Genomic DNA, 72,089 nt, shown 5'->3' with positions numbered 1-72,089 from the left:
ATTGGAAGCGAGTTGAACGACTCATTGGAATGGGAAGTGGACATAACTCGCGTGATGTTTTACTACAAGGTCTTAATCGAAGCGGGAGACTTTACATATCCCCTCAGGAAGCAGTCTATCGGTGTGATATCACATGATCTTAGTGGCCAATCGCAAAACAAAAAATTGTGTGCTCACCGAAGTGTTCTCTCAATAAATCCATTGATTGAAACGATCTTATGGAAATATTTCAAGTTTCAGCTTGTACACTCTCAGCGTTCTGGACGTGGTTTATTCGGATAAAATGAAATCCTGTCGGATTTTCCTCCTTCTCATCGGACGATGGTATATCTTTGATTTTACGCTTCTTGTTTGTATCCTAGTGTACTCCTCTTCATTGCCTCCGTCCTTAATTAACTTCGGTCATTGGTGTGCGTGTTTTGCTGGCGGACATCCTATCCGTTTCTTCTCCTTGGCTATTGGGTCCAGTGTTGCTGCTAAAGTTTGTTTACCGACTAGCTCTACTTTGAAAAAGTTTGTTTTTTGTTAGTACCATCTTCTGCTGTCGTACTTCCATCGTCAGCGACTTTATTTCCAATGACTCCAATCTTAAATCTATGACAACAATACCAGCCTCTCCATATTTCCTCCGCAGGGAGGAATCCCTCGGGGAATTAAATGTTACTTCAAGTGTTCTCTTCTTGTAATTGCTGCAATAGTTCGTTTCAAATCTTTCCCCAAAAATCGAGATATTTCCACAAAGTTTGTACTTTCGTTAATTACGGAGATGCTTTCGTTAATCTTCTTTATGCTTTTGTCTGTTATTCTTGTAATTTCCTCCTTTTTAATTTTTCTAACTTGTTATCTTTTGAATATTAATTTAGTTCTTTTGAATTTTTCGTTGCATCTTCCTTGACTACCAAAGGATATGTTTCAGTGCTCACATTATTATCATCATTACATGTGTATTGCTCTCGAAAATTAATGTTTTCTACGCGCAGCTCGCCTTACAAAAAATTAAATATATAATCATATACAATAATACGTGAACTATAGCTTTACATATTTGTAAACTCTAGCGACATGCTGCTATAGAGTACAATAGTTTTTTCTCCTTACATCTTGACAGGCTAAAGTTTATGGTAAACTAACTGTCAAATCTATTGTCATTGCCGTTGCCAAGTCTGTATGTGGGCATAATCAGTTGCGAAAAAGCGTCGGGTAGTTAAGTTCGAGCTGATGTAGCCCATGTTTTGAGCTTGGAACTGTATCAATTTATATATGGATGAAAAAAATTTATGTGGAAAATAAAAAAAGGAAAAACTTACTTTTTTCTATAAATGCATTTCTTGAAAAAAAAATTTCATATTTTCGGACTATAATAATTGTAGCATAAATTCTATATATCAATTAAAATAATAAATTTAATATGAGCAATGATATTTTGATTTATGGTTGTATACGTTTATTAAATTTAAGACTTCGCTCATGCGCCAAACCATTTTGTATAATTTTTCCGCAAGTTAACAACATTAAACTAAATATTAAATTTTTGGGAAAATATATTAAATTATTTTAAAAATGTGCTTTATATTTATAATTTAACACAACTGTCTTAATACTCGCTCTATTAAATTTAATATTACCGAAATAAAACTGCCGTCGGTATATGTATGTGTAAATGCCTCTTCGAAATTTTAATAGAAATGAAAACAGATCTGTCAAACTGTTAAAGTGACAGTTCATTGCTTTCAATATATGGCATACTAATTAGTATTCCATAAGCAATATGGAGTCTCCACAGGCGATACGCAGAGCCATACAGTTAGTATACAATAAATTTTTGCTTGTCGAGATGCCCCGTAATGGTGGTTTGTATCACCTAAAACTAATCGAGATAGATATAGGGTTATATATATATAAATGATCATGATGAAGAGACCAGTTGAAGTCCGGGTGACTGTCTGTCTGTCTGTTCGTCGGTCCGCACGTGCAAGCTGTAACTTGAGTAAAAATTAAGATATCTTATTGAAACTTTGTAGGCATTTTTCCACCAGAAGAAATTTGGTTTTGTAGGAGGGTATATAGGAGGAGGTGCGCCCCCCTCATAGGTTTAATGTATGGTACATATGAATACGATTCGGTAAACACGGAGTTAGGTCGACTTTTTTCAAACATAGTCACAAAATATAAAAAAATTCTCCACGTAAACTGTGAACAATATTTTGTTCCTTCGCCAAATCTCTGCAGTTGCGGGACTTTAAAGTGACTTTGAAATATTCCAATTTATATACACATATGTATATAATGAAAAGTTAGACAAGGGCAATGACAATTTTTATATATGTAAATTTATACATTAACACATACACGTATACAAATGTGTTGAAATATGCAGGAAAATCTACCAGAATGAAAGTATTGTTGTAACAATAAAATTGTATTAAACCGTGTATTATGCTGTAAACATGTTTTTCCAAGTTTAAGCGTTGCTATTATGCAATCGAAAACAGACAGAAATATATGTCTCTATATTTGTATGAAAAATTACAAAAAAATGTATAAAAACTGGGAAAGTTCGAATAGAAGATGCATTTCCGAAGCGCTGGAAGACACCATACTAGCTAACAGAAAATCCTATAAATATTATACAATATACATACATATATATATATAGCATACATAAAATGCATAAGCATTTGGTATGTTATATGAACATGTATTTAAACTTGAAGTGCTAATCATGCACTTCACACTTTTACCAGAGAACGTATAATATAGAGAAGGTTCACGTTGCTGCCAATTTTACGATATTTCATTTTTTGGAGGGGTACTCTTTTCTATTAGTGGATTTCACCACAAAAAGAGGGATACTCTTTTCTATAAGCGGATTTCACCAATATTTAACAGGAGCGTCGAAAATAGCAGAATTGAGCATTTTCAGTGATAAATGAGAAAAATGATGCTAATTTCAATGTTTAGAAATGTACGCTTACAGATTCGCATATTTACAATGCGCAAGCGACTATGTTTATATTTTATAGATATTCTCCATATATTTGATAACAAAGCTCATACATATGTATGTATGTATGTATGTGCAATTTGACCTATTTTATGATAAATTCCATTAATTCTGTTGGAATTTATAATAAAGTCATATTTCCATTATTACCTAAATAAATATATGTACATACATATGTACATATGTACATACATATGTATATATTGGGCTTTAAAGGTTTTGAGAACGTTTTGAAAACCAAGCCGACGCACATATTCGCATATGGATGTAATTACATATGTGTACATATACTAAACAGATTTTTAAAAACCATAACCGTAATGATAACATTTTGTTTTTGATAAAATCCTGTTTTGATAAAATCTTAAAAGTCATATGCATATAATCATGTGTATATGTAAACAGATTTTAAAAACCGTACGCATAAAGTTCACATATTCACATCCATATGTACATACATATGTATGTATGTAATTTTGTGTTCATGTAAACAAATTTGAAAGAATCATTCGCCGAACTTCACGTTTTGTCAAAAAGTCAATGTGGTGTTGTTGGTAGAAAATCCGAGCTGTACCGAAAAAAATCAAATGATTGTCACCGCCTCCCTTGCCGCTGTACAGCTTCGCCTACAAACCAGCGTAAATATGTATGTTTGTGGGTACGCTTGCATACATAACGACGCAGCTGCGTAAAAATATTTCAGAATTACAAAATATTTTTCACATTCCTGACAAATACAGTCAATCCCGGTTATGTGCCACAATCAAAGATACGGATATTTGTAATTAGTTAAAAATAAAAATATAATATGGTACATAAGCGACCGCGGATACTTAAACGAGTCGTTCTTAAAACAATAATTTCTATGTGTTTTAAAAAACAAACCGTGGGATGCAGCAAGATATAATATAGGCTGTTAAGAGTGATGAGGGAGGGATTTGATTTTCATTTAAGCGGAGTACTACTTAGTCGGGATTGACTGTACACATGAATCAGAGGAATATTGAATATTTTCTTTGAAACATTTCTTGAATTGAAAATCGACAAATAAGCTATGTTGTCTATTTTATTTTAATATTTTTTAATACTTATATTTGCAGAGTTGACACTTTTTCCTTCTCATACATTTCAGAAATATATTCAATTTATGATTTTTAGCTTTTGAAATCGTCGCGAAAAGACGCTTGTAGGCAAGGCATGTTCGGAGAGATGTAATGGCGTCTGCTTTTATGAATGAATCGAATATGCTTTTTGAAAGTACGTTTGCGTTCATGAATGAAAATTTTGTTGTTGGGTAATTTACTATAAATTTTGACGTCGGCAATTTGGCTGCCATATTGGTTTCTGATGCTTTTTCAAACGATTGTTGGTTTTGTAAAACAATATTTGTAATTTTTGCGGGTGACATATCCCGATGGGAACGCATGTGAGTATGTATGTTGTGTATGCATTGTTTGTGTGGGTATGTCATACGCGCATATGTACATGTGTACTCATATTGTAAGTATGTATAATGATTTTTGAGACTATTGTATTTTTCCCAGAAGAATGTTTGTATTTTTTGATTTACATGCGTACGCATATACATATTATTTGTGTGGGAATGCCATACGCACATACATACATATGTGTGTACGTAAATTTAGAGCAGCGCGCGCCTTTTTATATTTCTGATAAATGATAATATTTTGATTTGAAATTGATTTGTTCTTGCATAAATATGTATGTATCTGCAGGATAGATGCGTATGAAAGTTTGAAATGATAAGAGGTGTGATTTACATATGTACATATATTATTATTGCAATATATTATGTTTTTGGGATATTACGATAATATTTCATATATATGTATATATAGCATATACATACATACATATAAGTACATGTATACGAAATTATATAATATTATCAAAGATAAGAAATATTTGAAAAGGTAGCTTTAATTTGCACGTTAACTACAAATATTGTTGTGGAAATTGCATAATTTTATAATAATGTTATCAATTTTGCATGAATTCACAAAAATTCGCAAATTATATTCATATCAATTGATATGATTGCATGTAAACGTATAAAAATAAGTATAAGCAAAAGAGCAACATGCGTCTGTAAAAGCAGTGTATATTTCTGAGCATAATTTTCATTGAATTCTCAGCTCCGTTCACTCATTTCTGTTAAAATTTCTCCTTCTGAGCCAAAAGTGGTGAAATCCACTAATAGGATTTTGTTAGCTCTTGACAGTACACACGCTTGTCCGCAGTTGAACCTTCTCTATATTCTACATTCTCTGTTCGTAGTTTATTTGCGTCGTCTTGCAAAGTAAGTAAAAAAAAAAAGCAATTTGTAAATATTTTAAATATTCATATTATTCGCCGAAAAATTGAAAAAAACTGAATATCGAAAATCAAAAGAAAGTTAAAGAAAACAGTATAGCATAGATTTTGTCACAGTAGTTATCGTTTCATTTACAAAACATCACTGACAGTTTTGTCCCCAAAATGTCACTCATACGCATTGACACACAGACGATTTTTAGCTTTCACTTGATTTCATTGGAATGACATATTGTTCATACATGTTGTATTTTCCTTTTGTTTTGCTTGCCTCTCCAAAGAAAGTTCAGGTCAATCAGCTTTGATAAAAATAGCATATAATGACCAAGGCGTTTATGCAGAAGTGATGTAGATTTGATAAGGGTATAATGTAGATACCCGCTCGAAGAATAGTTTACAATCATAAGTAGTCCAATACTTTATTACCTTAAGGCAGTACTGGCTGTCTTTAATTTTCCTAAAGATGAGTAATTTCAGTAATCGTCCTTTAAAGCTGTTCTTTTTATTTAAAACCCTTTCCAGTTCCTTCAGGCATTCTAGTTTACTTTGTTTATTTAAATGCCCAGCAAAGGTAGATACATACATATATGCGACAGATTATATAAAGTGGACACAAATTAGTTTTAAATAAATGTATTTGTAGCTCAAATGTTGGCAACCCTTTTTCAATATTATGTATTGGTTTTTTAGAAAAAAAAAACTTTATAACTCCTTGTAGCTTCGCCTATGAAATACTCATACACAAATGGCCAGTAGATATGTTGAATCGCCAGCTTATATACATAAACATGTTTAATAGTAAATTTCTGACATGATTTATTACTAAGCATGAAAATTGTTTTTGCTTTTAGAAATATTGATAGATAAGTCATCAAAAAAAATTATAAAATAAAAGCAAGTTAACCCTTTCAGGACCGCACTTCAACCAACCTTTTTTTCTTGATTTTCTGGATTAAAATGGCTCAGTTAACTGCCATAAAAGGTTTTAGCTCTGTAGCGTGATCCGATCAAAAGATATTGCTTATAAGCAACTTTGGGCGTTTAGGGCAGTATTTGAGTGATATAAATACATTCAAAGGAAAAAATATTTATACAAGGGATTTCTTTATTTATCATATACATATATGTTTGTTTTGTATTTTAAGTGTGATAAGATAAAAAACAGTTCTTGTGCTTATTGCAGCATAGATGAATACCACATTTTAAGCATTTTGAGAGAGGTGTTCCGGTTTTACAAAGACGGCATCGTCCTTTCTCTCCCCAAACTATCCAATGACCATTTTCATCATATCGCTTTGACTTGGGGTGTTCTTCAATAACATGACGGCGTTTCGAACTAGACGCTTCTGAGAAAGAAGGTGAGCCCGGAGTTGAGTGGGTTTCTACATTTTGCATAGTACTAGGGCGTCCCCTCTTCTATTGAGTAGATCTGGAAAACACCGGCGTAGCGCTTAAGAGCTCAGTTGCGATATCCATCTGGAATTTTATAAGTGACATATGCTTGATGTTTGGATTAACTATTTTGAGACGTCTCCGATACATAAGCCAGGAATTGATAATTACTGTGCTTAGGCTCCAATGAAATATTTTCATGTACCACTTATTGGAGCGATGTTTCACTTTATACAGCTAATGTGGACAATAACTGAACTGGCTTGTTATATAGCCAGCCCCCTACACCAATGCCAAGATTAACTTCACATTTTATTTCATAGGATCCCCTGCCAAGTTTTTTCAAATCTGACTTAGTCTTTAGTTCACACTTTCCCATTCGACTTTTTCGGACCGTTCTGATGCAAAATATTCCCATTTCTTTTAGAACCACAAGAAGGCTTACAGAAGTGAACCAATTATCAAAATACAGTTTGTAATTTTTTTAATTTTTGGTACTGCGGATGCTAAGTATAACACAATGTCCGATGATATGCCGAGTCCATATGTCCGCGTGAGCGTTTTCAGCCCCATTTGTGAGGCTTAGAAGGGTTGTACTGCATGAAGGTAATCTTCCTAAAATATGCAATTAACGTGATAACCGAAAGCTTTTATTTATTGCATTTGCATACCTCTGAACTTACCTTTATATGCTATGATTTGTTCACCAATGCTTTGGCGTTCCTCTTGAAGTAGATTGTTGAATTTTTCTTTGAGCAACGATAATAGTGGACGAATTTTGTATAATTTGTCATAATTGTTATCGCTTTTAGATGGTTGTTCCGACTTATCAGAAAAATTGATAAATTTCTTTATTTTCTCAAATTTATTTCTCGGCATCGAATCTGTTATTGCTGTTAATTTGAATTGTTGCGACCATGCCATTTTAAAAACCGGCAACTGGACTACGCCCGAGTACAACAAAACTCCAAGGAATCGCCGAATGTCATCATTTGAGCAAGTGAGTTCACTACAGGACTCTTGAAGGGAATACATATTGGTCTGTTCCACAATCAATTTGATTAAATCATCGTCAAAAAAAGTGTTGAAATATTGAAACGGCTTATTTACTATGGTAATGTTATCTTCTGAATCTTTCCACGTAACGTCTTGAAAGTCTATTGGTCTTTTTCTCCATTTCAATTGGGAAACATCAACTTTTTTCTGATCTTTTAGAAATGTCTTGGTTGGCAGTACTTTTTAGTATCGATTTCTAATTCTTCACCATTTTCTAAAAGCTCTTTTAAATCCTTCTCCAAAAACTCTTCATCGATTTCATCACACCCTTCGTCAGAAGATTTGCCCCAGTCTATCTTAAAAATCTGCTGTATGTCTTCATTACACAGCCCTTTTCGTGCTTTACTCATTTTAATATTTGAATGACCTAAACGCCTAAAGTTGCTTATAAGCAACTTGCACTAGCAAAAAATTCTAGCGATACAATAGAAACATATTTTCTAATTTTTTCACTTGAATTTTTTTCTTTGATTATTTGTTGGTAGAACTGTGTAAATATTGAGCCATAACATGATTGATCATGACACAACCGTTATGTTCTTGTTATTTTGGTATGGTATTTAATGAGGTGTTTGTTTATTCGACCTTTTAGACGATGTCAAACATAGAAGTTGCTTATAAGCAACTTTGGGGCAGAAAGGGTTAAAGTTGAAAAGCAGTTAAGTATGCAAAGCAGATGCGTAAATTAAACCAATGAACACGAGCTTACAAATGTCAGAGTAAGAGATGTGACTGCTCAGAAATTTTTGCCGGGACTTAAGTAGGCTACTACACATATTTATGCCTGCCTGAAAAATTGTAAACTCATATGAACAATAATAGCCCATAACAGTCACAAATCTTTGAGGGAAAGTGTAGTCTATGAAAAAAACTATATAAGAATACAATCGTTAATATTTCCAATGATCTCATAGTTCTGTGTATCCAATTCGATGAAAACCAGTTTTCAATTGACAGGTCAGAATTGAGAAATTTTTAAAAACTTTTACCACTTGATACCTCATACAAATAATTATATGTGCATTATGTATTTTCTTGATTAAAAAGTACGAAACCTGATATCAAAATTTTGGGGTTCTATTTACAGATAAAGTTTGCAAAATAAAAACATAAAGTGGTGATAAATTTCAAATATATGTAACAAGGAAATTAAATCAAAAATTGTCTTAGTACTAAATATTTATATGTGCACATTTGATTTTTATTTTTTTAATATTCTTAATGATTATGTATATGTATATGATATTAATAGCCAATATTATAACCATTATTCAGTATTACGGAATTAAGTCGGGATGGCATCTAATCCGCCAAGGATTTAAGGTGGGCTGGATCAATATTGGCCCATTCTTGGTCAATTGCCTTTTTAAGGTCCTTGCTGTCTCAAACTGTATACCGTTCTTGAACACTTTGTCTCCAGACGATACTCCAGAGGATCTCAATCGGATTTAGGCCCAGGCTGAAGGCGGACCAGTCCAATACAGGCATTTTTCGCCCCGTAAAGAAGTATTTGGTGACCTAAACTGTGTGTATTGAAGCATTTTCCTACTGAAAAGTCCTGCTGCTGCCTTATAAATTGCCACAAAATTATATTAACTCACTCTACAGGAAATCCACATACATTTGAATATTCATTAGGGTAGAGTTGTAGCACATATATGGCTTTCCCCTATGACAGAACGCAGCCAATACCATCCCACTGCCACCACCAAACCCTCGCTTAAAACAGGATCGCTGATCCTGGTGCATATCTCTCCAATATCTTTTGCAACTATCAGGACCATCTAGATTGAACTTCTTTTCATTACTAAAAATTACGTTATGCCATTCTTAGCATCAAAAACGGTACTTATTTGCAAACTCCATGCGAGCCTTCAAGTGTCGCTATGAAGGCTTGGGTTTAGGCACCATGGAGGTATGTCAGTATGGATTTTTATGGATTCTTTGCACTATTCGACTGTCAGTTATTTAGAGACCCATACGACCTTGAATTTTTTCGCTACTCTTTAAATCATCCACAGCAAGTCCTTGTATTTGCCGTTTGCAACGCAAATCAATGTTGCTTTTCCGCCCACTTCGTCAAATTGTACCATATTAATTTAAATTTTTTAGGTAATTAGAGATGCAGTTCCAGTGCCGGTTTACTTTTTCTGCGATATTGGTGATATTCGAACCGCTATCATGCATTCCTTTTATGATAACTTGTTCATGGTCTGTCAAACTGGTTTCATGAGGCATGTTAACTAACCAATGCCGAAATATTTAAATTAATTTCACCATTTTGAACAATTACATATTTATAATAAATATCTCAAACTAACTTTTGCAACTTAACTTCCGAAAACTCTATTATCAGCAGTTGCAATCATTTGGCACTGATGTGCACATATAATTATTTACTACGCAGCACCGAAAGCTCACGCACATTTTGAAAGTAAGTACAACGAATGAAAGGAGGAAGCAAAAATTTTGGTCATTTTACAACAACAACATATCACCAAAGAATTGCTCAATTTCAGAAACGAGATAGTTTTTCATATATGGCGAAAAAACAGGAAACCTACTTATGCACATATAATTATTTGTATGTATGAGGTACTTCCACTTATATTTAATGAATTGAGCGAATAATTTTAAACTTTATAAAAGCCTCATAGGTAATTAAATTCCCCAGACAAACACGAGCTGAAATTCGGTTGACTGTCTATCTGTTCGTCCGTGAAAGTGATAACTTGAGTAAAAATTAAGATATCTTAATGATACTTCGTACGCGTTAGAAAAAAGTGGTCGTGGACCGCATTCTAAATGGCTAAATGTTCCTAACCAGTCAAGCTAACTTAACCCCTGTCACCGACTATCACTCGTATCGAGCAGACGTGTGTTTTTTCGCGGTCCTTTTTGCGCTTGATTCTTTAAGTGAATACTCAGTGTTTTTGTTCTTTTAGTTGATCTAACTGATTTACCAAGTACTTTCTAGAATAGTGTTAAATATAGTGAATACAAGTTTATAGTTTGGAATATAAAAACAATGGCCCCCGGGCCTCCTAACCTTGGGGATAACAGATTCGCCTTGCTGGCTTCTGATCCCCAACCAAAACGGAAAAAAATAAAAAACAATATGAGCCCTTTCCCAGTCTACCAGACATACAAGTGAGAAATCCTAAATACGTTATCATATCGTCCGTCGACATAAATAAACCATTAAATAGATATAATTGTTTTGCAATTCATTCTGCATTAAAAATAGTATGCAAAGAAATTATGAAAATTATTGAATTACGCGACGGAAGTCTATGCCTATTACTAAAAGACAAATCAACCGCCGAAAAGTTCATACGTACTAAATTTTTACACGGTGTCTGTGAAGTGAATGCAAAATATCATGAAAAACTCAATTATACTAAAGGAACAATTTATGCCCCATACTTAATCGATCTAAGTGAAGAAGAAATCATTAGTAATCTATCTGACCAAGGAGTTGTAGGAGTATACAAATTCTCCAAAAACATAGATGGAAAACTAAAACATACCGGAGTCTGTCTTCTTACTTTTGACAAGTACCAACTTCCCAACCACATTGATGTCACTTGGCATTCAGTCAAGGTTAGACCTTATTTCCCTAACCCCATGCAATGCAAAAACTGTGGTAAATTAAATCACACTGCGAAACGCTGCAAAAACCCAAAAATGTGTGAACATTGCAATCTACCCCCCCACAACCCTGACGTATGCACACGTACAATGTGTACAAATTGCGCGGGAAATCATCCATCTTTCGACAGATCTTGTCCCAAATTTTTGCAATCAAAAGAAATATTAAAATTACAAGTACAAAACAAATGTACAATGAAAGAAGCGATTAACATATATAAAAATCAAACTCCATCAATTGTTGGTGGCCCTTCTTTCGCATCTATTGTCAATAACCCAATAACAAATAACAACCAAAAACACACATTAAAAGAAACAACTCAAAGCGTAAGCCAAAAAACCAGTTCAAAGCTTAATCTAGACCAACAACAAAATCCAACATCAAACATCATCTCCTTTCCTCAAATCCCAAACAGTGATAACGGACTTTACGAATTCTTATCACAGCGTATAACCGAGTACCAAAACCTTCTACCTGCTCAAAAAAACAACGAAACTTCTTCCCAAATCAACAATCCAACAGAAACCAATAATACCTCAAATAACTTTACCTACAACAACGACGACCAACAACATATCAGCATCGAAAAACAATAAATCCGAACCTAATTGCTTCATTCAATTCTCCTTTCACCAGTCCTCCTTCCCATTCATACAACAAATTACCTTCACTAACTAATAACCAAGACCCACAATAATACATATTTACACACATATAACAATATATAATACTCCTACGAGTACAATTGCCTAAGTTATTTTTCTTTCAATGATTTCAATTTTGCAGTGGAACATCCACGGATATTTTAATAATTATCATGAATTGCAGCTAATTATTGACGACTTGAAACCTTCAGTTTTATGTTTACAAGAAACACATTTACGTCATAATATCTATCCTAAACCTCCAAGTGGCTACAATGGATATTTTTATAATAACCCTCAGTTCCAATCCAGCAAGCAAGGTGTGGCAATTTTGGTAAAAAAGAATTTACCACATAAAATGGCTTTCACGGATAATACCTTACTCACTATCGCTATTGAGATACTAATCAACCCGAAACTAACAATAATTAATACCTACATCCCACCTAAACAAACCTTCTCCTCTTCAGACATCTTACACATTTTGAATACACCACAAAGTCATATACTTTGGATGGGTGATTTTAACTCGTGGAGCCCGATTTGGGGTTCTCCCCTATCAAACGATAGAGGTACAAAAATCGAAGATGCCTTATTATGCAGTAATCTCATAGTTTTAAACGATGGCAGCCCTACACACTTCTCCACCCATCAATCTTTCACTCATGTAGACGTTACTACATGTTCCTCAAATATTTTTCCGTTATGTTCTTGGAAGGTCCTTAGTGACCTCCATGGTAGTGATCACTTCCCTTTGTTGACAGAAATCGGGTTTCACGAAGAAACGTCAACAAAAAAGTTCAAACCAATATTTCTAACCAACAAAGCCAATTGGAAGAGGTACAAAGATCTTTGCTCATCTATATCTAATAATTATATTATTTCTAATAATATCAACCAAGAGGCTGCACATATACGGAAAATAATATGTTCGTCAGCACACCACACCATACCTCAAACCAATAATACATATAATCACCGATATAAGCCATGGTGGAATAGTGAACTAGAAAATCTTAGACTACAAAAACGCAAAAGCTGGTATAAGTATAAAGAAACACGTAACCTTCTAGACCTTTTAACATATAAACGCGATAATGCTATTTTTAAACGACAAACCAAAAAGGCAAAGAAAATTAGTCTGGAAGAATTTACTGTAAATATCAATCCGAAAACCTCTCCTCAACAGGTTTGGCGAGATATTAGACGCTTGACTGGCGGGAAAAAACCTAGCACAATCAATTATTTGAACACCCAATCTGGTTTAACGAACGACCGAAATATCATAGCGAACGCGTTCGCCTCGTACTGGAGCTCCTATTCATGTGACTCTACTTTTACTAAACAGTTTGTGGCTGAAAAACAAAAATCTCTAAGCCATATACTCCCACCTAACGACAACCTTAGTAATTCAGCGCTAAATTTAGAATCAAGTATTTCCACTGCCGAATTCGATGACGCAATCTCCACCTCGAAGGGTAAAACGCCTGGTCTAGACAGGATTTAGATCTCCTATGACATGCTAAGAAACATCCCACAAGACGTTAAAAATAGAATAGTCCATCTTTACAATAAAATACTTTCAGACGGTATATATCCTCAATGTTGGAAAATAGCTGAAATCATTCCAATACCTAAACCTGGGAAACCTCCATCAGAAATCACGAGTTATAGACCTATTTCACTGCTATCTTGTTTAGGAAAAGTCTTGGAGAAAATAATCTCCAAACGATTGATGTGGTACGCGGAGAAAAATAGACTAATCACACGCAACCAAGTCGCTTTCCGAAAAAATCAAGGTACAACAGACGCCCTTTTACACTTTGAACACCATTGCTCTAAAGTTATTGCCAACAAGGGGCACGTTACTTGCTTAAGCTTAGACTTCGAAAAAGCTTACGATCGTATCGGTCTTCACAAAGTTCTAAAACAAATAGCAAACTGGAAATTAGGACCGAAAATATACAATCTCCTCAAAAATTTTCTTACTAATCGCAAGTTTCGGGTTAAAGTTCACAATAGTTTTTCTCACTGTTCTCCGCTAGAAAATGGAGTTCCTCAAGGTTCTCCTTTATCCGTAGTCATATTTATAATTGTATTTAATGAAATCAGTCAGATAATTTCAAACTACCAAGTCGACCATTGTATGTATGCAGATGATATTCTGATATTTTCAAAACATCTTGATTTGAATAACGTCAAACTAACTTTTATGGAAATACTTAATAATATATCAAATTGGTCTCTCACATCTGGCGCTAAGTTATCATTAGATAAATGTAACATCTTACACATCTGTCGTAAAAAAAACTGTAATAATATTAATATCACATTTAGGAACATAAGTATACCTACTGTTAATGATATTAAAATTTTAGGACTTATTTTCGACTCTAAGTTTAAGTTCAAAAAACATTGTTTATATGTAAGAAAAAAACTTTTTGATAGGTTAAATATAATTAAGTTCTTATCTTCACGACATTCATTCATTCATCCTACAATACTAATTAACGTCGTGAGATCTCTAATTTTATCGGTTATTGACTACGGACTACCAATCTACGGGCATCATGCTGGCAGCGATTTGAAAAAACTCTATGCACCTTATCACATGGCAGTAAGACGTAGCCTAAGGGCCTTTCCAACCTCCAGCACCATAAGCATACTTGCTGAATCCGGAATGCCACATATAAACGAAAGACTGAAGTTTAGCACAATGCAGTTAATTCCAAAGGTTTATCTAGGCGCTAACGCTAATTTGCTCAACGACGTACGGTTGGCCACACGACGCAAACGAACACTCAAGTTCCCTTCAACTATACACCTTGTCCTAAAGTACGCCCATGAAATTGATATACCCCTTACACCTAAGCCTTCGAAGATTAGCAAACACCCACCATGGACTCTTCCCTCTTCTGTTATAGAAGACAAATTAATGAGATGGAACAAAGCTTCCACGAATGGTGAGGTATACAAACAACTCTTTATACATCGTGAAAGAGTGCTCATTTCAGAAGGATGGAAATTCATTTACACAGATGGATCCAAAAACTCCCACAACACTGCTTATGCAGTGGTTTCGGAGAACGCGAAAATTATTAAAAAGGGGTTACTTTTATCGCCATGCTCGGTCTTCACCGCTGAAGCATACGCCATAAAAGAAGCTATCCACTGGTCATCACTTTGCAAAGGCAAATTTGTAATATGTACCGACAGTCTTGCAACAATCACAGCCGTCCAAAATACATCCAACAGTAGCCCTCTAATCAGAGAAATTCGGGACAAATTAATTGATGGCCAAAGAAAAGTTAAACTAATGTGGATTCCAGGCCACTGTGGCATTCCAGGTAACGAACTCGCTGATAAAGAAGCAAAAAACGTCACTCGTAGTCCATGCATTTACGTGAAAACTTACGAAAGCAACGACATTTTGCGATTCGTAAGAAACTACTTAAAGCTTAAAGCGAGAGCGGCATGGGATACATTTGACAACCGCTATCGACTCATAAATCCCGATCATAGAAAAGCTGCATACCCTTCCGCTTGCAGCGTCCCGGAGATCAAAATTTTCACACGACTTCGCTTAGGACACTGTATCTTAACTCACCAACATATTCTGGATCGGAACATAATGCCTGGTTGCCGGCTATGCAACAGTTCAGCAAACTCCGTAGAACACATATTAAACCTCTGTCCTACGCTTTGTAACATACGACGTGATCTCATCGACACCACTCCTTCGAAACTTCTCCAAGAACCAACACATGCCAACATAAAAAACATCTACAGCTTTATCTCCAGAGCCCAATTAAAGCACCTTATCTAAAATCAACCTAATATCATTATCACAGCTTTCTATATATTTCATACACTACAACTTAATTTTAAGTAAACTTCTGCTCATAACTACTTCTAATCATAAGTATCCACATTGTAAATATTAGCTTAAACATTTGTATATATAGTTACACTATTTATGTATATATATGTAGATACACTCTTTGGAGACTGTAATATTTATAACTCATGTATATCCTATATACTTTAACATTGGCCATAACCCTAACTCATTACTAATATTTGATAATCAAATGTACAAATTAATTTAATCCCTCAGCCGAAGGCCCTGTCGCTAGTGCTGTTATATTTTATAGGTAGTATAATTATTCATAATTGTATTTCCTTTAATAAATAAATAAATAAATAAATAACTTAACCCAACTTAATGAATAGAAGTATTTTTAGCACTTCATACACTATAACAATGGGTAATATTAGATAATAAACACACATACTCCAAATATACCAGTTATGTTGAAAATTACTAAAAGTGCAATAGATCATTGAATAAATGAGCCACAAGCATGAAAATAACTTTGCACAAAATACGTTTTTAAGGTTTTTAATTCTACGCTAAAAAATTGTGGAAAATGGATTATAACTTCCGTCAAAAAATGTTAAAATCTGGCCAACACTTCCATATGACCATTTTGACAAAACAGTATCTCGAAAATGTAATTTATATTCCCTAGGTAAATGATATTTCAGAAAATGTATTTGGTTAAGATGGCAGGACTTTCTTAATTACTACTCCAAATATGAACGCGATCTGTCAACCAGTTTATTTACATTAGCTGCTTAAGTCAGTACATTTCAGTAGTGCGTTACGATTTTTAGTTTGGATAATAAAAAATATCGAACAAAGAATTGTCTCAAATATTCAATTTTAACCAAATTTCAATCATTTTGACTGTTGGAAAAGCCTTAAGATGATTCAGTTTTAGCAAAAACACAAGCGTAGGAATGCTACAAAGCCTTCAAAGATCGTCCAAAGACATACTACCTCATTCTGAACTACCTTAGACCCCTTCATCTCATGAAAATATTAAAAAAGTGAAGGATATGACACTTGAAAATCGTTAGTGTTAAGGATATGGTAAGAGTGCTCGACATCTCTCGCGAGTCCGGTCGAACGATTTTGGTGGATATATTGCGTCCCAATAAAGTTGAATTTTTTCAAAAAGAGTATGGTAAACTGGTCTCTTTGGACATGCTTAATGATGCGAGTCCCGATCCCACATTTATGGCCACTATAATGACTGCCGATGAGAAATAGGCTTATGAGTTTTACATGCAAACACGTCAACAATCATCTGACTGGAGAAAAAAAATGAGTCGAAACCAAAAAAAAAACACTCCAAAGTCGCTCAAAAGTCAAGATGCTGCTCATTGTTTTTTGCGATATTCGCAGTTTAGTGTATCATGAATTTGATCCAGAAGGACAAGTGATCAATAAGAAGTAATATTTGGCAATATTATTTCGAATAAAATTTAGAATGAATGGATGAAAACATATCAATACTCTTAAGTTCAGTTTCAAGTTTTGCTAACACCTGAATCCGTTTTTCCAGGTTTTGACTACTGAAAGTTGCAGGACCTCTGAACAACCTTTTTCAAATCACTTGTAATAATAGAAGATTTCGTGAACTTCACAGCAAACTTGCCCAAGACATCTCACAACATTCTTAATAAAGCATCGTGAAATGCCGTATTTTGATTTAATGAATACATTAGATTTTGATGTTACGTTTTATCTGAGACAATTTATTATTATTGCATTAGATTCTAATTTCAAATAAGTGGCGAAAGTGTTGATTATTTGAAAGGGAGTGACTAAATGTCGCTCACTTTAGTTAAAGGACTTTTGCTCCACCTATTTATGACGAGCGTGGTTTTATTAATATTATATTTTCTTGCAATTGTTGTCGCATTTAATTTTATTTTTCTTCCACTGATACGCAACATTTGTGCATTTTGCTTTTTGTTGTTTCTCTTCTAACGACTTTATTAACGAGAACAACTAATTGTGTTCATTCTGTTTGTCCGTCCGTCCGTCCGCCCGTCTGTGCAATTAGTAAACATTTAGATATCTTGATGAAACTCGGTATGTGAGTTTCTTTGTAAACAAAAATTATAAGTTCTTACATGGGTGTATTGGGACCACTGCCTCGCCTAAGGACCGAAAACTTTAGATGGATATAAAACTCGAAGAACCGAAAACTTTAGAACACAAATTGAAAACAGGAGTTCACAGTAGCAAGAAGCACCTGTGGGCAAAAAAATTTAAAAAATTGGGCATGGCCCCGCCCTCTAATAAGTTTAGTGTACATATCTTCGAATCCACTTAAGCTTAAACATGGAAATTTGCTGAGTGCAAATATAGGAACTTCTACCAACTGTGTGAAAATGCATGAAATCAGAGGATAATAAATAAAGGCGCAATTAATCAATAACTAAATACGCGACATTAAATACTACACCTAAGATGTTTAAAGAGGGCTTATTGGACGATAGACGTGGCACCGCAACAACCCCCACAGTGGTAAAGGACATCTGCGTGCGAAAAGTTTTGAAAAACTACATTGCTCTCTAAGAGGTTAAATGTTCATATCCCCTAACCCAATATAGTTACAAAAACCAGATTTGCAAAGCGTAGATATTATAAGAACTCAATCACCATATAACAATACTGTTAACAAATAATAAAGGGCTAAATTCGGGTGCAATCGAACATTTTATACTCTTGCAACTTGTAAGAATCAAAGCCAGGAAATTTAAACAACTTTATACATACATATACTCTATAAACTCCTACATGACGAATATATTCAGCATAAGATTTGTCAGAAATGTTGTACATGCCAAAGACTAAAATAAATTCTATGGTTTTCATTAAAGTATCTCATATAATCGCTAAGCATATGTAGCAAAGTCAGCCGGATGTTCGAAAATCCTGGTAGTAGTTATATGAGGGCTAGGTCAAGTTTTCGCCCAATTGTATCCATTTTAGGCACAAAGATACACTGTTATGAGTAAGAAATACTCTATAATTTTCATTGAGTAACTCAAATATTGACCGATATATGCAGCATAAAGTCACCTGCAAGTTCAAAAAGGAAAGGATTCTGTCTGAATTTCAATTGTCTATCTCACCCATTGACCAATATTTTCGGTCATAAGTCAACTAAAGGTACTGGGGTCCACCTATTCGGTACCTAGGGGATTGATCAGTTTATCCTGCACTTGGACAATTTTTGGTCTTAAGATGACATACTTTAAAGGAATTATTAGTGAACATTTTTATCCTGTTATATTAATTACTTCTTGGTTTGTGTACTGGAAAGTGAAAGAATTCAATTGAATTTAAAATTGTGTTATATGAGAAGTGTGGGTGATGGTTTTCGATTTCTGTATAGTAAGATGAATTTCGTTTTCTAAATCTTTCAAAAGCAAGTGATATGCACGAAAAATGTACATTACTATTGCTACAAGAATAATATATTTGCATGTTATATGATATAACTATTATAATTGCTTAGGTGATGTTCTGTGAGGGAAAAAGGAAACCTAACCTATCTCATCTTCAATGGATATTTTTTTTTTTTTATTGTCAATATTTTATCAGTATATTATCAATATTTTATTTTGGTATATTTTGGTTGGTTGGTATGTTTGATCAATGTTTTCGAATTTCAGGAATCCAACAGCTGGCGATACTATTAAAAAGTCGAGAATTTATCTAAATAGGTTTCTTTAATATGATGCCACTCAAGATGATAGAAATAACAGATTTTTTGAAAAAAAATGTACCATATTCCTTGTGATTTTAGTGATAAGAAAAAATTACTTTCTTAACTTCTTTAAGTAAAAAAATCATATTTCCTACTAATAACAATTATTTTTGTTTTGTTTTAGGGTATATTTTTTGTTACTCTCTAATATTGGTATTTATGCATCTGTACTTTTGATGTAAACGTTGACTTCAGTAGCCAACAGGCTTTTACTAAAGACAGTAGACAAAAAGAAGAAAAAGTTTAAGAGCATTGCACGCTAAAATTCATGGCTGTTGAGCAAAAAGCATGACCGCCATCAGCAGGTTATTATTAAATTTTCTGCCTGCTCTCTGATCTTTTTATCTCTAAACTGAAATGTGCTGACTTATCATTGTTGTTGTTATACATCTAATATATAAAATTCTCGTGTCACGGTGTACGTTATTGAACTCCTGAAACCGCTCGACCGATTTTCGCGAATCTTAGCGTGCATATCGGCTAGGGTGGAGAATCGGACAACAACATGTTAAGAGAAATTGGAAAATTCCCAAAAAGTAACATTTTTTCATACAAATTTTTTTTTTTTTAATTTTTGTTTGTTTTGTTTTTCAATATTTTTATTTGTCAAATATTTGAATCATTCAATTTCGGTCGCATGCTTTTTTTATTCCGGCTATTCAAAAGAAAAATTATTGATAATTATTCAGTGAAAACGTTATGTTTCACATAAAGTGATCAATTACAGATTGAAATTTCTTACGAAGCCACGAAGAGGTCGCGCTAATATCGGTCGGCGTTCCTTTTACCATCAACGTATGGCAGCCCAAGACACATGAACGGAACCAGGATGCGATGACATACGTGCGGAATTATGGATCGCGGTCAATCAGCAAGCGATCGTCACGATGTCACAGCACGATTTTTTAAACAACAATTACGATGTTTGAGGGCCTTTATCTTGAAGCAACGTATATATGGTGATGTTAGATGCGGGATGTATTCTGTGGAGTTGCAAAAAGAGGTTTGCCGCACGCACACATTCTTCTTTGGATGGTGGATGGTGGTTACACCAGATCAAACTGATGAACTCATTCCTGATGCAGAGAAAGATACAGTATTATATCAAATGGTGAAAACCAATATGGTTCATGGACCTTGCGGACACCACAATCCCACTTCGGGTTGTATGTCTGACAATAAATGCACGAAACACTATCCAAGTGCTTTTCTTTCGGAAACTCAAACTTGTAATGATTGATATCCACTGTATAGGCGTCGCTCACCAGACGACAATGGCAGAACATTCAGCATTCAATTTAGAAGAATGAATATTGAAGTTGACAACACTTGGATCGTATCATATTCGCCATTATTGTGTAATTCACATTCAAAACTCATATCAATGTTGAGTATTGCAGTTTGGTGTAATCGATAAAATACGTTTGTAATTACGTCACCAAAGGAAGCAACATGGCGGTTATTGGTCTTGAACGATACGGTCGATACGTGAACTGCATTAAAACGCTTTGTAGGATATTTACTTTTGCAATTCATGAACGTTTTCCGACTGTTGTGCGTCTCGCAGTTAATTTGGAGAGTGTATTTCAACCCAGAGAATACAGTACAGCCAGTGGAAACACCGCCAGCAACAAAATTAACATTAGCGAGTTTTTTCTCAACTTTCGTCAGTGATCCGTTTGCGATAAAATTGCTCTATTCGGAAATACCTTGACATTACACCTGGAATGCATCGTCAAAGAAATAGTTGCGCAGAAAGCAATTCCAGCCAGTAGTTTAACATCCAGGTGTGTTATCAACTAATGCATTAGGACGAATTTACACAATTCACCGAGAAACGACGACTGCTTCTACCTTCTGTTGCTATTGATTAATGTACGCGGTTCAACTTTATTTGAGTCATTGCTTACTGTGAATGGTACGGTGTGTGCAAGTTTTGGAGAAGTAAACCAGCAATTACAATTGCTGGAACATGTTAATCACTGGAATGAAAATGAAGTTCGCACACTTTTCGCGATAAACATTTCGATATATCAGCCTTCAAATCCGCGTCTAAAAATTGGAAATAGATCAATTCCGGTGGTTCGATATCAATTCCATCTGTCGTTTATCAATTCACGAAAGATGAACTCATCACGAATGTTCGGACATTGGCCAAATTATTGTAACTATGATTCCTTAAGTGCACGCGCAATGTTAGCTGCCAAAAATACCGATGTTGTTCACTTAATCTAGAAGATTCAAAGTCAAATTCCGGGAGACTTGCGCTCATACAAATCGATCGATCGTCTTGACAATGAAGACGACGCCGTGAATTATATGGAATTTTTAAACTCTTTGGAGAGGCTTGGTATGCCACCGCATCATTTGCGTCTCAAAGTAGGATCTGTCGTTATTATGTTCCGCAATCTGCGCTATCAAATACAAGGGGGCAGAATGCTTGGTTCTACGAATTCCTTTGAGTTCTAACGAGTTGCCATTTCAGTTCCAAAGCATTCCATTTCCAGTGAAAATTACATTTGAGATGAGAATCAATAGGACACAAGGATAGTCGCTAGAAGTGTGTGGCATAAATTTGGAAATGCTATGTTTTTCACAAGGCCGGATATACGTGGCGAGCTCACGAGTTGGAAAACCATCTTCTCTGTACATTTACGCACCGAAACAGAAACAGAAACAAAAAAATATTGTTATTCAAGCTTCGTTACAAAAATTCAACTTTCTTTTCATTTCAAAACACATAATTTCAGGCAGGACAACGGCTGCCGGGTCAGCTAGTGTTATGTAATATTTTTTGTTGTGAGTTAACGACGAATGATTTTGTAAATTCTGTTCCTCTCTTTGATGCGGAAATAAGCTATACTAATTACTAATAACTTAACTGTTTATATTAGCTGAAAAATAAACTGTCAAACTGGCTTTGTAAATTTCTTAAGAGCCGCTAGAATTTCTTAAACATTTAATTTCAAAAAAGAAAATCAATTTAATTTTTTTAGAACTCATTTACATCTAGCATCGTCCACTGTCTGAGCGTGGAAAAGTAGAAACACATACTTATCGCTTACTATCGTTTCGTTTCCATGCAAGTGCAATCGTTAAACTAATATGTATGTGTGTACTATACATATGTAAATCGTCTCATACGTGTGCCAAAGACTTCTCAAACGTGAAGAAAATTCGGAATTAAAAAACATTACTCATACGCCTCGCCGAACGAAATGCGACTACATATAAATACACATACACTCATACTTGACAAAGATTCCTATATTTTTTGCTTATGTGTGACATTAGTATGCATCAAGCAGGCTTCAATCAGTTTTAATAAACTCGGGTTTCCCCCACTCTGTGCTCGTGGCAGTTAAGTTGATTTTGATTTATTATATACTTGTATATTGCATGAGTATGTATACCATTTCAAGTAATATGTTAGCAAATATGATCAAATTATAGTAGGCTTGTACAAATGGCTATGTTCGGATGGCTGTGTGGCTCACCTTTAAAATAGAATTTTAGCTGTGGATTTAATTATTTGACAAATTCTTTGACAAGTTATCGATTATTTCAGATCCAGAATTCTCGTACACTTTGATTTCATTCCAAAATACTTAAATTTCGATGTCGCTTAACCTAGCCCTGGCAGTCTCTTCTTGCTCAAGGAACTTTTTAGGTGGCATGAGAGATACTCCCTGGAGAGAAGAGGCGGAGAGTTTTTTATTGATGGATCAAGGCTTGCAGAGAGGTTTGGTGGAGGAGTATACTGCGGGGAGCCCTCCAACAGATCCGGTTTCAGGATTCCTGACCACTGTAGCTTAAAAATAAAAGTAGATGTAGACCTTCAGAGTGGTAAGTTTCTCCGAAAATAGGGCAGCGATATTAGATTAGAGTTCGCTGACTGTGCACTTAAAACTTGTAAAAGGATGTCTAGACTTCTTATATCTGGCATCGGGTTATTTCATGATTTGGTGCCTGACCAAAGCGGTATTACAGTAAATTGTAGGTCTGATGAGCTTGCTAGGACATGTGCACTGATCTGAATAACACCATAATGGGAACGGTTAGGAGCTCCATTGGGTTCCTGCGGCTTACTACTGGAATCTTAGAATTCAGAATTAGACCACCAGCTGTGTAGTCACGAGGTTCTTCAGGCCCAGGGTAAATTGCAGGAGGTCTAGTCAACTCTTTGCTTTTAGAATTTTTCGCGATTTTTATTAAATTGGTTTGTCATGTTATCAGTGCGTTGGATGTTACTCTTATCAGCATATATCAGTATATTAAAATATATTAAGCAAATATCTGGATATAACTGAAAGCTTCCCGAAGTACTGCGTTTTGGCTGGTCGTACTCCCCTAAAGCATATACTTACAAGTAGCGTTTTATTCTATCGCTTGATTTGCCATTTGACAATTTTGCTCGCTTTAAAGTTTTAATAAAAATAAGCCAATTTTTTTACAGTTGGAATTTTCTTTAATCGACCAAGTAAGAGTTTTCTCTATATGTAGTTTAAGTAGATAAGAACAGTTATAAAGGCGCAGAAGTTCTTAAAAAGGTTTTAACTTACATGTTTCTTTCGAAAGCTCCCTTTGCAAATTACAAAGATTCCAATATAAATGAAAATAAACTTCAATATTCCAAGGATCAGTTTGTTTAAAAACTAATTTAGCGCAAAGTTTTATTTGCGCATTTTTTATTCAAATAAAAAATAGTTAATTTAGAGTGAAGTAAATACGTTTGTCTATTGGTTTCTCCGATCAGCTCTTCCATAACGGCCGCATGCTGACGCACCAAGTTTAAGTGAACATCGGGTGTATATTGCCGCGAACTCCTCGTAGTTCTTCTGATGCACATTTTATTTGGTTTGCTTTATGCCAATAATAAAACTTCGAATTGATCACAAAGAGCATAAATGGAGTTCATTGAGATTCCAGCTTCATAAACAATGCTAAAAGGATACAAGATATGAAAAGAAATAAGCTTTAGTAATGACATTTAAGGTATGGATGTCTACATTTTGCTAATTTATTAAATCTTTTCATCAATTGTGTAAACAGTTGAAAACTGAGATTTAGATTTGTAGTTTCAACAACTTCTTATGGAGATGATAGTATTTTATTTCCGTTCATCTATAATATCAACATTTATAGGGTCACCAAGAAAATAAAATTTTTACTCGAATTATCATTTGTACGGGCCGAGTGTTGTAGAGTGGATAGAAACTAAATACTGTTATCGCTTCATCTTGTCATCCAAATCATAGTTTTGTGTATTTTATTATGTAAAATTCTTAATAGAAGGAAGCATTTATATTTTATGCCGCAAGTTGTAGTACACATATTTTGATTGACTAATTGAGAAAACGGAAACCAACTATTTTAATTAAAAATTGAGAAAAAAATTATATATATGTTTCACAAATTAATATCCTGAGAATGTGTTCTTGAAAATGTATGCCTTTTAAACTGTTATATTATCAAGTGCGAGGGGATAGTGAATTATTGTACTATGACAGTATTATATCTACATTATTTAAATGTGTCAGTTAATATTTTTACACCTCCTGTTTTCTGACTACAGTGGCAGGTTTACCAATTCGGTTAGAAATAGCCTGGAGCCATCTCTTTCAAAGAAAAGATCTTCAGAGTATTATTCACTAGTTTCTACTGTACTAGAGAATTTGCAATCAAGAGATATTGTACTTCATCGCCGGAACAATGAATTGAAACGTGTATATGAAACGCATAGAGCTTATGATGCTTTACAATACCCACTAATTTTCTGGCAGGGAGAAGATGGGTACCATTTTAATATCAAAATGGTTAATCCAACAGCAGGTAATTAGATTATACAAAATAAAATATTTTATATGTTCAATATATAAATGTATTTTTTTTTATCATATGTACTTCCAGGTGCTGATACACACAAAAAAGTCAGTGCCATGAATTATTATGCATACAGACTCATGATACGTGAAGGTGAAGTAAATAACATTTTGATGTGTCAGCGGCTCTTTCATCAGTATGCAGTGGACATGTACGTCAAAATTGAGACTGAAAGATTGACATACATCCGTCTTAACCAACAGCAGCTTCGATCTGAAGAGTACATTCATCTTCGCGATGCAATCAATGCTGACGGCAATGTAAATAATGTAGGAAGAATGACAATTTTACCGGCCACTTACATCGGAAGCCCGCGCCACATGCACGAGTACGCTCAAGATGCGATGTCTTATGTTCGAAAGTATGGCCGTTCAGACCTATTTATTTCATTCACCTGTAACCCACAATGGATTGAAATAAAAAAAGAACTGCCACACAACCAAACACCACTTGATAGGCATGACATCACAGCCAGAGTTTACAAGCAAAAATTAAAATCTTTAATGAATTTCATTACAAAGCATCGTGTGTATGGCCAAGTATGTTGTTGGATGTCCTCTGTTGAGTGGCAAAAGCGTGGTTTGCCACATGCTCATATATTAGTCTGGTTGGTTGACAAAATAAGGCCAGAAGAAATTGATTCCATTATTTCAGCCGAAATTCCTGATGAAACGGTTGACCCGAAACTGCATACTATAGTAACTAAACACATGATACATGGACCTTGCGGAGTTTTCAACAACAGCTCACCCTGTATGATCGACGGCAAGTGCTCCAAACGGTACCCGAGAAACTTGCTTGCTGAAACCATCTCGGGAATCGATGGTTACCCATTGTATCGTCGGCGATCAGTTGAGGACGGTGGACGATCTGTAGATGTCAAGATAAAAGGACAAGATTTTCATGTAGACAATCGTTGGATTGTGCCGTTCTCGCCCATATTGTCCAAAACTTTTGAAGCTCACACCAACGTGGAATTTTGTAACTCTGTGAAATCCATAAAGTACATATGTAAGTATGTTAACAAAGGTAGCGACATGGCCATGTTCGCAGTAACAAACACAAACGATGAAGTGTCTCACTATCAGATGGGTCGCTATGTAAGCAGCAATGAGGCTATTTGGCGCATATTCGTTTGCAATTCATGAAAGACATCCTACTGTATTGCATTTGGCAGTTCATTTAGAAAATGGACAGCGAGTGTGTTTCAACCCAAACAACGTTGTGGATAGAGCGGCACGTCCACCTGTGATCACATTGACAGGTTTCTTCTCAATTTGTGTAAGTGATCAATTCGCTCGCACTTTGCTGTATGCTGATATGCCGCGCTACTACACATGGAACGCATCATCAAAGTCTTTTCAGCGTCGTAAACAAGGAACACCACTTGAAGGATATGAAAATGTATTTGCCACAGATGCTATAGGCCGTATATATACAGTGCATCCTAATAACGATGAATGTTATTATCTTAGATTGTTATTGGTGAATGTACCTGGTCCGACATCTTTTCAACAATTGCGGACAGTTGATGGACATCGGTGTGGGACTTACCGTGAGGCGTGTCAATTATTACGGTTGCTTGAAAACGATTCGCATTGGGATGATACGCTCAAGGATTCCGTGATATCTTCATCGCCGCATCAAATTCGCACACTGTTTGCGATTATAATATCGACATGTTTCCCCTCAAATCCAAATGATTTGTGGATGAAATATAGGGATGACATGTCTGAGGATGTGTTGCATCGCGTGCGTTGTGAAACTTTGAATCCTACATTGGAAATTACGGCAGAGATTTACAATGACACATTGATCATAATAGAAGATATGTGTTTGTTGATGGCAAATAAAGTATTGTCGTGTTTGGGCCTGACAGCACCCAATCGTGCTATGCAAGATGCATTAAACCATGAGTTGCAAAGAGAACTCTAGTACGATACTCAAGCTATGACCGAAGCAGTTCGCACAACTGTTCCGCAATTGAACGAAGAACAAAGGATTGCGTACGATCGTTTAACACAAGCTGTAAACAGTGGGTCTGGGGGGATTTACTTTCTTGATTCTCCTGGGGGTACTAGGAAAACGTTCCTAATTTCATTGCTATTAGCAAAGATCCGATCGCAAAATGAGGTAGCCCAGCGTTGGATTCATCTGGAATAGCAGCAACTTTATTAGAAGGCGGACGAACTGCACATTCAGCCTTAAAATTACCATTAAACATGCATATCAACGAAACGCCAGTTTGGCAACATTGCCAAAAAATAGCGCTATGGCGAAGACTCTCCAAGTATGCAAATTGATAATTTGGGACGAATGCACAATGGCCCACAAGAGGTCGCTGGAGGCACTAGATAGGACGTTAAAAGATTTACGTGATAACCAAAACATTTTTGGTGGAGCTATGATACTGTCGTCAGGTGATTTTCGTCAGACTCTTCCAGTAATTCCTCGATCGACTGTTGCTGACGAAATAAACGCATGTCTAAACTCATCAAATTTGTAGCGGCACGTAAAGACACTACAATTAACTACTAACATGCGAGTGTTTTTGCAACAAGATCAAACTGCGACTATGTTTTCGAAGCAGTTGCTGGATATTGGCAATGGTAAGGTCGCAGTTGACAGCTCGATCGGATTAATGACTTTTCCCACAGATTTCTGTCACTTCGCAGAATCGAAAAAGGAGCTTATTCAGCGTGTTTTTCCGGACATTAAACAACAATATAATAACCACGATTGGCTAAGTGAACGAGCACTGTTGGCAGCAAAAAACAAAGATGTCGATGATCTCAATGCTACCATTCAGAATTTCCTTCCAGGAGAGATGTTTACGTACAAATCAGTTGACACGGCCACAAACCAGGATGACGTAGTCAACTATCCTACAGAATTTTTAAATTCATTGGACTTGCCTGGACTACCACCATATAATTTGAAATTAAAAGTAGGGTCAGTTGTCATCATGCTGCGTAATATTAATCAACCTCGACTTTGCAATGGAACAAGATTGGTTGTGAAGAAACTCATGAAGCTAAAATAATCAAAGGAAAATACAAAGGAGAGAATGTCTTAATCCCACGAATACCTATGATTCCAACGGATTTGCCATTTGATTTTAAGAGGTTGCAATTTTCTGTGCGTCTGGCGTTTGAGATGACCATAAATAAATCGCAAGGCCAATCGTTGCAAGTTTGCGGAATAAACTTAGAGTTTCCCTGTTTCGCACATGGACAATTATACGTTGCGTGTTCGCGTGTCGGAAAACCAACATCCTTATTTATTTACGCACCGCAAAAAAAAAACTAAACATATTGTCTACCAGAAAGCACTATATTAATTAACTGTATATGATCATAACTGTGTTGTATTTAATTTAAGCAAAGATTTGCTTATCATGTTCACAGTCCAGAAACGAGCACATCCAAGAAAATTTTAAATTTTTGTATATGAAGTGTATAAATATAAGTAAATGACTTAATATGTATATAATATGTGCATTTGGATCCTTAATGTCAACGTGTATTAGTAACTCTTTATTTCCATCAACTTGGCTCCATCTACTTGGGAACCACTTGGCTCGCCAGGACATGATAATATGGTGGAAGTACTAGGCGACTCGGACAAATCTGATTCGATCAGAACATTATCAATGTTGAGCTGATGGCTGTCTTCAATAACATCAATATCTACCAAAACATTCTTGATGTTGGGCTTTTGACTGTCTTCAATAACTTGAATGTCCTGTATGTCTTCGGCCGATAAATTTAATTCACAGAATGTCTTCTCAGATGATGAAGATGGCATTGTAGAAACGTGTTTTGGTTTAGATAGCAGCTTTTGCTTTAATATATTTTTTTGTACTTTTGCCCTGTTCACGCGTATTATTCGTTCTACATTCTTACCAAACTTGGTACAAAATCTGAAGGAAACAGCGATTATGTTGTAGCATTCGTCGCATCTTAATAATAATTTAATACAATCTGGACGGTTATTATTTTTTTCTGCCGTTCCATCCTCTTTTTACAAAACGGACAATGCATTTTAAGGAGTTGTGGGATATATAGCTCCACTATAACTATATTATAGTTGTTTGAATTCTTTATTTTCTCGATGACAGATGTAGTTCTTCTTCTTTTCCTAACCATTGCCATCGTCAAAAAAAAAAAAAGACGACAGATGTAGTTTGATAGTTGTAGTGTAAATATTTGTCAGTATTCACTCAAAAAAAAATTTTCTATGGAAAAATGTCACTTGAAATGTTAACGTCTCTTTGCTGTGCATCTATACTATAATTCGTTAATATTCCTAAAAATCTAAAAGCAGCAAATTTAAATAAAATTAAAAAAGTATTGTGTCGTGTGTTTGTGACTTACTAAATATGCCTCCAATAATTAGGCGGTGCGAAGTTCGCCGGGTCAGCTAGTCTATAATATAAGCCAATCGGAAATGTTTCTCATCACCAATAACGTTACCAACATCCCATGACAGCGTTAATGCAGAAACAATGACAGCGGCGAATAACACACGGGCCATTGTGCATGAAATGTGGCCGGTGATGGTGGTAATGACTAATTGAACGCTTTGACAATACACTGACTAGTTAATTGACTACCTCTCGGCTAAGGGAAGTCAAGTGGAGTAAGCAGGTTGTTAGAGATTTTGTTTTAAATCCGCTCACACTGAAAAGAGTCCACATACTGTTTATTTATTATTTTTATTACTGATTTTGCTTTATTTTGGCTGATAATTTCAGTACTAGGGTGTTCTGTGATTTAAGATTTTTTTCTAAGCTTAGCACAGATAGTGGTGATGATGCACAAAATAAGCCAACGTTAGGAAGAAAGAAGCATTAATGTTAAAAGCAGTGCTGTTTGATAGAAAAAGATTCCATAAACTTTACTAAAACATGGTTCACAAATAAAAGCAATCCGATATATAATATATATCACTTTTTTGCAATAACTTATCTTTATAACAGACATTTTTGTCTTTAAATTTTTTTTTCGGCACTGTCGCTCACTATCTTTAGCGTGGCTTGATCGGTTTAGTCGCCACCGCTCGTAAACCATATTTTAGCTAATATTACAACATGTTGCTGATTTTTCTTAAATATTTAATGGAGTTGAATAAAAATGTATGCGTAAACCTCGAGGTCCGTTATAAATTACCGGTTCTGGTAATAGGTAATGTTTTCTTTTTAACTTTTTTTCTCATGTTTATTTAATAAATTACTTTCGTAACTCAGCTTTAAACTCTCTGTTGTCTTTTGGACAAAGTCTATTGGATTATTCTTTTATGAGAGATAATGGAATATGTATAGTAAGTGGTTGTAAATGTATATGACTGACAGAAAATACCTATCATATTCTTCACTGTGTGATCCTTCTTAATTTCATAAAATTTGCGAACGAATCATAACCTGAAGATCGATAAATAATCGAAAGAAGGTGAACATACTCAAATCAGTTAGATCAATATAAATAATAATTACAGAAAGCTTAGATTAAATTTTATCTTAACTAATATTTAAACTTTTCTGAATAGTCCGTATAATCAAGTTAAAAAAAGTCGAAAATTCGTCGCTTTCATCTGTAAACATATTAAAAAACTTAAAGTTAATAGCACCATTTCACTTTTGCTGCTGGCAAGTAAATTACTTTAAAAGACTTTATATGTAGACAACCTTTGTCGACGGCTCTAAGAAAAATATGGTCAATGATATCCGTTTGTAGGATTCCATTCATTCACAACGCTTCGAAACAAAAATCCCTTAAGAAGCCACCCCGTTAAATCCTCAGCCGAAATTAAGACTACTACTGCAGAGACATACCATACATACACATGATTGCTTTTATAGTACGTTGTATTAAGTAAAGCTGCTTGTTGCCCTTGTCTTGTCGGAAAGCATTTTTGTTGCGTTTTGCTTACAACTCAGAACTTGGTGGTTAAGAAAAAGCTGTTAGGGCATGAATAGGTCAGTATCACAACCTTTTGTTTGTCGTAAGCTTGCTGTCAGCGAAACTGTACATTATGATTTTTTTTTTTTTTAATATACTTGTATGGATTTAAGTGATTTTTTTTGTCTTAATAATTTTTTTGATCATTGGTATAAAAGATCAAACACATACCTTTAGCGATCTAAAAAAATATATTCAGGATGTACAAAATTATATTTTTCACAACAGGTCTCAAGAGAAGTGGCAATGCCCGCCGATGAAAACATATTAAGATAATGAATGGGTTCAGCTGGGAAGTTCAAACTTCTACATAGTTATATACTTGTTCGTTTGATGTATTAGTTAAGAGGGTAACACTTGTCTACAGGCTGGTCTAATGAGTTGCTGAGTGAGTGAAATATAAGCGTAAAACCATTATCTCATTCTTTCGTGAAAATCGGATGAAGGGACTTTCCAGTGACTCCAAAAAAACACTGGTTTACAGCAAAAATGTTCCATGAACGCCACTATCCAATTTGTATGGGGACTCGCTCGCTGATTTCGAAAATCGAGTAAATTTTTTTTTTTATGGATATGGATTAGTGAATGAAATTTCCTAAAAATATTGTCTACTCCATTTTTCCATAGGCCTTATAATTTCTGAGAAATTGATTAATCACTTCGTGTTTTTAAATTTTGTTATGAAAAAATTAAAAAAAATAAACTTTGGAAAGGAAAAAATTAAAAAAAAAAAGATATTTTTTAAATTTTTTTAATTTTATATGAAGTCCTGTTTCTTTATAAAAAACTAAGCTACCAACGAACAAAATCCATGGATAAATAGGAAAGTTGTACATGATCAAATAAATATATCGAAGTCGCGCAAAGTCAAGGTATTCGTATATGCGTATGTAGTATGTAAAGTAGGGATGGGATATCTAGCTATGCGCTGTTTCTGTTAAGTAAAAAGTCAATTTTCATGTCGTTTTTAGTTTTTATAAACTCATTTATTTATACATTAGTAAAATATAATAAAACAATGTGTTATTTTTGTCTTAAGTTGATGTTCTTACATTATAGTCGAAATGATTATGTGTTTTGTTTTGCCGTTTATTTAGTTTAGGATCGGTTTCTCTTATGAGAAACCTTGGTATCGATTCTCAATTAATTTCATTTGCGGGAAAAAAACTTAAATGGGAATGCAGAAAATGAATTTTTAAAGACATATTTACGCCTGGAGAAAAAAGAAAATGTAAATAAGTAAATTATAAAATTTTATATAATTCAATTAAATAAGTTTTGAATAATCACCCATTTCTGCATAATTTTTGATTAAGTCGCTCACTATCTTCGCGTAGTTTGGACTTTTGTGTTTACCGAGAAAAGAAGAAACGACCATTTCGAAGGAATCCCACGCTGCTGCCTCAACTGGTGATAATAGTCCTTTGAATTGGTCATTATTTATCAAATTTTTTATTTGGGGTCCAACAAATATACCTTCTTTTATCTTGGCCTGGGAAATATTTGGGAAAAAATTTTACAAATAATTGAATGCTTTGCCTTCTTTGTCCAACGTCTTAACAAAATTTTTAATAAGGCCGAGCTTGATGTGCAATGGCGGAAGAATGATTTTTTCCTTCTTTACAAGTGGGACGTATTTGATATTATCCACACCAATTGTAAATTCAACTCTTTCCGGCCAATCCTTAATGCAATAGTGGTCTTTACGAGCTCGGCTATCCCATTTGCAGAGAAAGCAGCAGTGTTTTGTGTAGCCACTTTGTAGACCGCATAACATTCCAACGACTTTAAGATCGGCACATATTTTCCAATCATGCTTTTCATATTTGATGAATTTTAACAATTTCTCCATTACCTCGTATGTTTCCTTCGTGTTTACTGCATGCGCGATCGGGATCAAGGGCTTTTTGTTGCCATTATGCAGTAATACGGCCTTCAAGCTCAGTTTATTGCTGTCTATGAACAATCGCCACTCCTCGGAATCATATGGTTGACCAAACTCTTAATCTGAATAATCCTGGAATGTCTTTGCAATAGTATACATTGTCTTCCTTCGTATAGTGTTTGGCAAAAGGTTTGTGACGATTTCTATAATATGTCACCTTAACATGGGGTGACACGAATTGAAATTGTTGAATACGAGAGGCATGAAGCTCAGCTTTTTCCTTGGATAATTCCAAATCTCTAATCCAATCGTTTAGTTGCGCTTGTGATAGAACGTTTCTCCCGTTTTCCATTAAAAATTCATTGCAACTTGATTTCCCATATTCAGATGATCCTTCAGATACTGCTGAGAATGAGTTCTCGCGCGAAACTCCTACTTATCGAGAATGAAATTTATCGTCGCATGACTCCCATTACTTCTCTGCATGTCCGATGAAACCTAACCCTGTGGTTCGACTCGTATGAAACGCGTTGGATTAGATGATTGTAATGAGAACATAAATTGTCAGGTATTACTATTTCAACAACGTCCGGATAATCTCCACAACAAAAACGTTTTTTCGACCATTTCTCGGAGGTAATTTTTCTTTCCAGCGGAATCTATATATTATTCTAAGACAAGGCACTTATTTCCAGAGATCTACAAAACGTACAGAGACAAATAATACATCAAATTAAAGTGTGCGATCTGAAACTTTGCACAAATTTTACAGAATTTAAATTCATTGAACCACTTTTGATATATTTGCGTTTAAAGTTCTTCAATTTTTACAATAAGCTAATATAAGCAGCGCTACTACAGAAAAGAGCATATATGTATGTAAGAGAATGAATAATTACAAATGTTTCTGTCATTTGCTTTCGTTACACACATACCCACATACGCGAAGGCGCAAGTGCGAAATCTAACAACAACAATGTTGTCTGCTCGGCAGTGGTCGGCATTTCATAGCAAAATTTTGCAAACTAACTTCACACGTACGCTTACGCTCTATCGTTCAGTCGTTGTCGAGCCAGCAACGAATTAACATCACGCAAGACTATAGCTCAAAAACCAAATATGCGAGAAATATTTTATGATTCTAAATGCCTTTGGTGCCATGCAATGCCTCTTATGTTCCAAGTTTTTAAAGATAATAGGGAATATATCCTTAAAAGGCATTTTGTTAATTTTCATTATGCTAATAATTATTTATAAAATTTGCTTAATTTTAATTCCAATTTCTCACTGGGCTACTTTTTCTTCGTGCTTACCAACACAGTGACAGATCCTTTCATGCCGACCACTGCAATAAGCATAGATAACTTGATACGAGACTCTTTGGTTCGAGAGAGCTGTCAAAACTCGCATTTTTTATAACATTTGCCAATGATGCCACTGCTGAAAAATATTAACTTGGGTATTTAATAAATTATACAAAACACTAAATTAAACACTTTGAAAATGCATACATACATATATATGTAAATGCTAAAATGCAAAATCATTAATTAATTTACATAAACATTTATTTTGCCAAAATATGTTCGCACAGTTTCATTTCACACTAATTTCATCAAGTAATTATATTACTGCTTTTCTGGCATCCCGCCTTTTTCACTAACTGCCGGCACCCTGATTGTGTTTTGTTGCCAGCTCAGAAAACAGATCAGCTGCAAGCGAGAGAGCAAGAAAAGAGATTCTAATCAAGTTATCTATGACAATAAGAGAATGACGAATATTACAAATTACAAATGTTTGCTTTGGCATGTGCACTGGTACATACATACATATGCATGCGCTAAGGCGCTATCTACGATTTGACATGCGCTCTCTTCTATGTTGCACGAATATGTACTTATGTATGTACGAGCTAAGGAACACTGCGCTTTGACATGCGCACTCTACTTTGTTTTATATTCACACATACATACTTACAAACATATGAATGTATATACATATGTATGGGCGTAGAAGCAAGTGCAAAATCAACCAGAAATATTGTTGTCGGCGTTATTTTGATTAGAAGTGTTATTGCGTTAGGTAAGCTTTGAGTCAGTTCAGTTTTCTTCCAAAAGTCAAGTCGGCTATTACTAGCGAGTGCATATGTGTGTACATACTACATCGAATTTCAGTTCAGATTCAGATTAATTATTAAAAATAAAATGCCAAACCAAAGGCGAATTAGACGAAAAAGGAGTTTAACAGGTCGAAGAGAAGAGGTGAATATTATAGATAAAAATGAATTCTTATTGTTAATGTATGTATGTATATGAATTGACCTGTTTTATTAGAGCCGTAGTCATGCAGGATCTATGGCAAGTTATTTCAAAGCTGCCCTAAACTCCGTAGTTCTTCCGGAGTATAGTTCGCTTGGGGGTTTGACTAATATATGTTTACACTGTAAAGCAAAACATTTCGGAAGTGAAATTTTCATTGTTTTATATTCGTAATATATGTATATACATATTTATTGTCTTAATATTTGGTTGAAATTGTTACTAGGTAAGAAATGGCTTTACGACATGTTGTCATGGCGGAAAAGTTAAACTTCAAGAATTACGTGTACCTGAGTTTTTGAAAGCTGTGTTAGAAAATGATTTGATCTCTTGGCGGGGACACTATTTGGAGAATATTCGGCAGCTAAATAGTTCGTTAGCTTTTGCATCATTCGAAGCGAAAATTGCGGAGCCTACGGGGCGCGGACCATATTGCTTTCGAATACATGGATCAATATATCATAGGGTAGGTCCATTGCATGCAGATCATCCTTCAGAATCCTCCTACGCCCAGCTGTTTATTCTTGACACGGATCAAGCAACTGATATAAGGGCACAACATAATTCAAACTGCGATAGGTATTTGCTGAGAGAAATCCACGAAATGCTTTCAAATATTAACCCCTTGGCAAATGAGTATAAGCATATGGCGCAGGTTGAACGCGAAGAGGAACAGAGGGCCAGAGCAGAAAATCGCAATGCTCGCCGAATTAGCATGCTACTTTTGCTTAGATCGATTATTACGAGATATGCGCCAAAATGAAATACCTTTTGGTGGAAAGGTTATTTTATTAGGTGGTGATTTCAGGCAAGTTCTTCCTGTGGTGCCCAATAGCTCACGCGCCGCTATAGTTGGTAATTGTTTGAAACGGTGCTCACTTTGGAAATTTTTTAGGTGTCTCAAACTCTCAACGAATATGCGTTCTAAAGAATCCTTATACAACAGTTTTCTTTGCGTGTTGGAGAAGGTCGAGAGCTCTCTCCAGAGTCGAAAATCAATATACCAGAAGAGATAATTTTGCTAAATGAAAATTTAGTGGATTGGGTATTTCAGCCTCAGTCTGGTGTTATTAGTCAAAACCATTTGAAGGATCGGGCAATTTTGTGTCCAAAAAATGATCACTGTACGATAATAAATAGCGAAATAGTAAAAATGTTGCCCGGTGAAGAAAAGGTATATTATTGCGTGGATACTGTCGTTTCTGAAGATCCTCAAGAGCATGTCGGATTCCCTACAGAATTTCTAAACTTCCTTAATTTCAGTGGAGTAGCGCCTCATGAGTTAAGGCTTAAGGTTGGAACAGTAGTGATGTTAATCCGCAATCTTAATACATATGAAGGGTTGGTCAATGGGACTCGCTTGATAGTAAAAGCACTACATTGTGATTGTTTGGAGGTCGAAATTTTAACCGGTGAATCACAAAGGAAACAAATTTTATTGCCCCGTATAAATTTACAGCCCAGCGAATCAACACTTCCTTTTATTTTAAAGCGTCGCCAATTTCCAATAATTGTAGCATTCACAATAACAATAAACAAATCTCAAGGGCAGACCCTAGCAAGAGTTGGTGTTTTCCTCAAGGAGGATTGTTTTACGCATGGCCAACTGTATGTCGCATTGAGTCGAGTACGATCTTCTCAAGATATCAAAGTTAAGACTTACGACCAAAATAAAACCACTACGAATGTAGTTTTCCATGAAGTACTTGAAAAAATTGAGTTTTTATAAAAACGGAGTCCCCCGATTATCGGGGGTTATTACTAGTTCCTTTTAATCGATAATTGTCTTCATTGGACTTCTCCTTAGACAGAGATGAATATATTTTATTGACAGCCTTTATGCATATAATAATCACTGTCACTGGATTTGCCGCAATTTCAGCTTTATGTATACATATGATTTTGGTCAGCTTCCCAGCTCTACCGTAAGTCGCTCAATTAAGCGTTTGTATTATTCAACGCCACTCAAATTAATCCTGCGATAACAACAAATTGATCATCGTAAATTAAAGATTTCCGTAGCTTTAGCGCTAAAAACATCTGTTAACTCACAGTATTGCCACTTAATTAAAAATGCAATGAATAAATTCTTCGGCTTCACTTAAAGTTAGTTCCAAATAACAGCACAAGGTTTGTCTATATACCTCTACTTACCAGCAAGGACAGTGCGTTACAACAAACACATATAATAGTGTAAAGGCTGTATGTAAGTACATAGAAATGAAAGTATACACCGTAGTGAGTGGCAATGGCGACTCGCATTTTTGGTGTTGTTAATATTTACTGTTATATTCGTAGTTAAAGCTCTATACGAATACAAGTACTGTAAATGCCAATAGCCATAAGGTGTCCTTAATTTCCCCTCGCTATGTCTATTTATGACGTGAATGATAATTTATAACTGCTTAATTTAGGTGCAGCTGGCACAATATAATATTTGGCTTGCCTCGCACTATGTACTGACAATAATTTCAATGAAATTAGTGGTCGATCACCTTATATCACCCGGAAGCAAAAACAATTGTTAACATCTTAATGAAAATCAAATGCGAAGTGGCACGTAGTTTCAATCGTTGTTACTTTGGATGTGTGGTATCACCAATTAACGTCATCTATCTATCTATCACCTATTATACTCTTGCAAAATGTTGGTACAGAGTACATACTCTAAATCACTAAAATTTCTTTAGTTTTGCTTGGCTCTTGCAGGATTCCGAGAATTTGACCTTAAATTGCAAACGTAAAAGTACGTATGTATGTGCTTGTGAATGCATCTCCTTATGTATTTACGTATAGATGTCGATCAAAATAATTTTTCCAAACGCAGTTTTTGGTTTTCTCTTTCGTGCCGATATTCAACACTATGCAATTTTATATTTATTTCTTCACTCTTTCTAAACTCTTTATAATGGACTTTATTCGGAAATTCTTCTATGCAAGCAGAGAATATATTAAAGAAGTCTTTATTTAAGAGTGCCGAAATAGGTGTGGGTATGAAATTAAACTTTAAGGTGTGGTAATATTCTCAAAACGATACTTTAAGCTACGCCTAAATTGTCGAATTGATACCAAACATTAACTGATAAAATTTGAAATTCCTTTTAACCAAAAGTTCAATAAGTGCTAAGCCAATCAGAGTGAAGTAAAATCAGCGCTGACGCTGAGCAAATTAATGTAATTTGGAATAAGTAGCAATGAACTGGTATGAGATGAGATTGGCCGCCAACAAAATATCCAAAGAAATGAAATCTAATCGTTTTTAATAAAAGTTTATTAAGCGGCTTCTGAACGACCCATAATTCTATAATAAGAATAGTAGTGTGGAATTTTTATTAGCCTTTAGTAAAAAGATTGAAAGATCGACATGGCGTATGATTGACATTTTACAATGCTCGCGATCTCATTACTTTATCGTGTTTAAGGGAGAAAGGGCAAGCTCTCACTCGCTTTTACACATTCTAGGCACTAAGAAAGACTATTGTTATTTTATATAAAAGCAAACGTTAGATGAACAAATCTATTATAACTGTAGCGGTAACTTTCACTCATCGAGCTTCCTGCGTTTATTTGCTTGAAGAAGGCCGCAAACTTCACTAATAAGTGCAAAGCGGTATACGTAACACCGAATTGCCGTTGAGAGAAAGAGGAAAGTTACAATTGCATTTCTTCTTTTTCCGTTCTTTTGGTTCATATTATTTTATTTGCATTTTCCAACATTTAGCTATGGTAATATTATTACAGGTGCTCGCTGGTGGTATTAATTCTGCTCCAGCTACTTATTTCATTAAAAATTTTGTTTCTTGTGATATCGCTTAGAATGCGTGTGGATCTGAATGTAAGTACACAGAGCCTGACACATCAATTTATTGCTACTGCAGCATGTTAGGGTCTTATCGGCAAGCGCTCATACTTCGTATTGTGGAGTCTTTCGGTCCTTTCAAACAGTACAAGGGTACTACAAATTATGGCTTTGAGAAGGGAGTCAAATAAAAACCTTTATTGCAGGAATATCCATCTTACTCTTCAATAGGCGCCGATGGGAAAATCGGTCCTGTTGTTGCAAATAAATACACTGATATAGGACTGTACACAAACTTAATATACACGGTTAAGGAAAACGAGTATGTGATAATACCTTACCTAATTAATTACTCTATGCTTCCGCTTTCCACCATCCATTTCAGATAATCCTGGTCGCCGCTTTCATCCTCTGCGCCACCTCTCAGCGGACCAGCGTTATTACGGCGGACTGGCTTCTGGACGAGTGTTGCAAAGGTAGTGTGATTTATAGTATGGTGTTATTACAACTGGACAGCAAAGTTGAGCTCCTTGATAAGTGCGGTGGCAGCACATTGTAACGAGTAGTTGAACGGTATGGCATAAAGCGATCGACGCTGTGTATGCAATGGAATGAAAGGGAGGTTAAACAGTTAGAAATGTCGCACATGTTTTTTAAGAAGATAAGATGGCATAATATCATAAAACTGACAAAAGTTTAAATTTTTAATTTTTGCCTAAAAAATAATGTAAACATGGTTTAAGATAAGGTCTTAAACCCGTATTTGTAAATTTTCGCTGATTTATCCTAGACTTATTTAAATAATTTTTTTGTCTCTAATTCGTCGCACTGTGTGGTATGTATTATTTTAGGTTGTGATCATCGAAGTATAGATATTCGCAGTTAAATTCTATTTTTCGACTTACTTGTAACCATACTATATTGATTCGCTCTCATTGCGACGCTTCGAGGCAGATATGATCATATTCGCCCATTTTCCATGGTTTTCGGCCACCTTATATATGTACACATCAATCGTAACTTTCGGAAGCGTGGCAATGAAGTTCGACTACTTTATCTACATATATATCTGGTGGAAGACAAAGCCTAGTTTAGTGAGGGCAAGTTGATTAGTTTGATCATTCTTTTTAATTCTATTTGTTTCTGTTTTATTTGTTGAGTAGAGTCCGCGTCCAAATTGTTCGCTCACAATAATCCGTAAAATGTCAAATTGATGGATTGACTAACGGCTCGAGCATTTGAAAACTAATTGTCGATGGTTATAAGTGTATTTGAATGTGCACATATGCATGTTCAAACACTCAGCTATCCTTTGGGTGAACAAATAATCAAAAACAAGAAAGGAATAGCTAAGTTGGAGTATAGCTGAACTTTCCCCCTCTTGCAATTGCCAGGATCAGACCTAAGTATTGACCCGATTCAACCCTTTTGTAGCATACAGAAAGACTACTATCGGGAAAAGATTCCCTCTGAATTTCAATTATATATCTCATCATTGACCGATGTTTTCGGTAAAAAGTCAACTATAAGCACTGGGTCCACACATTCAGAACATAGGGGCTCGAATAGTCTTGGTTCGATTTACTCAACATTTAGTCAGAAAATGGTACCGCTTAAATGCACAACTTCTGCAAAGTTTTGATATATTAATTCGTTGTTGATTTATGTACTGGAAAGTGAAAGTTTCAAATGGAATTTAAAATTATGTTATATGTATGGACTTTAGTGGCTAATGATATATATATATATATATATATATATTAAACTTATTAAAGGGCGGGGCACTGATGGTACATAATTTTTTGGAAAATCCCCACCAAAGAAGAAAAAAATCCCCACTTTTCCCTACGCTGTTTAAAATTTTTCCCCACAAAATTCCCTAAAAGTTTTACCAATCATTTCTTACAATATTAAAAGAAAACAAAAAAGTTTGATCTTAAAGTACAAAAGGTTAGGTTAAAGGTTTATTTTATTTACCAATTATGTTATTAAATGGAAATCCTAGGGATAAAATTAATTCCTTAAAAGTCTTGTAGAGAGCATCGTCGTAAAACCTGGCCTGGATGCACATATGCTTATTGAGGCCGATATCTGTTCTCTCGTCGATCATTACGGAAAACGGGTTTACTTTTAACTTATTTGCCAAGTTGTCCTTTTCTTCTTTTGCTACTACATTTTTTATTATGCTGGTGCACTTTTTCCTCCCAAGATCAACATTTTTTATAATTTCAGAATCCGGCACTATTTCTTTCAAAAGTGGGATTAGGTGATCTACCACTGCCAAAGCGACATTGTGTTCAGCGAAAAACATGCTGTCTTATTTCAAAATTTTTTTTTATCTATATCCCTTTCCGCATTTACGTTTCTCTTAAAAAAAAAGTATTCAATTTGCTCGTTTTGCTTATGGCTTTTACATTTTTCTGGTGTGCTTTTGTTTCTGCGTGTTTCAATAAATCAGACTTGCCGCAATTTAAAATTTTGTTGCAGGCAGCGCATTTGCATTTAAACGACTCACCGGCCAAAGCTTGTAACCAACCCTTGAAACTTTCGTCTCCTAGCCACTTATTTGTAAACTTTTGTTTACTATATTTGCGGCTCTTTGAAATACTCTCATCCGATTCTGTTGAAGAACTCATTTCTGTAAAAATGGTTTTTGTCAATAAAAGCAAAAGCTTTTAAAATTAATTCAGACTTACCTCACAAAAGTCAACAATCAAATTAAAAGCGGCAAACGAATTATATGCGACGCCAGCATGCTGCCATACAAACACTTTTTCAGAGTGCTGCCTTTGACAACGTGAAGTTGAAACCGATTTAATGCTGCCATTCGAACATCTTCTTCTTCTTAATTGGCGTAGACACCGCTTACGCGATTATAGCCGAGTTAACAACAGCGCGCCAGTCGTTTCTTCTTTTCGCTACGTGGCGCCAATTGGATATTCCAAGCGTAGCCCGGCCCTTCTCCACTTGGTCCTTCCAACAGAGTGGAGGTCTTCCTCTTCCTCTGCTTCCCCGGCGGTTACAGCGTCGAATACTTTCAGAGCTGGAGTGTTTCTGTCCATTCGGACAACATGACCTAGCCAGCGTAGCCGCTGTCTTTTAATTCGCTGAACTATGTCAATATTGTCATATATCTCGTACAGCTCATCGTTCCATCGAATGCGATATTCGCCGTGGCCAACGCGCAAAGGACCATAAATTTCTCTCGAAAACTCGCAACGTCGACTCATCAGTTGTTGACATCGTCCAAGCCTCTGCACCATATAGCAGGACGGGAATTATGAGTGACTTATAGAGTTTGGTTTTTGTTCGTCGAAAGAGGACTTTGCTTCTCAATTGCCTACTCAGTCCGAAGTAGCACCTGTTGGCAAAAGTTATCCTGCGTTGGATTTCTAGGCTGACATTGTTGGTGGTGTTTACGCTGGTTCCAAGATAGACGAAATTATCTACGACTTCAAAGTTATGACTGTCGACAGTGACGTGAGTGCCAAGTCGCGAGTGCGACGACTGTTCGTTTGATGACAGGAGATATTTCGTCTTGCCCTCGTTCACTGCCAGACCCATTTGTTTTGCTTCCTTGTCTAGTCTGGAGAAAGCAGAACTAACGGCGCGGGTGTTAAGGCCGATGATATCAATATCATCGGCATACGCCAGCAGCTGTACACTCTTATAAAAGATGGTACCTTCTCTATTAAGCTCTGCAGCTCGAACTATTTTCTCCAGAAGCAGGTTGAAAAAGTCACACGATAGGGAAACGCTTTGTCTGAAACCTCGTTTGGTATCGAACGGCTCGGAGAGGTTCTTCCCGATTCTGACGGAGCTTTTGGTGTTGCTCAACGTCAGCTTACACTGCCGTATCAGTTTTGCGGGGATACCAAATTCAGACATCGCGGCATAAAGGCAGCTCCTTTTCGTGCTGTCGAAAGCAGCTTTGAAATCGACGAGGAGGTGGTGTGTGTCGATTCACCTTTCACGGGTCGTTGCCAAGATGTGGTGCATGGTGAATATCTGGTCGGTTGTTGATTTTCCAGGTCTAAGGCCACACTGATATGGTCCAATCAGTTTGTTGACGGGGGGCTTTAATCTTTCACACAATACGCTCGATAGAACCTTATATGCGATGTTGAGGAGGCTAATCCCAAGGTAGTTTGCGCAGATTGTTGGGTTACCTTTCTTATTAGCTTAACTTTAATTCCAATCGTTGGGCATGCTTTCGTCCGACCATATTTTACAAAGAAGCTGATGCATAATCCTTATAAGTTCTTCGCCGCCGTGTTTGAATAGCTCGGCCGGCAATACGTCGGCCCCTGCCGCTTTGCTGTTCTTCAGGCGGGCAATTGCTATTCGAAATTCTTCATGGTCGGGCAATGGAACGTCTGCTCCATCGTCATCGATTGGGCAATCGGGTTCTCCTTCTCCAGGTGTTGTGCGTTCACTGCCATTCAGCAGGCTGGAGAAGTGTTCCCTCCATAATTTAAGTATGCTCTGGGCATCAGTGACTAGATCACCTTTGGGAGTTCTATAAGAGTATGCTCCGGTCTTGAAACCTTCTGTAAGCCGCCGCATTTTTTCGTAGAATTTTCGAGCATTACCCCTGTCGGCCAGCTTATCAAGCTCTTCGTACTCACGCATTTCGGCCTCTTTCTTCTTCTGTCTACAAATGCGTCTCGCTTCCCTCTTCAACTCTCGGTATCTATCCCATCCCGCACGTGTCCACTACACTGCGAGGTAGGCAGCCTGTTTTCTCTCCGCTGCGACACGGCACTCTTCGTCGTGCCAGCTGTTCTTTTGCACTTTCCGAAAACCAATGGTTTCGGTTGCAGCTGTACGTAAGAAGTTTGAAATGCCGTCCCACAGTTCCCTTATACCGAGTTATTGACGAGTGCTCTCAGAGAGCAGGAGTGCAAGCCGAGTAGAAAATCGTTCGGCTGTCTGTTGTGATTGAAGCTTCTCGACGTCGAACCTTCCTTGTGTTTGGTGGCGTGCGTTTTTTGCTGCACAGAGGCGGGTGCGAATCTTAGCTGCAACAAGATAGTGGTCGGAGTCGATGTTAGGACCTCGGAGCGCACGCACATCTAAAACACTGGAGATGTGTCTTCCGTCTATCACAACATGATCGACCTGGTTGGTAGTTTTTCGATCCGGAGGTCCCATTCACTTGGGAGTGGGCAGAAACGATTCTTTTACACATGGCTCAAGCAGCTTACTACTTCCGGTCTTTGGCCATGTACCCTCTGGGTAGCCTCTTGCCAACAGGTGCGGACTTAGTAGGTAATTGAAAAGTAAAGTCCTCTCTCGACGAACAAAAGCCAAACTCTATAAGTCGCTCATAATTCCCGTCCTGCTATATGGTGCAGAGGCTTGGACGATGACAGCAAGCGATGAGTCGACGTTACGAGTTTTCGAGAGAAAGATTTATGGTCCTTTGCCCGTTGGCCACGGCGAATATCGCATTCGATGGAACGATAAGCTCTACGAGACATACGTCGACATTGACATAGTTCAGCGAATTAAAAGACAGCGGCTACGCTGGCTAGTTCATGTTGTCCGGATGGACGAAAACATTCCAGCTCTGAAAGTATTCGATGCAGTACCTGCCGGGGAAGCAGAGGAAGAGGAAGACCTCCACACCGTTCGAAGGACCAAGTGGAGAAGGACCTGGCGTCGCTTGGAATATCCAATTGGCGCCACGTAGCGAAAAAAAGAAACGACTGGCGCGCTGTTGTTAACTCGGCTATAATCGCGTAAGCGGTGTCTACGCCAATTAAGAAGAAGAAGAAGTTAATATGTAGCAACCGGTTGCAAGAGTATAAAAACTGCTATTTGCGGATTCACAATGCCATTAAACGTGGCGAATAACATCACAATTTTTATGTTAACATAAACATTTTTCAACGAAAATAAATTTCACTTTCCTTTATATATACGTTTACCTACACTCACACAAATAAATCCATACATTTTGGTATCTCTGTGGGCTGCCAATTGCATCACCTGCGCAGGTCTCTCAGCTTTCGATGACTTTACAGCCAACGAGCACTCCAAACGTCCTGTTTAATAAATCAGCATCCAAGTGTCCGGCTCCTGCCCCATTAATCCAAACACTAATTGCATCAAGCGAGTGGAAGCCTCATGTAGCGTAATTGTGCAGAATTATTATCTGAAATAACAAAACAAAACAAACAATGCCGTAGTAATATTGGTTTTCACATAAATATATGTGTGTTTGACCGGTGAACCACCGTTAGGGATGTAAATATTGTCAATTTTTCAATATAATGCTTATATATTGGAGAGTCGAAAAAGTATTTTCGTATTTTCTCAATAGATGTCGTTGCTGTCGTATATCTCCAGTGCTACCATCCACATTGTCTCGTACCATTTAGTGTTGGAAAGGCGAGATTTTAAGGTTCATTTAACAAAAAAAACTAAATTCGGGGAGATGGAAACAAAGTTACAGCTGTTCAAAAATGAGTGAAAATAATGAAGAAATTCGCTATATTTTGCAATTTTTGTATAAAAGAGGGAAGAATGCCACACAAGCCACCAATGAAATTTGTGTGTCAGTATGTCTAGCACAACAATGGTTCTCTCGCTTCCGTTCAGTCGATGCAATTATGGAAAAGATAGACCAGGTTCGTAAGATATGCAGCGATGACATGGTTGAGGAATTTAACCATCATCATTATGGCTACATAAAGAAGCTCGATGTTTGGGTACCACATGAATTGTCTGTGAAACTTTTAATAAACCGAATTTAAATTTGCGATTTTTTGCTGGAATGAAGCGAAATCGAACCATTTCTGAAGCGAGTGGTAAAAGGGGACAAAAATGGATCAAATACGACAATAATGTGCGAAAAGGCAATAGTTTGATGGAATTGAAAAGGAATTATCCACAGCCTCTACATTTTACTGTCAATATCTGGTGAGATTGAAGCGAGCAATTGAAAAAAATGGCCCGAACTGATCAACAGAAGGGCTTCGTCTTCCATCAGGATAACGCTGTGGTCTACATTTTTGCTGACTCGGCAAACACTGGGAGAGCTTGGCTGGGAAGTTTTGATGTATTCACCATATAGGCCTGTCCTTGCTACATCGGACGCCATTCCCAATTAATATTATGGAATTCAGTTCTTTAAGAAGAGGTTGAAGTTCTTATCCTCAAGTAAGTTAGAGTTTTCCGTTCTTTCTAAATTTGAATTTTGGTTGCAAAAATTTAGGATAACAAGAACACATCTAATTACGTGCTTTGTTACCTCCGCACTCACACATTCTCATTGCGATACACGAAAAGACCATTGAATTCATAAACGCACTTAGTTAAGGGCAGGGATGCACTAGAAAACCCTTGAATCAAGCAAGAGGGGCAATATCAATGTAAACAACAAGCAACCATAAATCGGGAGCCAAAAACTACCAGGCCGATAACTGCCAATATTGGCAGTTACCGAATATACCGCAAATATCCGTTGACACAAGGCTGATAACTGTAAGGATGGTATATGTACTTCGTGCTGCCAGCCTTCGTTTCGCCTACAATTATCAGTCGTTGGCATGTGGTTTTAACACAAATGGCTGCAAAAAGCGACGTCTGTGCGAACACTGAGGTGTGTATATATGTGTCTTTTTAATCGTGTACTTATTTGTCTGTATAGCATTTGATTATAATAAATATTTTGTAATAAAAATATTGCTGATGGCGTCGGTGTAACAGCCTGTCGTTGAGACTTTCTTTAAACATTCTTCTATACTCTAGCGACGGGATGTAACATCTTTGATGTTTTGAAATTATTTTTGCTTGAAACTGGGGTATGTCGTGGAAAAATTAGTATGGTAAAAAGATAAATCGTAAGTGTTCGTTCTGTGACATTGGTGATGGAAGCTATTTGATCAGTGCACATAAATAAAAGTAATGTAAGATTAGAGCTTAGTTTTTCAATTTTCGATAGAGACCACTCTATTCTTCTCACTTATTCAACACGACACTGGTAAAACCTGTTGAACAAGCAGAGTTGCAAAAAATTTAATTAACGTTTGAGTTAAAATTTCTGTTTTTATTTTGTAATTGCATACACAGGATTAAAATTTAAGAAACAAATTTGTGTTATCTAATTCCTGTTGGAAAAATTAAATTTAGTTCCCAAATATCGTATTGAAAAACAAGAAACAACAATTTTTATTCCTAGCATAACCTGTTAACAGGTTCCCTGTCCCCATACAAAAATTAATTTTTAACGGTACACGTGCAACACTTATTTTTGAAATTATATTGCTGTAGGCGTTTTTAGAGGTTATCGATGAATTTTTGAACTATGCCACACATCTTGACAGCGATATAACGGTAACAAAAAATTTGTATCAGCTATGATACACGAACGTGTCACTACGAAGTTGAATTGCATACGCTCAATGTATCATCAGTGATATATATATATCATATATATGTATCATATGTGATACATGGACGCTGTACACATGGTACAAGAAAATAATTTTGTATCACATGTCATACATTGGACAGGGAACCTAATAATAATTAAAAAAATAAATTATTTTAGAATTAATAGTTTTTCACATTTGCGCACTTCGTGTTATATCATTTTTAATCAGAATTCGCACAGAGCCATCTGCTTCAACTGATTTCATATTAAATTTTTAGCTCATAATTATCGATTTTAAAAATTCAAAACTCTGTGAACAGCTTTAATTACTCTTAATATGCAATTGAACTTCACATCTCTAAAATTTATGAAATCAAAAGCGGCTGTTTTTAAGTTGCTCTTGAAGTCCACATAATACCTTACAAGGTGATTTGTGTACTTTTACGTATGATAATGTCCTTAAGTATATATTTTTTTTTTTTATTGTGGTTTTATTATTAAAAAATATTATTATTATTAGAAGCTAAAAATTAAAAAAAAACTTGCTTCGGCTGCACAGAAGCCGTAATACAATTTTTTTTAATAACTTGATTTTGATCGGTCAGTTTGTATAGGAGCTATATGCTATAATAAGAAGATAGTGTTTTTATACACTCGTGTATACAACTGAATTTAAAGAAAATTAATTGATTATGTTTCCAATATTTTTCCCTACACTGTATTTTTTCTGCCAAGAAGTACCGAGAAAATCGCGCCTAATATAAGTGAAGAAGTTATTCTTCTCAAATGAAGTTGCTTACAAATTGGAACTAAATGCTAACTCAAGGTGCGTTTGTAATTATGTATATATATGTTTACGTCCACACTTTTTAAACAATATTTTACTCTTACCAAATTTTCATAAAATAATTTCAAAATTATTTCAGCTACTGAGTTGTCTCAGCTTCACCAAATATTGCTCATACGCCATGGATGCACGAGATTTATATGCATGAGCAAAAGTGAATGTATTTGTTCTTTTCCTTGCCTTCTACAGATATGATAGCTTATGTCAAGCACTTGTTATTCTAAATAATTTATTAATATATAAGTTAGTTTTGATCACCTTTCTATAACTCCTTCTGCAGTAGCGACGGTGTTGTCGACTACCCAAAGTTACTTTGAAATGTATTAACACGTTGAGTTTCGTTCTAAAACTGTTTATTTAATAATTCGTAAGCTTACTGCTAGCTTACTATTCTTACCGTCGCTGCTGCCGTTAGCGTCGGTCTCTAATTGCTTGCATAAGCATTTCCCACGCTCATGTGCCATGCTCATGCAACGAGCTGAACATCGAATTACAACCGTTGACCAAACATTTAATTTGATCGCGCGTGAAGTGAACGATGCAGTCTGCATGCATTGCAATTTTTGGCAGCATGGGAACGTCAGTACGTTAACTATTGTTAACTTATATGCTTCAATAGGATCGGCATGGAAATATTGTTTTATATACAAGAACTCTAGCTTTCAAATGCGAGCGATGTGATAAACTTCCTTTAATCCTAAGAAGATGAATTAACAAGTGAAACTTTTTTGGGAATCTCTGAGAAAATATAATGATGTATTTTCAATCATCACCACTCACGGGAAAACTCTTTTCGCAACAAGGCCAAAGTGCTAATAAATGCATTTCATACGTACTCCAACACAACCAGTTACTTCAAAATGTTCTATGAACTACGCACTTGATGGTTCTGCATGTTCCATCAACAATTATGTTCTTGCTGTCACAGCATGAAAGCGCACTTGATGATTCTAAAATTAAACGAGTATTTTCTTAAAAAACAAGTTTATAAGAATTACACAGGTATTTGCGTTGACATTCACATATAGGCATATATTGCAGACTTTGAACTGCAATGAGAAATTTGGTCGCGAAAGGCAATGTGGTAGAATCCCTTTCTAACTGTAACTTTAGCAATCGCAAAATATTTTACGAAGTGATAAAGAAGGTAACAGGGTTTAAGTATTTTATATCGGTCATTACAATCGTATATCGTATGTTTATATTACATAGACGCATTTCTCTCCCTACTTTTGGTAACTATTTTTGCTTTGTGTATGTTGCTCTTAAGCCAATACCGGAATTGTTGCTCAAACAAGACGTTTTTTGTCTTTTGGTATCAGCTATGAATATGAAAGTTGATTGGTATTAAATAATTGCTTTCTGCTTCACGCTGAATGCTTTACGGATAAGACTTTCATCTATAATAAAAAAATTTAAAATTCGGCCAGTGTCATATCTCACTTGTTTCGCTTTTATGGACGTTCCTTGAAGGCAACACATGATTAGTTTTAGTCAAATTATAGAGAAACATTTAACAGTCTACAAACGCTAATATTCACACATTGGGAGGAACTCTCAACCCAGTGCTCACATGTACATATAATAGAATACAACTTTTCGATTTGTCGCTAACTCAAATGTTGAGAAGATTAGTGAATTTTTGGAGTCAACAGTAACGATTTCTTCTTCGCGTTGGTGAAACAGAAAAGTTTTTGTTAATTTTATTGAAAGTACGTATGAATCTATAAGAAGTATGGGATATTGGCCACTAATATACAAGTAGATTTTATTGTATTAAACTGTTTATATTCTTGTTGAGAAGTTCAGGGGCGAGAATAGTAATTTTAAGGTGTATCTATTGAACACAGGTAGAACATGACGTCAACGTTATTAAATAAATTGAATTAGAAGTAAATATTGTGCCAAATTATTGGCAGTTTCGCTAATAAAACTTTGTTGAAGTTAATAAAGGGTGTTCAAATTCGATTTTTTATTCCACTATATTTACATCTATGATAACTAATTAGATTTAACTATAGAATTTGTAATTAAGCTAGCTCACTATATTGTTTGAATTGAGAACATAATATTTTACATGACATAATTTTTCATATCTACTTCAAATTTATTTAAAAGTATAATTATTTATTTTCAAGATACCCAAGTAAAACTCTTCAATATTAAATTAGGTTTCAATTAAAAACAAGTTAGGGTGTAACCGAACATTTTATACTCTTGCAACTGAAAAGAACTAAAGCCAGGGAAATACTTTAAGCTGTAAACCGTCAACCATAGAATTAAAGCAACTCTATAGAAGTGTATACATATTCTAAATAAAACTCATACACTGACGAACACATAAGGCTTGTTCGAAATAATTAATTATGTATGTTCATATGACTAAACTAAAATAGATATCTTGGAAATGATGTGAGAAAGAAGTGATGTGAGGTATATGAATTGAAATTATAATATGTATTGCAAATAAAACTTCTACTGTTTGCCTTCTTAATAAAATATAATTATTTGAGTTAAAGATTTTTATCTTATTCTGCATTAAAATGTCTTGCTCTTCATATTTACAAAAAATTATTTTCACTTTTTCTTTTCGTAAATGTTTTATTACTCAAATAAAGCACTAAGATTTAACAACTCCCTCGTTAACAAAATTTTTCGCACCATACTAAAGCGTTTCATCATAGCTTGGTTGTCATAAAAAACTCATTTTTATTTGAATGACACCCACACATACATTTGCGGAACAAATAACTACATTTGCGCCTTCAATCATAACTTCTTTCTCACATTAATTCCAAACTTTTTACTATTACTTATAATCATCATACCAACTTCCACGCATTTCCACATAATGCCTTTAGTTACTACATTATATAATGTGCATATGTGTAATTTGCACAAATGTATTATGGTTGTGGCCTGCATATATGATATATGCATATATGGCAACGCCAACCCGCATCTAAACGCATTTATCGTCAACTAAATAGTTAGCAGATTTATAAGCGATTTCTAATGGGGGGCTGAGGTCTTCACACAAGCAATAACAGAGCAGCTACAAAAATAACAACAACAACAGCATGGTGTTTATGACATTTTACGCCAACCACGCTCATTCATTGAGGTCGCGATTGTGATGTCAAAAAACTGAAGTGAATCAGTTCAGCAGCCACGATGTCTCCTCTGGCACAATAGTTTTGCTTACGTGACTTATATGAAAGACTGTGCATTCGTCGTGTTGGATGTGCATATATGTATGTATATGTAACAAGTAAGGAAGCGCTAAGTTCGGGTATCACCGAACCTTTTATACTCTCGCATGATAAAGTGATAATCGAGATTTCATTATACGTCATTTACATATTTATACGTTCGCAACAATGTTGCTAAGGAGAGTATTATAGTTTTGTTCACATAACGGTTGTTTGTAAGTCCTAAAACTAAAAGAGTCAGATATAGGGTTATATATACCAAAGTGATCAGGGTGACGAGTAGAGTCGAAATCCGGATGTCTGTCTGTCCGTTCGTCTGTCCGTCCGTCCGTCCGTGCAAGCTGTAACTTGAGTAAAAATTGAGATATCATGATGAAACTTGGTACACGTAACCCTTGGCTCCATAAGAAGGTTAAGTTCGAAGATGGGTAAAATCGGCCCACTGTCACGCCCACAAAATGGCGGAAACAGAAAACCTATAAAGTGTCATAACTAAGCCATAAATAAAGATATTAAAGTGAAATTTGGCGCAAAGGATCGCATTAGAGAGGGGCATATTTGGACGTAAATTTTTTGTACACATCTCGGAAACTACTATAGCTATGTCAACCAAACTCTACAGAGTCGTTTCCTTCAGGCATTTCCATATACAGTTTAAAAATGGAAGAAATCGGATAATAACCACGCCCACCTCCCATACAAAGGTTATGTTGAAAATCACTAAAAGTGCGTTAACCGACTAACAAAAAACGTCAGAAACACGAAATTTTTCGAAAGAAATTGCAGAAGGAAGCTGCATCCAGGATTTTTTTAAAAATTGCAAATGGGCGTGGCCTCGCCCACTTATGGACTAAAAACCATATCTCAGGAACTACTAAACCGATTTCAATGAAATTCGGTATATACTATTTTCTTAACACCCTGATGACATGTACGATATATGGTTGAAATCGGTTTACAACCACGCCTTCTTCCAATATAACGCTTTTGAATTCCATCTGATGCCTTTTCTGTATAATACGAGTATATACATTAGGAACCAATGATGATAGCGGAATAAAACTTTACACAAATACGGTATTTGAAAAATATGTAAATGACGGATAATGAAATCTCGATTATCACTTTATCATGCGAGAGTATAAAATGTTCGGTGACACCCGAACTTAGTCCTTCCTTACTTGTTTTCAAATACCGTATTTGTGTAAAGTTTTATTCCGCTATCATCATTGGTTCCTAATGTATATATTATACAGAGAAGGCATCAGATGGAATTCAAAATAGCGTTATATTGGAAGAAGGCGTGGTTGTGAACCGATTTCACCCATATTTCGTACATGTCATCAGGGTGTTATGAAACTTTCATATGCCGAATTTTATTGAAATAAGTCCAGTAGTTCCTGAGATATGGTTTTTGGTCCATAGGTGGGCGAGGCCACGCCCATTTTCAATTTTTAAAAAAAGCCTGGGTGCAGCTTCTTTCTGCCATTTCAATTAGTGTTTCTGACGTTTTTTGTTAGTCGGTTAACGCACTTTTAGTGATTTTCAACATAACCTTTGTATGGGAGATGGGCGTGGTTATTATCCGATTTCTTCCATTTTTGAACTGTATATGGAAATGCCTGAAGGAAACAACTTTATAGAGTTTGGTTGACATAGCTATAGGAGTTTCCGGGATATGTACAAGAAACTTAGTAGGGGGCGTGGCCACGCCCACTTTTCCAAAAAAATTACGTCCAAATATGCCCCTCCCTAATGCGATCCTTTGCGCCAAATTTCACTTTAATATCTTTATTTATGGCTTAGTTATGACACTTTATAGGTTTTCGGTTTCCGCCATTTTGTGGGCGTGGCAGTAGGCCTATTTTGCCCATCTTCGAACTTAACGTTTTAATGGAGCCAAGAAACACGTGTACCAAGTTTCATCATGATATCTCAATTTTTACTCATGTTACAGCTTGCACGGACGGACGGACAGACGGACGGACGGACAGAGAGACATACGGATTTCAACTCTACTCGTCACCCTGATCACTTTGGTATATATAACCCTATATCTGACTCTTTTTGTTTTAGGACTTACAAACAACCGTTATGTGAACAAAACTATAATACTCTCCTTAGCAACTTTGTTGCGAGAGTATAAAAAGTGAATATTATATTTATTAGAAAATGCTGTTTATAATTAAGTTAAAATGAATTGGTATTGAATTAAACTGAAAAATATTTGATGCGCCGCGTTTGCTCTTCTTTGCCAACTATCTTCACCAACTGTAATCGCCAAATATATTTTGCCAACCGTAATCGCCAACTGTATTATCCAACTGTCGCTACTTCTTGAGATGTGAAGTTGGTTGCTGCTTGCCAGCATCACGCAGGGTGTTGCCAACATTTCATTCGGTCATCCGGCTCGTCATCTGTCTTAGATGAAAAATCTTCATCAACCTCGAAATGTGCCCAAAGCTTCATATTATCAACACTAGTTGATGTATCTTTGGGTCACATAAAATCTGCTGCTTTTTCGACAGCATATCTCCCATTGCGTTTGATTTTAACGATTCTATAAGGTCCATTAAATTTGTTCGATAACTTTTTATTTGAAAATTGAGTTCCTTTTATTGCGACTAAATCTCCTTTTTGGTATTCTGTACTGCGTTTTCGTTTTTTGACAAAGTTTCTTTTATACGCTTCTTCAACTTTCTGAATATTTGCTCTGCATTCTTCTCTCATTGTGCGACAATTTTCTTGGAATACCTCCAACAATTCTTCTTGGAGTAGTTTTATAATGTCACTAGACATTTCGCTTTTCATCTTTACTCCAAACATAATTTCGTAAGGTGTAAATTTTGTTGACGAGTGAACGCGCGCGTTTATAGCTTTTTGTATCATAGCTGTATAATGGAGAGATATACTCTATTGACTTTACTCCAAACATAATTTCGTAAGGTGTAAATTTTGTTGACGAGTTGCACCTTTATCGCTGATAATACGTTGCGGGTTTCCAAAAATGGCAACCCATGTATTCAAATGCTTTATTACCTCTTGAGTGTCTGTTGTTTTGATCGGATATAGCCAAAAGAATTTAGAAAAACCATCAACTATTGCGAAAATGTACTTATAGTTCTTCGACGTAGAATCTAAGATACCCAAATGATCGACATGGATAGTTGCCAGTGGGTAGTCACCCTTATCTAGTATGCAATGCAAAAATTCTTCCTGCCTTCCTGCTGTGCGATTGTGCACTATGCACTCAACGCAGTTTGATATGTGCTGCTTCACCTTTTTGCTAAATGTGCTATGAAAAAGTCATGTTGGATGGCATGCATCGTCTTCTGCAAGTTCATATGACCAAAATTGTGTACGTTTCGTATAATTTCTTTCTCCATATTTCTCGGTACTACCAACAGCTCTTGACCCTTCCATTGTTTATATAACACTCCGTTTTTTATGACGTAACCTGCGGTTTATCGTCGAGAATTGCAGTTATCGCTTTTAAATGCTCATCATTTTGTTGCGCCTTTTCAATTTGTACTTGTATTTGCGATGTACATAACAACCATAACCGGATAACGACTTAAACTGTCAACGTGCTTCATTCTCTCTCCTGATCGATGTTCAATATTAAAGTGGAAATCTTGCCACTGAACCACTTCTCGGGGTACATCTTTTTTCGTGACAGTTTGCTTAAGCGCGGAACAATCGGTAACTAAATTAAATTGAATTCCCATTAAATAGTGACGTAACCTCTTCGTTGCCAACTACGCAGCTTTGACTTCGAGAAAGTAACTATGTAACCTTTCTTCTTGAGGTGAGGCCTTTCGACTCCAGTAAAATACGGGATGCCACTTCCCTTGTTGCTCTTGTACTAATGTCGCACCAAACCCATACTTCGACGCATCTACATACATGAACTTGAGTTTTACCATTCTGCTTCAAATTTTTTAAAACAGGCTCTTGCGTAAGAGCTGACTTTATATCGAATATTGCTTGTTGCTGCGATGGACCAATCTGAAATTCTGCTTCTTTCTTCAGTAACTGTGTTAATGGCCTAGCTATGATAGCATAATTTATTTACAGTTACTTTTATAAGTAAAAGAAAAAAGAGAAAAAATATAATAATAAGGGCAATTGTATTACAGTGATCAAATTAATGATATGGAAGGAGTTTGTCCTTTTTATTATTGATGAATGAGCTGAGGGAGCCTCCATAGAATTTGCACGGTTAACAATCCTGTTGTGAGGTCCGTGGAAGACGTAGTTTTTCTGTGTCTTTGTTGTTTTAAGTTTCCGTGATTGTCTCAGCGAGAATGTCGTAGGAGCAAACTCAAAACTACCAAGAATCTCTGGGGCATCAATTAGGTAGTTAGCAACCTTAAAGTAAAAGACTAGGTCAGCGACTTGACGACGTGTAGCTAGGCTGTTGATTTTATAGCGTGAACGAATACCATCAGTGGAGAGTACCTGCGACCTCAAGGTGGTATGAAAGGATAGAGACTTACAGAATTTATTTTGAACCTTCTCCAATCTGTTGATTGAGACATCAGTGTGAGGAGACCAAACTACAGTGCCGCACTCAAGTATGGGTAAAACCAGTTTTCGATATAGACATATCAATGTGTAGGGATTGCGAAACTCTTTGCCTGTTCTCGTGATGAATCCAATAACCTTGAAAGCTTGGAGTGTGATCTTGTCTATATGCTTCGAGTAAGTGAGTTTGTTGTCTATGATGATGCCCAGGCCTTTGATGTCGGAAACTTCTTGCAGGTTGTGACCGTTTAGTTTATAACTGGTGGCAATATTGCTGTGAGAGCGCGAGTACGAGACTACCGCGCATTTATTTTGTTAAGGTCAAGTTTGTTTTTAGTACACCAGGCCGAGAGTTTGTCAATGTCATCTTGAAGCAGCTGGACATCTAGCTCATTTTTGATGGTTCTGTAGATCTTTAGGTCATCTGCGTAGAGCAGGTATTCTGACAGGAGATTTTTGCCAATATCATTGACAAAGATGTTGAAAAGCAAAGGCCCTAAGTGGGATCCCTGTGGCACTCCAGATGTAACCTTATATTCCTCAGACAAGTATCTATCAACTCTAACTTGTGGGAATCTATTTACCAGGTAGGAATATAACCAATCCAAGGCATTGCCGTTGACTCCGTAGACTTGAAGCTTAGAAACAAGAATTCTGTGATTCACACGATCAAAGGCTTTGCTAAAGTCAGTATATATGGAGTGAACCTTGAGACCATCATTCAAAGTGTTGAGTAGGAAATTAGTGTAAGAGAAAAGATTAGACATGGTTGATCTGCCACCTGTGAATCCGTAATGTCTTGTCGTGATGATATCTTTAAAGGCAGCAGTAAGTTGAGTGAGGACCAGCTTTTCAAATAGTTTTGCCAACGCTGATTGAATGCGTATAGGCCTGTAGTTGGAAACATCAGTTCTCCGGCCACTTTTGAAGATTGGACTGACATACGACAGCTTCCATGCGCTAGGGAAGGTGCCAAGCTGAAATGATCTGTTGAATAAGTGGGTGATAGGCTCATAGAGCACAGTAGCGCAGTTTCTAAGGAAAACATTAGGTATACCGTCAGGTTCAGCACCTTTGTTAGGTTTCAGCTTTGATCACAGTATTTTTGTTAATTCGATCATTATTGTTATCATCAGTGAATGTTGTTTTGAAGTATGAGGCAAACAGGTTACTGATTGGTTCACCAGTGGTAGCAGATTGATCGAGCCATGACATCTCGGATGGAATGTTCGCACTATTGTACTTCTTATCCTTGATGAACTTCCAGAACGCACTTGTGTCAGACTGAACAATGTCCTCTATTTTGTCAACATAATTTCTGTAGCACTCAATACTTAAAGTTTTGCAATCACGCCTTAACATGCTGAAGCGAGCGTAATCTCGTTGATTATTAGAGTTCTTGTGTTGTGAGTGAGCCGCATTTTTGAGCTTAATTCTGTTGATAAGCTCAAAAGAGAACCAATTAGGGTAATTATTGATATAATTCTTATATACAGGCAATGCCTTCCTCTAGCTTGTTATAAAACCAAGCAATTTTATTGTCGATAGAGTCTTTTCCATACATTCCTACCCAGTTAACCTGGTGACAAAAAACGTTGAGAGTCTGATAACGGCTTTCTTGACGGAGTATGTAGGTGAACTCGGTGATGTAAGATCGAAAATTAAGACTGATAGAGAGAGCCGGATGATATTTGTCCTCTTCAACAAATGGTAGGGTTTTATCAACACTAATTTCAATATTACTGTAACAGAGATCCAGAAAAGTGTTATCACAGTTGCTTGTGTTGTTTACTTGAGTGCAATCAAGTAAAGCTAAACCATCTGGGAGAATCCTTCCACAGTCCGCATGGGGGACGCTATTAGGCAAATTGAAGTCGCCTGCAAGTAATAGTTTAGCATTTTTAAATTTATCATTTATAAAAGAGAGCAGAGTGAGTAGATTAGTATAGGAATCAAAGTTTGAGAGAGGTGGTATGTAGACAACAATGATATCATGGGAAGCACCTTTTACGTTGACGAAGACGAGTTCTAGGTTATGTTTCAATTTGTATTAGTTCAGCTTGAAAGTGGCGTTTGACTGCGATGAATACTCCACCACCTCGTTCTAGACCGGACAAAACTGGATCCCTATCGTGCCTAAAAATTGTGTAAGTGCTGTCGATTAGTTCGCCATCGTGAATCGATTCGTGTAACCATGATTCAGTAATACAAATGAAGTCGATATTACTGACGGCAGACGCTGTGAAAAATTTATTTGGTTTTGTTCGGAGCCCCCGCGTGGTTTGATAGTACACTTGATGAGCTTCGGGTTTCTTCCTTTTCACTGGGCGGACGAAAATTTTTGTTAACTATCTGCGGTATGCCATGGATATACTTGATGGTTTTACTTGTGTCACCATTCTTGTTGAGAGTGTTTAATTTAGAGCGTAAATCATTAAGGTGAATCTAACCTGAGAGCTCTCACTCTGGTTTAGTTTAAAGATATCTCTGGCGTCAGCAACTGACTGGGTCTCTATAAGCAGAGGACGTGTACGGTGAGGTGTCTGACGTCCAAGTCTTCGGATTTTGAATCCAGTTAACTTAGCAGATAATTCATCCGATAATACAGCGAAGAGTGATACTTTATCATCGTCCAGTCGGTCGATGCCAGTAGCTTTGGTTGACTCTGAAATTCCAAGAGCGATGACGTTTGACCCCTCTTCTTACGATCATACATTTCTTTTATGATGTCCTCAGGAGAAGATGGTGATGATGATGAGATATTGTAGGAGCATAAATTCTTTTCAATAGTTGTAATACGGTCACTCAGACTCATGCATTTTTTATCGGTGATGGTATGTTGCTTGGCGAGCGCTTTAACTTCTGTTTTTCGCCCAGTAATACTTTCACTAAGAGATGATTTAAAGTTTTCAAGATTGTCATAAAATTTTTTGGCAAATTCTTCAAATTGTTTATTTAGGACTTTTTCAAGTCTATCAACGTTGTCATTCTCACTTCCATCCTCCGAGTCATCTGAATGTCTTACACTAACCTCCAAATCATTGCATTCCAGACACCTCCATAAGATACGATTTACCTTGATGTTTGTTGCTATTGCGTCAAATTCAGCATTACTGAGGTTCAGACATCTGGAATGAAACCACTTCTGGCACAGAGAGCAGCTCAATCCTTCGGTGTTTTTTCTCACAATTAGCTTTTAGGTGGCATGTTGATAATTAGATTGACACATTACCAGTGGTATTAGTAACTAAAAATGTATGTATTCACAACACGATATTTTACTCTATTAAATTAGTCAGTCAGAGTTAATTAATTTACAAAAATTGATTTAATTAATAATAAAATATCACGAGCGAAAAAGCCATGTATGTATGTCTACTTGGTAGCTCTTTAGCGGCAAATAATTTTGAACAAGCTTCCTAAAATATCCCGTCAAACCTAAGAAAGCTTGGTCTTCTCTGATATTTTTAGGTACAACAAAATTTTTAACAGCTTTGATTTTATCTCTTCCAGGTCATACACTACCATTATGAATTTCATGACCCAACAAACTAATTTTTTCTTTTAGAAACTTGCACTCGGACCATTTAATTTCGAAACCGAAACTTTGCGCCTTCTTCAGAACCATTTTTACATTCTTCAAACATTCGTCCGCTGTCTGTCCGAAAACAACAATATCGTCTACATATAATGATACCGTCGTTTATCATCTGCCGAAAAATATAGTTTACGTATCGCATGAACACTGCTGGCGAGTTACAAAATCCAAACGGTGCCTTAGCAAATTCAAACAAACCTTCTTTAGTTAAAAATACGGTATATATCTGACTGCTTTTTTCAATCGGTACCTGCAAGAATCCATTTTTGAGGTCCATAACCGTAAAGAATTTTGCTGATTGCATCTTCTCTAACCCTTCGTCGATGACTGGAACAGGGAAACGATCTTTTAATACAGCAGCATTTAGTTTACGATAGTCTATGCAAACACGATAACTTTCAATCGGATTAATTACAGGATTGTATTCATTAATTAATTTAATAACATCATTTCTATATTGAAGCGGAACTTCAATTTCTGGCACCTTTTCTATAATATTGTATACGCACTTTAATTCGACCTTTTCTTGTACATTTGTCTCATCGGAGAAACAATATCTCTTAGCATTAAACTCTATTTGGAAACGCTGAATTAAATCATATCCGACAATAACTTCGTTGTTTATTTTATGATCAGCTACGACAAGAAATGTATGCTCAGTTTTTATATTATCAACTTCTAATGATAACGAACCTTTCGCCGCAATCGCAATATTTCCCAAACCATACAATTTCGCAAAACCTTTTGTAGGTTGTAATTGCCAAAATTTTGTTCATATACACATTGCTGCATAAATGACACATCTGCACCTGTGTCTATTAAACATGAGATGTACTTGTTGCTAATTCGCATTCGCTTACTTCGTTTATCACTTGTTATCATGTTCACCGTTCTCTTCTGATATTCACAATTTTTTGCGATGTGACCATTGCCGTTGCATATGAAGCATTTTGTTTCTGCCTTACATTCCGCACGTACATACATATGTGTGCAGACGACCCACAATTGAAACAATGTCTACTTACTGCGCGATTTTCGCCCTCATCGTCTTTAACATTTTGCGCAAATTTCGTATAGTTTCTTTTCTGTACTGCGCCGCTGCTGCTCTGGTTGTAACTCATTTGCTGTATAATCCCGAAACGCCCTTTGAGTTCTTTAAATGTTTTAGAACTATGCAATGGATATTTCAGATCGTCACGCACCTTTATTCCATCCACAATGTAGCCAATAACCACAGTATATACAGTAGATAACCTTTTCGTGGTAGCTTTCTGAGGGGTGAATAGCGGCCATCTTGGATTTTCAGAGGTAGCAACGCAGTGCTGTATATATTGAAGCAGTCAATACTTAGAAAATTTATTCTAATAAATAACAAAAACTATAAATATTGTTGCTTAATAAAAAAGGAAATTGTTTATTAATGACATATACTTACTAATATTTGATTTAAACGCCATGTGTGTCATGTTTCGCCCATAAAAATATCATTTACTGATAGTGAGATATTCTTTATGTAGTGAGTTCTTATTAATAAAAAGCAGCCCTATTTTTAGATTTCTCTGTGGTGAGTTTTCTTCTGAACGTATTTGTTTACAATTGACAGACAGAAAACATAAAACGGTTTGTATTCGTAAGTTTTTGAAATATTATTACCAATAATTTTAATTTAGAAAGAAGATATTTAGGCACTTGAAGCTGAATTTTTAATACATCGTTCTAATTCTCATCTGTATACTATTTACGATAAAACAGATAGAAACGGTACAATATTTATTTCTTTACAATTATGTGAAATTGCATATAAATTTTTGAACTATTAACTTTTTCCGTCCCGTCACGAAATTTCATTGGAAATACCCTAAAATAAAATCCCTGAAAATTTTAGCCCTTAATATTAACATTAAGAACTGGACGAAAGCCTGTAAAAAATTTCCATAGAAAATACACTACATACAATCGTTAGTTTTTAGCTTTAAATTCCTACAGATCAGAGGTATTTTATGGCATCGCTTTGACTTTAGACGCATATCTCAGAATTGTTCACTCTAAAAAAGTGCCCAGAGCAACAAAGTCGTAACTCATAACGGCGAGGTAGTACGGGGCTCTCAAACAGATTTTTTCAAGAATTTCGCATTTTTTTGTATATATCTCGTAAATGACATTAGCTATAGAAAAAATGTACATGACAAATTTGTAGGAAATTTTATTTGCTATAAACAAGGTTTGAGGTTAAATTCGCTATCATTAATACTTCTCGAGATATTCGGCTTTTTATGTAAGGCTTTATAGAATTTTTATAGATGGTATGCATTAAAAAATCTATGAAGATTGCGGTATGAACGGTAGGTCTATTTTCACCTTTACAACTTAAAATAAAGATAATTAATAATTTACATAAAAATTTAAATAATAATATTGCACAAAATAATTTAATAATTAATAAAGATTTCTAAGCTCCCACAATAGATGCATCCAAAATCCTACAACTCTATTAAATATAATGTATTAAAATACAGAAGCTAACTTTTAGAAAGGGGAGGTAGTTACCAACATATGTGAAATGCTCAAAAATTTTATGTGCCGAAAATGAGGGCTGGCTGCCTGCCTAATAAAAATTCTTAAACAAAAATATGTTCTAATTCTTATAAAAAGTATTTTAAAACGTCGGGTTGTGAATTTTCGAGGCAATAAAAAGGCTCTACAATTTTTAATATAAACTTTATTATTAACACTAATATATATTCTTATTAAAAACTTCGACATATCTGAAAAGTTCAAACTCAATTTCCAATTGATGTTTTCCTATAACGGCTAACGAGTTGTCAATTTGTATATGTCAAACGACAAATTACCACCCAGGATTGTATCCTACTGCATGCAATTTAGAAATACTTGAAGCGTGTTTAAAAATTGCACAAAAAAAACAACTGATTTAACATTAAACAACAAGTAATATCCCAATAAAATTGAACAGATATGTAAAGTAATTCAATATAATCACTTAAATAACGTAAACACTTGCATTATTTTATATCTTTTATAGTCTCGATCATCAAAATTTAAAATTTATATGTAGTTTAAATGCTAACACAACACCCTGATTACCATGAAAGTAGCAAAAAAAGTGCAACACAACACCCTAAGATTTTGTAGAGGTGAGTATATGTATGTAAACAAAGAAAAGGTTTATTACTGTATATATTGAGCCAATAACTACTTCGTCTTCTATCGACCCCAGTGCCGCCAGCTTCCTCATTTGCAGAATATCCGTAAAAGTTCTCGACGTTCTTCGTTTGCTTCTGCATTAACTTCTGATTTATGTCAGCACTGTTGAACTTTATGTCAAATTCCTCTTTGAGCTCTTCGCACAAAGAATCGAAGTTTGAAACACTCACTGTTTCTAGGAACAGTTTGCCGTTCATTTACATATTTTTGCTTTTCGGTAAGCTCATAAACGTCAGAATTCTCGTTGAAATTTTCCAACCACTTTCCAATTGGAATTGTCACGTCATCGTATTCTGGAACAATTTTTTCGAATTGGTCGACTGACACGTTTTTGAGTGAGTTCAGTTTTTTTAATAACTCTACCAAATCGCATGAATATATTAGTTCTGAATTTCGACTTTTTCCGCTGCTTTCTCCATTTCCATCAACTTTAATGAAAATGTGTTCTCTGTGTCAACATTTACCAACTCTGCATCAACTACTTCCTTCTTCTTTTTGCTCGATCTGCATACAGGCATCGTTCTTACAACTTATCCGTTCAAAAGTTGAGTTTGAGCGGTTGAATGGTTGAGCGGTTTTTAGGTTGAGCCCCCATGTAAAAAGTGCATATTCTATTTATTAGAAAATGTTGTTTATAATTAAGTTAAAATGAATTGGTATTGAATTAAATTGAAAAATATATGATGCGCTGCGTTTGCTCTTCTTTGCCAACTCTGTCTTCACCAACTGTAATCGCCACAGTATTTTGCTAACCATAATCGGCAACTGTCTTCGCCAACTGTCGCTACTCCTTGAGATGTGAAGTCGGTTGCTGCTTGCCAGCATCACACAGGGTGTTCTCAACATTACATATGTATATGTGTGAAAAACTCTTTGTTATTGCTTTTAATATGTGACAATGACAGTGGAGTCTTTCATTCAAAAAACGATGTCTTAACCAGAGAACATAAAAGCATTTATGTTCTCTGCTTAGGGTAAGCATATTTCAGCTTTCAAACAGTACGAGTGTTCATATATGTATCTTTCCCACGGCACTCGGGTTTACGTAACGGTAATGGACCCAGAAATTTTTCCGGCCAAGGACCGTCACTCGGCATAATTCTGCTGCTACAACTACAATAACAGCTTGTATATATGTATATGTGGGATTGCAACCATGACCTGCGCACGCATGCAGCTCTAAACGTACACCTTGACTGAACAGACTCAACGAATAATGACCTGACCTGCGCACGCATGCAACCCTAAACATACACCCTGAATGAACGAACTCAACGAATAGCAATGAACGCCGACAGCGACAGTTAAAAAGACTTACTTGATTTTGAAACTCCGTACTGTGCGGACGCATTGGTCACCAAACAAATTTTGTACTGAGTATTTAAATCTACGTTTTTCAACAAGTGTATTAATAAATCCTTTTTTATATAATAAAACAAAATAAAGCGTTTCATTTTAAAAAAAACAATCCCCCCATAAAGTGGTGGGATGCAAATCCCTTCCCTGGGATGCAAATCCCTTCGCGTGTGGAAGTGGCAAAAGTGTCGAAGAGCAGTAAAAGTGCCGGAAAGTGGCAAAAAAGCCGGAAAGTGGCAAAAGCGTCGGAAAGTGGCAGAAGTGTCGTGGCAAAAGTGCCGATTAATTTGAACTTTGCGAACTGTAAAAGATTGTTCGGGTGAACAAGAAGCGAGATTATTGTGACTTTTGAAAGAAAACGTTCTATAAAGTGGCAAAAGTGCCGGAAAGTGGCAGAAGTGTCGTGGCAAAAGTGCCGATTAATACGAAATTTGAACTTTGTGTAAACTGTGAAGAAACTGTTCGAGTGGACGTGGAGCGATCTTGGTTCTACCGTTTTTTTTCCTCCAAACAAAGAAAACGTTCTAGAAGATCCTTGTTTTTGAAAAAGTTCGCTCGGGGCGTCAACCCAATGTTAGTACATTTCATTTGGCGAATACCTGCAAACAGCAACGATTATCAAAGTGTTTTGGGTGTAATCAGTCAGGACATCGTATTGCAGAGTTCCCAAAGAAGAGAACGGAGGTAAAAAGTGAGGGCACAAGGTTAAATACGCTGGAAATGATGCGTATGGCGTCCCTTGGCAGTGTAGTTTACAAAGAATTAACTATTAACGGGTTTACGTTCTCAGCATTGCTGGACACTGGTTGCGATCTATGCCTCATGCGTTACGATGTGTTGATGAAGTTAGGAAGGATTGATTTGTCCAATGATATAAATCACCTTCGTGGAATAGGAAATAGTATACATACAACTATTGGCAGTTTCATAATCAAAGTTAGCGTAGATGGAGTCAAAGCGGATATCAGTTTCCATGTTGTGCGTGAAGGCGACCTTACAGAGAGGCAATAATCGGGAATAGTGTATTAAAGCAGCTTGACTTGGTTATAAAGGAAGGCGGGGTAGAATTTAGAGCAAAGGTGCAGGAAACGAATGTTCAAAACCCCATAGTAGAGGAAAGTGAAGGTAAAATAGAAGTTCTTAATGAGTTTGAAGATATGTGTATGGCCGCAGAAGTAATGTCAGGAAAAATTTTACAGGTAGATCTGTCGCATCTCAGGGGAGAGCAAGAAAAGACAATAGAAGCCATTGTCTGTGATTACTCGCCTAGTAAGCAGCACGATTCCCCAGTTTCTATGAAAGTTTGTTTGACGGATGATACTCCGGTATTCCAAGGGCCCAGACGAATGTCCTACTCCGATAAGTGCATTGTCGATAAACAGATTGCAGAATGGATGGAGCAAGGCTTAATCCATCCTAGCGTCTCCGAGTATGCATCGCCGATCGTATTGGTGGGGAAAAAAGACGGAACCAAACGTCTGTGTTGCGACTACCGACGTTTGAACGAAAAAATCATGAGGGATAATTTTCCAATGCCACTCATAGATGACGTTATCGAGAGATTACAAAGCGCAAAAGTATTTACAACGTTAGATTTACGGAATGGGTTTTTCCATGTGCCGATAGAGGCAGGTTCGCGGAAATATACGTCATTCGTGACCCATCAAGGTCAATACGAGTTCATTTACGTTCCTTTTGGTATTTCCAATTCTCCAGCAGTGTTCACTCGATACATTTTCGCAGTGTTTCGAGACTTGGTGAAGGATGGCATCGTGGTAACTTACATGGATGATCTTATAATTCCTTCTATTAGTTATGACGAGGGTATACATAAGTTGAAAGCAGTGTTGAACAGGGCGGCATGTTCTAACATAAGGATTAAGTGGGAGAAATGCCAGTTCCTGAAGACGACCGTTGATTTTCTGGGGTATATTATAGAGGGTGGTAGAATAAGGCCATCAGAAGCAAAAACGCAGGCAGTAAGGAATTTTCCGATACCTATGGATAAGAAAGCGGTGCAAAGATTCTTAGGGCTTACTTCTTATTTTCGCCGTTTCATGGAAGGGTATGCAGTAGTCGCTAAACCACTGTCTGACCTATTGCGTAAGGATGTAGCTTTTATGTTTGGAATCGAACAGCTAGCCTCGCTGCAGCAATTAAAGGCAGCTCTAGCTAGTTCACCAGTGTTACGGTTGTACAATCCGAAGGCTCTAACTGAAGTGCATACGGATGCCTCGATACATGGATATGGTGGTGTACTCTTGCAAAAGGACAGCGAAGATTTGCATTTTCACCCAATCCAGTACATGAGTCGGAAGACAAAGCCAGCAGAAGAAAAGTACCATTCGTATGAGTTAGAGGTGCTAGCGATTGTTGAAGCACTTAAGAAGTGGAGAGTATATCTTTTCGGATTGCATTTGAGAATCGTTACTGATTGCAACGCGTTCGCAATGACCATGAAAAAGAAGGATATTCCGCTAAGAGTGTCTCGGTGGGCGTTGCTATTACAAGATTTTGACTATGAAATAGAACACCAAAATGGCTCCAAGATGCGTCACTTCGATGCGTTAAGCAGAGTAGCGTGTCTTATGTTGGAAGATTCTTTGATGCATAGGCTGAGGCAAGCTCAGCAACAGGACGAATGGATTCGGGCAGTGTGCAAAGTCTTAGAAGCGACTGAATACGAAGATTTCTACTTGAAGCATGGGCTACTACACAAGGATCCAATAAGAGAGCTTATAGTAGTTCCATCGCTGATGGAAGATGAAATAATTCGGACGGCACATAAGCAGGGACACTTCTCTGCAAATAAGACGCAGTTAGCAATTCAAAAGACATTTTTTATTCCTCAGTTAGGCCCAAAAGTAATTAGAATTGTAAAGAGTTGTATCGAATGCATCATGACAGATTCAAAGATAGGAAGGTTTATTAAATCCAATACCTAAGGAAGATCAGCCATTAAGCACTTTTCACTTAGATCATGTCGGTCCCATGGAACAAACAAAGAAGGCTTATAACTATATTCTTGTTGCGGTAGATGCTTTTTCAAAGTTTGTGTGGTTGTACCCGGTTAAAAAAACTGGAGCCGAGGCAGTCGTTGATCGACTCGAGAAACAAGCCGCTGTTTTCGGTAATCCACGGCGTATTATAACTGATAGAGGTGCTGCGTTCACGGGAAATCTCTTTAAAGATTATTGTACTAGGGAAGGTATAGAGCATTTGGTAATAGCTACAGGTGTTCCTCGGGGCAATGGACAAGTTGAACGAAAGCACCAAATTGTAGTACCGATGATTTCTAAGATGTGCCGAGAATAGCCTAGGAATTGGTATAGACACGTAAATAGGGCACAACAAATTATTAACAATACACCAACGCGTAGTACCAAGTTTTCTCCATTTAAAATTTTAACTGGCATAGAGATGAGAATTTCGGGTACGACAGAAGTAAATGAGTTGATAGAAAACGCCGCCTTGAATGAATTAGATTCAGACCGACAAGTGACGAGGGATCAGGCCAAACAAAATATTACATTGATACAAAAGGAAAACAAAAAAAATTTTGACAGCAAAAGGAAGGAATCAACAAAGTACAGAATGGACGAATTAGTCGCTATTAAGCGAACTCAGTATGGGAGCGGGCTTAGGTTAAGGCCTAAATATTTTGGTCCATATAAGATTTCGAAGGTTTTAGGACGCGATAGGTATGAGGTCGAGAAGGTAGGCGAGGGTGAGGGTCCTGGTTACACGACCACCATCGCCGAATTCATGAAGAGGTGGAGACCTTCGTTCGGGGCGAACGAATAGGTCAGGAAGGCCGAATGTGAGATTGCAACCATGACCTGCGCACGCATGCAACTCTAAACGTACACCCTGACTGAACAGACTCAACAAATAATGACCTGACCTGCGCACGCATGCAACCCTAAACATACACCCTGAATGAACGAACTCAACGAATAGCAATGAACGCCGACAGCGACAGTTAAAAAGACTTACTTGATTTTGAAACTCCGTACTGTGCGGACGCATTGGTCACCAAACCAATTTTGTACTGAGTATTTAAATCTACGTTTTTCAACAAGTGTATTAATAAATCCTTTTTTATATAATAAAACAAAATAAAGCGTTTCATTAAAAAAAAAAAATCCCCCCACATATATACGTCATAAACGCGTAAAACTCTTCATGAGAATTGGCGACAGCAGCTGTGCTTACTGCCACTGGCACGGAAAATAATTTGAGTTGGAAATAAGTTGTTGTGGTTCCTTTTTTGGATACAAACTACTATGAGAAAAAATAGTAAGACTTTGTTTATAATTTTAAATTCTTCGGGGTATTATCGTATTGCAAAAACCAATAGTTGCCGGCTCATAATTCCGTAATCTTCTTACGAATAGCTACGCGCAAACGACGCATAACACTCAAATAGCATTGTTCAGGGAATTCGTTGTATACCACACCTTTATAGTCGCAGAAAACTGTCAACATAACCTTATTTTTTGACCGGCTTTAACATGGTTTTTTGTCTTCGGCTCACCTTTGCCACGATATTCGGCCGTCTGACCATCTGTTTCCTGGTGGTAGGCAGAGATCTAAGAGTCGTCGCCAGCAATAAAACGTTTCATGATATCCAGGTAGTCGAACAGCATTTTTTAACTAGACGCCGCTTTTTTGAAAAAATTGTGTGGTTTTAGAACCTATCCTGCTTTCAAATGATCTTAAAAATGGTTTTTTACTGGTTCGTACGATATTTCAACGATGTCAGTAAGATGTTTGACTGCTAGTCATCGATTCTCTATCACAAATTTTTGTGTTATTTTTAGTCTGTTTTTTGAAATTCTTAGAAATGCATATTTTTGACAGTCACTTTAGGCGTGACCCTTAAAGTTCAGTTTGTATGCAGTGTGGTAAGTTAGCACCTATATGCATCTTAAAAACTAATCGCCAGATCGAATCTCTGGCTCTTATTCTTCAGATTCACTTTCAGATATATTTGCTTCAAACCTAACCAAGTTTTTACAACTAAAAACCCACTTACCCTTGTATGTTATTGGCAAAATGTATACAAAAGAAAAGTCGTATAAGCCTAACGGTAATTTAGTTTATTAATTCATATTTAACAATGCTAATTTGAAATTCAAGAAAACATATTGCCATTAATATGAATTCACCCATCAATGTGTACACAAATTGCATAAAACATTTAGAAAGAAATAAAGCAAAGCATTAGAAACACAAATTTTATATAAAAACAAATATATTAATGCATAGGTAATTATGTTTAATAATTTCAAACGGACTAAAATTCCAATGCTTTGTCGTATACGCTAATTTCCAAAGCATGAATGTCATAAATTTTTTTGGCAGCACTCATGCATAAATAAGCGCGGACAGACATGTATACATTGTAAATGCGCACATGGTGTTTAGGCCCTTTCAAGCCTTAGTGATCACCTGACAGAGCAATACATATTTTTTGAGTGCCAATTGCGTGGAAATGCTAAAAATTACCAAATTACAATAACAACAAAGACAAGAGAAGCTATAAACGGCACTAATGCAGAAACAATGACACTGGTAATGACAACTGACACTGGCTTGATAACGATTATGACTAACTGGTAGTAGTGAAATTAGTCACATACAAATTTATACACATTCACTCACTCACTTATCATAGTCGAGCAAATCAGAGTCGGCAGAGTAGAAAAAAAAGTAGCGGAAAAATCAAATCACCAGCAGTCTCGGTGGTTTACGGCAATATTATAACTATACATATATGTATGCACTTCATAATATTTACACCACGAACAGGGTAATATTAGTCTGTCAGGATGTTTATAACACCCAGAACAACGCAGACCCTATAAATACATCAGCACGATGAGCTGAGATGATTCAGCCATGTCCATTTTTCCGTGAGTTTTTTGATCGCATCAACCGCCTATGTAGGTGTCGATAAACCTTGACTTCTTAGTTTAATTCTTCGAACGGGAATAAACAGAAGTCATTCGGTGCCAAGTCAGGACCACACGGAGGAAGACTCATCAAATCGATGTTTTGCGTGCTCAAAAATGCAGTTGCGTCAGTTGATGTGTGAGAGTCAGCACCGTCGTGAGGAAGAGTGATCCATATTCGACGATTGGTTTTTTTGATTTCTTGAAAGACAACTATTATGGTAGGCTTGCAGCATGTCCAGTTTTTTCAAAAAACAGGCAATCATTTGCTTTGAAGTGCACAAACAACTTTTGTTGGATTGAAACACCCATGCAGTCAACAAAGCTTTACTTTCGAGCTCATACACGTAATTACACAGGTGGTGGTCACGATGTCACGATGACGGTGACACAACCCTTTTTGCAGCGATTTGCAAATTATGGATCCCACGTAAACAAATTGAATATAAGTTTGCACCCCATACATTCAAAAAGTATCATATGATGCATTAATATAATATGATACAAAGTAATATAATATGACACCACTAAATCGCTGAGAGTGCGACACGTGTAGTGGCACTCTGTGGGAAGCGCTGCGTCAGCGAAGTGCCAACCTGTGGGAAGCGCAGCGTCAGCAAACTCCATACCCGTTGCAGCGGCAAACGTAGGTTTAGAGTTAAGCGTAAATAATTGTAAAATTCAGTTCTTGCACAGAATTCAATAAAGGAGCATAGCTCCCAAATAAAGGGGCATTGCTCCCAAAAAAAGGAGCATAGCTCCCGGAAAACATTTTTTTATTAAAAGTAACTAAACATTTTTTAACTTATATACTAGTCGCACTAATGCTAATAGTTGGCTTAATCTCACGATAGGTCACATGACGATCTGGCAATATCAAATTGCGTACAACATTAATAGTTTCATTTTCAAATTCAGAGCTGATGTAATACACATACACGGAAAGCCGGCATTTGTGCTGGTATAATACATATACGATACTCGTATCCGATTATGCCTAAAACTAAGCAAAATTTTGCTTTTGTCGATTCCGTGCTGATAATTTTGATGTTAAAGTCCAATCACGTTCTGGAGTGCCAATTGTGGAAAGCATTTATTAAATAACAAAACATTGATTAGCCCTTGAATTCACAAGAAACCTTTTAGAACCATTAAAATAAGGCTTGGTATAAAACGAAGCCCGCCCTATGGGCGACACAAGAGTTAACTAAAAAAGGCCTCAAAGATCAAATTTCTAACTGCAACTAAATTCAACTACCTGCTTCACTTGTGAAAAAAAGTTGTTGAATCTTTTGATCGACCTGTACAATTTTACCGACGACGGAAATAATAGGTCGGAAATTTTGTTCCATTATGTCAACACACTTCGATATCACCTTGCCAAAAGTTGCCGTCGTAGAGTACTCTCGACCTGACATTAAGTGTG

The 72,089-nt window shown here is 36.2% G+C and overlaps 1 long non-coding RNA gene across 1 annotated transcript; it reads right to left on the bottom strand.

Moving 5' to 3' along the window:
- Positions 1 to 24,356: 24,356 nt before the first annotated feature.
- Positions 24,357 to 42,407, bottom strand: LOC120771837. The gene is made up of 4 exons (XR_005705006.1): positions 42,255 to 42,407; positions 41,536 to 42,196; positions 39,900 to 40,153; positions 24,357 to 24,656 (listed from the first exon to the last, which is right to left on the bottom strand). It is a non-coding gene; the product is annotated as an uncharacterized LOC120771837 (long non-coding RNA).
- Between the last annotated feature and the right edge of the window lie 29,682 nt (positions 42,408 to 72,089).

This window comes from Bactrocera tryoni, chromosome 3 (assembly GCF_016617805.1).
Source record: "Bactrocera tryoni isolate S06 chromosome 3, CSIRO_BtryS06_freeze2, whole genome shotgun sequence".
In the NCBI taxonomy this organism is placed as follows: Eukaryota; Metazoa; Arthropoda; class Insecta; order Diptera; family Tephritidae; genus Bactrocera; species Bactrocera tryoni.
The sequence above is the reverse complement of the archived record's forward strand: the minus strand, read 5'-3'. Positions and strand labels throughout refer to the sequence as shown.